Genomic DNA, 72,089 nt, shown 5'->3' with positions numbered 1-72,089 from the left:
TTTTCTGAATGTTGAGCTTTAAGCCAGCTTTTTCACTCTCCTCTTTCACCTTCATCAAGAGGCTCTTTAGTTCCTCTTCACTTTCTGCCATAAGGGTGGTGTCATCTGCATATCTGAGGTTATTGATATTTCACTTAAATGTAAAATCTAAAATAGCTGAACTCATAGTAACACACTAGAATAGTGGTTACTAAGGGCTGGGTGGTAGAGGAAAAGGGGAGATTAAAATGTGACAAATGATCCATGTTTAAGAACTCCCAAAGAACTGTTTCAATAAATATTAAGAAAAATTTGCAGTACTAAAAAAGTGAATGCTAATCTACAGATTCAATGTGCTCCCTATGAAATTATATCAATGGCATTTTTCACAGAACTGGAAGAAAAAAATTTCATAATTCATATGGAAACACGAAAGACCCTGAATAGCCAAAGCAGTCTTGAAAAGAAAAATGCAGCTGGAGGAATCAACCTTCTTGACTTCGGATTATACTACAAAACTACAGTCATCAAGACAGTATGGTACTTGCACAAAAACAGAAATATAGACCAATGGAACAAGATAAAAAGCCCAGAAATAAACCCATGCACCTATGGGTACCTTATTTTTGACAAAGTAGGCAAGAATATACAATGGGACAAAGACAACCTCTTCAATTAATTGTGCTGGGAAAACTGGACAGCTACATGTAAAAGAATGAAATTAGAACGTTTCCTAACACCATACACAAAGATAAACTCAAAATGGATTAAAGATCCAAATGTAAGACCATAAAATATAAAACTCTTAGAGGAAAATATAGACAGAAGACTTGATGATGTAAATCAAAGCAAGATCCTCTATGACCCACCTCCTAGAAGAATAAGGGAAATAAAATCAAAAGTAAGCAAATGGTACTAATTAAACATAAAAGCTTTTGCACAGCAAAGGAAACTATAAGCAAGGTGAAAAGACAATCCTTAGAATGGGAGAAAATAATAGCAAATGAAACAGCTGACAAAAGATTAATTTCCAAAATATACAAGCAGCTCATACAACTCAATGCCAGAAAAACAAATAACCCAATCAAAAAGTGGAAAAAAGACCTAAATAGACATTTCTCCAAAGAAGGCATATAGATGGATAACAAACACATGAAAAGATGCTCAACATTGCTCATTATTAGAGAAGTGCAAATCAAAACTACAATGAGATATCACCTCATACCAGTCAGAATGGCCCTCATCAAATGTTTATGAATGATAAATGCTGGCGAGGGTGTGGAGAAAAGGGAACCCTGTTGCGCTGTTGGTGGGAATGTAAATTGATACAGCTACTATGGAAGATGGTATGGAGATTCCTTTTAAAAACTAGGAATATACACAATGGAGTATTACTCAGCCATTAAAAGAATACATTTGAATCAGTTCTAATGAGGTGGATGAAACTGGAGCCGATTATACAGAGAGAAGTAAGCCAGAAAGAAAAACACCAATACAGTATACTAATGCATATATATGGAATTTAGAAAGATGGTAATGATAACCCTGTATGTGAGACAGCAAAAGAGACACAGATGTATGGAACAGTCTTTTGGACTCTGTGGGAGAGGGAGGGGGGAGATGATCTGGGAGAATGGCATTGAAACTTGTATAATATCATATAAGAAACGAATCGCCAGTCCAGGTTCGATGGAGGATACAGGAAGCTTGGGGGTGGTGCACTGGGATGACCCAGAGGGATGGTATGGGGAGGGAGGTGGGAGGGGGGGTTCAGGATTGGAAACACGTGTACACCCATGGTGGATTCATGTTGATGTATGGCAAAACCAATACAATATTGTAAAGTAATTAGCCTCTAATTAAAATAAATAAATTAAAAAAAAAACTAATTTCCAAAATATACAAGCAGCTCATACAACTCAATGCCAGAAAAACAAAAAAGTGGAAAAAAAGACCTAAAAAGACATTTCTCCAAAGAAGGCATATACCCTGAGGAAATAAAGATTGCAAAAGACACATGTACCCCAATGTTCACTGCAGCACTATTTACAGTAGCTACAACATGGAAGTAACCTAGATGTCCATTGACAGATGAATGGATTAAGAAGCTGTGGTACATATACACAATGAAATATTACTCAGCCATAAAAAGGAACACATTTGAGTCAGCTCTAATGAGGTGGATGAATCTAGAGCCTATTATACAGAGTGAAGTAAGTCAGAAAGAGAAAGATAAATACCATATACAATGCATATGTATGGAATCTAGAAAGATGGTACCAAGGAATTTATTTGCAGGGCAGCAATGGAGCAACAGACATAGAGAACAGACTTGTGGACATGGGGGGAGGGGAGGAGAGGGTGAGATGTATGGAGAGAGTAACATGGAAACTTATATTATCATATGTAAAATAGACAGCCAATGGGAATTTGCTATATGTCTCAGTGAACTCAAACAGGGGCTCTGTATCAACCTAGAGGGGTGAGATGGGGAGGGAAATGGGAGGGAGTTTCAAGAGGGAGAGGACATATGTATACCTATTCATGCTGAGGTTTGACAGAATACAAAATTCTGTAAAGCAATTATCCTTCAATCAAAAAAATAAATTAATTTTTAAAAGAAAGAAAGAAAGAACACACACACACACACACAAAGTGAGTCTGGAGAAGAAAAGGTTGTCAAACTTGGTCAGACATTTGCACTAAAAATGACCCACACAAGATCTATTATGTGGTCTGGCCCAGCCTTGTGGGATGCTCTGTGCACCAAGCAGATCGGGGAACACACGGGGCCTAAGTCCCAATGACTAAATGTACCTTTTAGTCTCAGAGATGTGAGTTCAAGCCCTGGCTCACAAGGTGCAAGACTTTGAGGAAGTTCACTAAGCTTCCTAAAGCTGTTTTATCTATAATAACATTATTAAAATTTTTATTTATAGAGTTCTGCTGAGCAGAGAAGATAATGTGTAGAAAAACCTTAACCAAATGTTTAGAATGATTTATCTTAACCCCTGAAACTATAACTAAACTATAATATAACAAACCCCTGAATTTGTACAGGGTTAATTTTTTTCTGGCTTAACCATCTTCATATTTTAAGATTGTCCATCTAAAATTTTTTAAAAAACTATCTGAAATTACTTGGAAACTCTAAATTTCTGAAATGTGCTGCATTTTTTAAAAAAGAGAGCAAACCAAGCATGTTGCTACTCTTGACTGTTTCTGTCTTGCTTTTCATTATCCTTCCTTGATTTTACGTTAAAGAACACTTGGTCTATTTTTGTCAAGTCTCTTTTAATTTCCTAATTTTATTTATATTTGAAAATAAAATTTATCTTATCCAGCGACCCAGATATAAATTACATGTTATCTCACAATTTGTTTATTTAAGCAGATTTCACCCCCTAAATCTCTTTTTAAAAAAAGATTCTAGGTCTCCTGAAATGTCATTCAGCATTAAATCCGTCTTTGTCAGAACTTTTGTTCAGGTACCTTGGGCAAAAATGATGTATGCTTAAATAAGTACATCAGCTACATTTTCTGCCTCTCAGCTCAAATAATTAGGTCCATTTCCCATTAAATACTTTTCAGAGTCCAAGATTATCTAGATAGATTTTTTAGTAATGTAACCTTAATTCTCACACTTGGCAAATTTCTCAAATGGTCCAATTTATCCTGTCACTCCTTTTCAATGTGACCTTATTAAAAGCCATTATTACATTTCCTCTTAATTTCATTTAGAGGACACTCATCTACTCTCAGCCTCTAGTTTCACCCCTGGACCTGTGGAGACACTTACCCTATCACATATATGGTCATTCCAAATCTTTTGCTTGCTAAGAAATGGAGGCAGAAATTGGTTGTAAAGTGGAAAGTACTGTAAAAACCACATGGAAAGGTGGATTCTTTGTTTAGCAGTTCAATGATGAAGCATACACACATATAAGTTTAACTTGGCCTTGAGAATACACAGACCCAGAGGAGCACTGTAACAGTGTGTTACTCCCCAGGCCTCCCTGGAAACCCCTAGCTGAACCCAGCTCTGACAGCCTTGGCCAAGTCAAGAAGATGAAATGTCCAGAGTCCATGTTTGGAATGAAAAGCTACCCTCAGGTTTTGCTTACCATCTCCAGGGCTGTATTCTCTTTCCACACTCTGGGGGGGGGGGGAGGGAACTAGTGACACTGTAGCAGGAAATTTTGAATAATTTCTATTTATATGAACTTTCTTGGGCCATTGCCCTTTAGAGTATATGTCTCAGACCTCCCTGCCATGTAATATTGCACTCAATAACTTCTATCATATATTTGGCTAACTTTAATAAGACCAGATTCGACTTATAGTTGGGAGAATACACATACATTTGAAATGTTTATTTGATCACTGTCAATAATCATTTTTTACTGTATTTTAGCCCTGATTCCTTAAAAATCAGAAATCAAGAATAGACCCTTATACTTTAACCCTTAATTAGGGAATGTAATTCCAAGTTCTGGAGAAGGGAATGGCTACCCACTCCTGTATTCTTGCCTGGAGAATTCCATGGACAGAGGAGCCTGGCAAGCTCAGCTATGACAAATCTAGACAGCATATTATAAAACAGAGACATTACTTTGTCAACAAAGGTCCATATAGTCAAAGCTATGGTTTTTCGAGTAGCCATTTATGGATGTGAGAGTTGGACCATAAAGAAGGCTGAGCACCAAAGAACTGATACTTTTGAACTGTGGTGCTAGAAAAGACTTTTGAGACTTCAGGGAAATCAAACCAGTCAATACTAAAGGAAGTCAACTCTGAATATTCATTGGGAGGACTTATGCTGAAGCTCCAATACTTTGGCCACCTGATGCAAAGACCTGACTCATTGGAAAAGACCCTGATGCTGGGAAAGATTGAAGGCAGGAGGAGAAGGGGACAACAGAGGATGAGATGGTTGGATGGCATCACCAAATCAATGGACATGAGTTTGAGCAAACTCCAGGAGGTGGTTAAGGACAGAGAAACCTGGTGTGCTGCAGTCCATGGGGTTGCAAAGAGTCAGACACAACTGATCAACTGAACAACAACAGTCCCAAGTTAGCAAGAAGAAGGGGAAAAAATGGAAGTGAAGCTGGGAAGGAAAGAGGGTAAATAAAAGATGGTGCATCATGGGACTGACCAAAGCCACACAGCAAAACACAACTCACTCACATAGAATGGGTCCAGAGAGGCTGCAGGTCTTAAAACAGTATATTAGGGGAAAAAGGAAGAACAATAACTTCTTCCCATCTCCAGTTTCTTATTGGTCTATAAGACATTAGCTTATTTACACTTCTGGGTTAAGTTACCTGGGCCTCCTGGGAAACCCCTAGGAAAACAGGTCTTTTGTGGGGCCCAGTCCAATGTGCCGGCATGGTGGTTTCCCTTTATCAGTCAGCTCAGCATGTAGGGGCTCCTCTGATTATGGCAAGAGGGGCATCCAGTGTTAAAGATGCCAGGAAAAACACAAGTGCTAAGAAAGGCCTTTCCTTAGGGCCACTCCTACTGGCAAGCAAGGGATGTGACAAGGTCCAGGAGAGACCTGGTAGATGAGAAGTAACATAAGCTGAGTGCAGTATACTGAGTGTCACATTATACGTGACAATGAGCTAGACACAGCAAGTGGAGCCCCTAGGGATAATGGATCAAGGATGAGCTTATGCTTAGGCAAAATAGACAGCTAGATATATGGTGTGGTTTGAGGAAAATCAAGAAATCTCCTCCCTCCCACATAGTTCCCCAATCAAGCTACTCAACTAAAAATGACCACAGTTTGAATCTAGTCTTTGCTTGAGGCTCTGAGAGATTCTGTTATGATGTAAGCATAGTAGATAAAGTATAACATATTGAATCAATGTCCCCCATTGCTTTATTTATAAAGAGTAAGACTCTGGGGGAGTGAACTTCAGGAAGGATAGTTACATTAGGGTAAAATGAAATGAGGGCTGAGGGTGAAATAGTCAAATTCCACTTGGTACTGCCCAAGGAGGATATATCTGGTTAGGAAACAACTAATTGAGGAGTCCTGAGTATTTGGAGGGCAGACTGAAGTCAGAGAGCTTGAAGTGAGGAAGGGCAGTGTTAAAGATCAATTTCTCTACCTCACCTTTGGCCTTGGTTCATTCAGTGGCCCCTTTTCCATGAGTCAAATTACAGAGAGGATGAACACTGTGTGGAACTCTGGCTTCAGGCCTCACTCTGCAAGTGCTTCTCTCAAACTTAATTAGCTCAGAATTCCATTAAGGGATCTTTTGCCCTATGGCATGTCTACATTATGTTGGTCTCTCCTTTACCCTCCAAAAATCTCTGGCAAAGACTCCTTCTCCCTTCCCCCTTCCCCCTTTCTCCTTTCCCCTTCTCCCTTCTCCATTGTTGGAAAGCCAGGCTTCAAGTCTAGAGAGAAGCCACGTGTATACCTGTGGTGGATTCATGTTGATGTATGGCAAAACCAATACAATATTGTAAAGTAATTAACCTCCAATTAAAATAAATAAATTTATATTAGAAAAAACATTCCTAAAGGTGCTTTCAGAAGGAAATTCTACAAAGAAATCTCTTCAATCAAGCACCCCTTCTCCATTTCCCAACACACACACACAATTTTTTCCATACAGCATTTAAGGAGAAAAACAAATAACTGTTGTTTGCATAGTTCTAGAAATCTTGGTGACCTCATGGTGGCCCATCTATTAATGGTTTGGGGATGTGAAATTCAAGGTCATGTTAAGTGTGAATATTTGGGATGATTTCTATTGCTGTCTCATATGGTTTTCAGATTCTTCTGTTCATAGATCAAGTCAAGTATTTCCTCCTAAGATCCTGCCCCTGATTCACTGCACCACTTGCATTCCACATTTAAAAGACATCTCCCTATGACACTAAAATGTTTGATGTTATTAAAATCATGCTATTGATATTCATATCAATTATGTTGTGAGTGTGATGCTTAGTATATCTATTAATAAAACTTGGATTTTCCTCTTTTGGCGTTTCTGCAAAAATAATTTATAGAGACACAAATAGTAATATTAAAGCTATCAACCATAAAAGTCAGTACTTGACAGCATCTTGTAATTTAAGAGTTGCATGCATATGAATTCAGATCCTGTGCTTTCTAAATGTACATACATTAGCTGCACACCAGAAGTTTAGAGTTTCAGAAGCAGCAAGCTGTCAAATGATAGAGCACTGATGTTTTGAAAATGAACTTTTCAGCAAAGCAGGAAAATTGACGAAAAGGTTTAGTACATAAAATACATATGTCTCTTTGTTCCACTAAATTGTCCTTAGGTATATCCATTAACACTGTTTCTTTGCTGAACCTTTCTTTTTGAAAAAGATTTCATATAAGCTTTGAAGTGAGAATTTTCCAGAAAGGGGAAAAGCTTTGCTTATGATTTTAGAAGCTCATTTGCAAATAATATAAAGCATAATCTTCAATTTAAAAATTCATGACTATATTAATAAGATTATAGTCATCTTGTCACTATATTTCTCAAGTCCAAAATATTTTCACAATAAAAAAAGGATCAACAGAGGAAAATAATTTACTGTTTCAGGAAGTGAGTTTATTCAAAATAATCTGTGTTTTTGAATCTATTTGAGAATTCAAGTTCAGTTATTTGTAATGTAAGTTTCCCCACAACTTGCCAGCCAATGGGCACAAATGTAGGGGGAGCAGAGATGTTACTTCAATTGTAACAACCCTAGTTTCATTGACTTTTTTTGCTGGTTGTTCCTTTTTTAAATTAAAATATAGCTGATTTACAATGTTGTGTTAGTTTCATGTGTATAGCAAAGTGATGCAGTTTTATATATATATATATATATATATATATATATATACACACAGATATATATATATATCATGTATACATATATGGTTTTCAGATTTTTTTCCCTTAAATTTCAAGTATAACTCCCTGTGCTATATGGTAGGTCCTTGTTGTTTATCTACTATATATAGTATTATTAAACACAAACTCCTAATTTATTCCTTTTCCCATTTTCCCTTTGGTAACCATAAGTTTATTTTCCATGTCTGTGGATCTATTTCTGTTTTGTACGTAAGTTCATTTGTATCATTTTTCTTTGATTTTACAGTAGGTAATATCATATGATGTTTGTCTTTCTCTGCCTGGCTTACTTCTCTTAGTATGATAATCTCTAGGTTCATCCATGCTGCTGCAAGTTTCATTGACTTTTGCTACCCACTCTATGCAAAGTAGGCTTCCTGGTGACTCAGATGGCAAAGAATCTGCCTGCAATGCAGGAGCCTGGGTTCTATCCCTGGGTTGGGAAGATTCTCTGGAAAAGGGAATGACTACCCATTCCAATATTCTTGCCCAGGAAATCCCATGGACAGAGGAGCCTGAAGAGCTACAGTCCATGGGGTTCTAAAGAGTCAGACACAACTTTGTGACTGAACAACAACACTTTGGCTATGGGGAAATGGTACCAATATTGGTCATTGGTAGAAAGCATATCACATCCTTGAGTTCCCCAGCCTCATAGATACAAGTTCCTTCTGTAATTGGCATTATAGCCATATCTTCAATAAGCTATGTCAACCTTCAAGGAAACCATCTGCTTTTTGAGTAAGGGAGCACATGGCAAGAGGAGTGAATTTCAGGGTCAAGAGGCCAAGCCACATTTCTTTTCCTGAAAACTTAGATGTTTGATGGAAAGCAATGTTATGTGAAAAAAAATTTGATAGTGAATAGTTCATTATGTAAATCTATGAATGGTTGTACTGGCAATAGTATCATTGGCAGGAATGGCAATCTATATTCAGAATACATATATTGGCTGGCCAAAAAGTTCATTTGGGGGTTTTTGTAAACCCGAATGAACTTTTTGGCCAACCCAAATATAGTCCAGTAACAACAAATTGCTGCTCTCTCTATGATGAAGGAGGTTGAAAGTAATCAGTCTCCCACTAAACAGCTGGCTGATCTCCCCTACCTGACCCCTACAGTGTTGGAAGACAGGCCACTCTACAGTGATGGTAGCCAGAGAAGCCTGAGTAAGGTGAAGTCAATGTGGTTGAGCCCATGCCTACTCCCTGTTCTTGCTGCCACAGTCACTTTGCACCTTGAGTAATCTGTCACAAGGTAACTTGGGAAAGAAGCCAACTAAAATCCACAGGATGGCTATTTGGCATGACCAGCTTTGCCACTGGTGAAAGTGGAGAAAGTGAAAAATCTCCACTTTTTCACTGGAGAAAGTGAAAAAACTGATCATATTTGCATGAGCAGATAGAAAGGAACAGATGTTAGTTTAAGCAAAAGAATAAAGGCAGGGATAATCATAGTGTCTGGCAAAGCATGGGGAGTCCAGGCTAACTGGAGGCAAGTTTGTGTTATAATGAACCTTTTGGGGGGAAAAAAACCCACAAAGGTTAGAAAGGAAGAGTGTGGTAAAGTTCTACTAATAACAACAATACATAGTAATATTATCTTACATTTACCAAGTCCTTAAGGTTTAGTGTGCTGAGCACTTTATATGTATTATATTATTTAAACCTTAAAAATCATACGAGCTAAATAGTGATACTACTTGCAATGGACTGAATGTTTGTGCCTCCCCCCGACCAAACTCATTGGTGAAACCCTAATTCTAGTATGATGGGGTTTGGAGATGGAACCTTTGGAAAATAATGAGGTCAGGGTGGTAGAGCCTTCATGTATGGAATTTGTGTCCTTATAAGACAAGGTCATAGAGCTAGCAAGTGCTCTTTTTACCCTGTGAGTATACAAGAATCCAGCACTTTGCAACTTGGGAGAGGACTCTTTCTAGAACCCAATGATGCTGACACTCTGATGTTATACTTTCAGCCTGCAGAGCTGTGAGAAATACATTTCTATTGTAGATCAGCCACCCAGTTTTTGGCATTTTGTTATAGCACCCCTAAATGACTAAGACACTATTATTATGCCCATTTTAGAGAACAGTTCCATGAGGTTAAGTAGGAAAATATAGAGGCCCTCTTGACAGTGACACACAGAAGACAACAGAAGTTGCTTAAACTGGGATATACTTGCCATTCAAGCTGAGTGGTATTGACTCTAATGTCAGATGAAGGGGAATGATTGGGGACATGTGAGCAAAAACAAAGCTTGGAGAAAATTAATCTAGCAATGTTATACAGATTAGTCTCTTTCTCTATTGGGGGATGATTAAGAGGAAATCAAATGGGAAAGGTTTGAGCCTTGAAGATAGTCCCAGGTTTGTATCTCAGGTCTGTCTCATGGCCTGCAAAATTCTTAATTTTATGTTCCTCTATTTCCTCATCAGTAATAAGAATATTTTAAGGAATAAATGGTGTCAAGTGTATTATGCTTGTATGTGATACAGAGTCAATAGTCCCTAAATGTTGATCCTCTTCTTTGCATCCCCTTTCTCCCCAGTAGTGACTGTCGGAATAGGTTTCTGGAAGCTTTTCAAAATGGGAATCTCATTGTTCTAGAATTTTTTAAATGGCACTCTTTCAGAGAGTGGATAATAGCTTGGACACAAATCCATCCAACAAATATTTATTACTAGTTATGTGCCTTTCTTAATATTGGGCTCTGGAGGGACAAAAACCCATGTAGTATGGTATTTGGCCAATGGATAGATAAGTCTAAACTAGTGATATAAGGGCCATAGGAAAGCTTGTACCAGGAAACACAGGAAAACAGTTGGGGGAGTGTAGGAGTCTATGATCAGTTTCCACAATGGAAATCAATTTCCATTGATTATATTTAAAGTTCAGAAAAGAACAGTATCACTCCAAAAGTCTTACATCATCCTCTTTTTTTAAAAAAAAAGTTAACAAATTATCTCTCCTCTCCTCCTCAAAAGAAAGAAGATGATTGGAGAAATGAAGATCATCAGCAAATAAGGCGGTAGTCTCAAGTTTCTCTCTTGGTCACTAAGAAACTAGCTGGTACAAGGCAAAAAGCACAACAAGGGGCCTAATTATTTTTCCAAACAGATGCAATGGCAAATAATGGGGATGGAGAATAAAAAAAGAGGACCTCAATACTCTTTGAATACTAATGGAAAATAATAATTTGGTTGAGAAGGAAAGAACAATTGGAGAGAAAGAAAGATACTTCCTTTTCATCTTTTGAGAGCACAAATGGGGAAAGACAGGTCAGGAACAAGGATGGAGTTGATAACCTGCCTGTGAGAAGTTCAACTTACCAGACTGTCTCCAGAAAAAACTGGAAAAAATCATGATATAGCACTGAATTTTAAGTTGTTCCCATCATAAATAGATTTTTTCCCCTGGTCCTTCAGTAAAATTTATCCTACCCTTCCTGCTTGTGTGGAGACATAGTATCAGTAACAAACAGAAGCACAGGATGTCAAAGGAAGTGTGGCTGGTCCCATTACAAACTAACCGTGGCTTTTCTGAACTAACAGCCCTGAGAAAATGGGTTTAGGGTGTTCGGATGTTGAACCAGCGGTCACAGAGCCACTGGGGAGGAGCGAGGAGGCTTGCACTGAGGGCTGGACAATTGAAACAGAAATGTTATGAAACTTCCTCTGATCCCGGATGAAGATGAACTTTGAAAACTGAAGAGGCAACTTTGAAGAGGGTACTATGTCCTGTCCCTTGACAGGACTCTATAATATACATATTATATTTGTAACAAGATTCATTCATCTTTTTGCTTTTCTCTCTAAACAGAAATTCTATGCACTGTCACTGTTTCATTAACTTCCCTCGGAAGAATGTCATTACCACCTCTGTGACAATCCAGGTGTCCAAGTCTAACTCTGACACAAGGACTCTATATACTCAGCCTTCCACGTACTCACACGACACAAAATACTCTGCCAAGTGGTGCAAACTGGAAACGAAGATGTTTTAAAAAATAAACCTCACCTGTTTACAGCTGACAGCCTTGTGCCCCATGGGAAATTTGGGCAAAGAAGAGCAGTGGCTGTTACTCAGCTTCCCCAAAGCTTCAGGGACTCACAGGAGTCTATTATCAGTGGTGATTGCTGTACAGAATGAAACATTTTCAAACAAGGGCAAATTGTGATGCAGGTCCCCAACCTACTGATAAAAATTTCAATATTTTCTAAAGTTCAAATGAAACTTCATATGGGTGTTATTGACAGGGTATTGATGCATCTTATGAAGTAGAAAATATGATTTGATATTTCTCCTCACTCCTACATGCAAGTAAAAGGAAATTTTCCATGAACCATCTTCACTCTTGTGATGTGTAGTTCCTCTTCATCATTTTAGCAATGCTGGATTTAAGACCTGTCAACACATGACTGAATTAAGCTAGAAACAAGTAATATGTATACATATACACACGTATATATAGGCGCTTCCCAGTGCGCTAGTGGTAAAGAACCCGCCTGCCAATGCAGGAGATGTAAGAGACATGGGTTCGATCCCTGAGTTGGGAAGATCCCCTGGAGGAGGGCACGGTCACTCTCTCCAATATTCTTGCCTGGAGACTCCCATGGACAGTCCATAGGGTCACAAAGAGTCAGACATTACTGAAGTGACTTAGCACACATGCATGCATACATACATATATATAAAATATGTAATATATATATAATTTATTTGTATATATTCATTGCTAATTTACAACATATATTTATCATTGAAATTATTAGACAACCACATACAACTCTCCTTTCCCTTCCTCATCTACCCTCAGCCCCCATCCCTACACACTACAACCTATGCCACAACCACCAGGTTATTTGTTTTTTCTTGAACCCAACTAACATTTTCAAGCCTTGGATCAACAGTTCTTAACCTTTGCCCCAAAGCAATACATATAAGGTATGTACGCCCATGTGCAACAAAACAACTCATGTAGCCATGTCTAGATGTTGACAAACCCCAAAATTCTGCAGAGAAGTAAAACAGTGTCACAAGTCAAAACAACCCAGATATTAACTGGAGGTAACAGGCTGCTGGTGAGGCACGATTCCCTCTGAGCAAACTCTTGAGAACTAAGTTCTCTCCCACTCAAAGCAAGGGGGTGAGAATGAATATTTATAGGTATAACCTTGAATTTCCTCTAATTTTAAAAATATGAATCATATTCAAACTTTGGTGCTTTATTATATTTGCCATGGACCACACACATGCTGCCTTAGTCCTTCCTACTCTTGTATGCTAAAATGCTTATCCTCATATCACGACATCGTCTAAGGTTCAATTTAAATACCACCTCCTCCAGGGAAGCAGATGCTGTGTGCGCCTCAGCCAAATTCTGTCTCCATGCACCACGCAAGTTTATAGCTCTCTGTCTGAGACCTTTCAATGATTGGACAGGAATGGACTAGCCCATATGTGGGACAGCTCAGAAGTACTGGAAAGTTAACACCGCTGGGCAGAACTCTCAAACAATGATGAGGATTTGGTAAAACAATATCTCATCTTCTTTCCTCTTCAAGTAGAACAACACTGACATGTGCTCTTCACCATCTCCCAATTATATCTCCAATGGGACTGGGCCCCAATTGCCCATAACAAGTGACATGCCTAGCACCCTCTTTGGCCTCCTGAGACCACCTCCCAAATAAACCTTGTGTTGAAATACTACTCTCGGTCTCTGCTTCTAGGGAATCTAACCTAAGATTTCTTGGAAATCCTTTTCCAGTGACCCCATAGAAAATAACTCTTTGGCCATTAAAAGGAATAGAATAATGCCATTCACAGCAACATGGAAGGACTTAGAGATTGTCATGCTGAGTGAAGTAAGACAGACAGAGAAAGACAAACATCAGATGATATCACTTATATGTGGAATCTTAAAAAATGATAAAAATGAACTTATTTATGAAACAGAACAGACTTACAGACTCAGAGAATGAACTTACAGTTGTCATGGGGGAAGAATGGGGAAAACAGATAGGCAGTTTGGGATCAGCTTCAACAGTCTGCTATATTTAAAATGGTTAACCAACAAGGACCTACTGTATAGCATGGTGAACTCTGCTCAGTGTTATGTGGCAGCCCAGATAGGTGGGAAGTTTGGGGGAGAATAGACACATGTATATGTATCGCTGAGATGCTTTGCTGTCCACCAGAAACTATCATAACATTGCTAATAGATTAGACTCCAATATAAAGTTAAAAGTTGAAAAAAAAAAAAAAAGAAAATAACTCCTTCCCCTCTGGTCTCCCTTAAGACTTCGCTAAAAAGTGACAAATGGAATATAAAAAAGAATAATAGATATATCTGTCCCTCCTCCTAAGCATTGGAAGCTAAGGATTTTGATTTCTCTATACAGCTTCAAATCGCTGAGCACAGCACTTTGCACATTCTTAGTGCTTCATAAATATTTTTTTTCATTTGAATGAATATCAATACAATGATAGCATCAAAAATAGCAATTTTTAATGTTTTCTTCTGCCTGGAATATTATTAAAGAACAAACACAGAGAAGAGAGTGAAGGTTTAGCACCACAACGATAGCTAGCTAAAGCATTTAATTCAACGTCTTCTCAGATTCATTTTAAAAATGGATAGTAACTTAACAAAAGGGAAACATGGTAGCATGATAAATGAATTCTGAGAGTAAGATAGCACAATAAACCAGGGAGAGGTTTCCTGCAGTGTGTGTAAGCAGGGAGAAACTTTCATCAATTTCATGACAGGTAAGTGTGGATTAGAAAACACAATCAATAATCAAGGCATGCTCAAACTCTGAGCAGAAAAGCACAGCTTGGAAGTGAGTGGAAGAAGGTTAGGACCACCACCACTTTCTGCCTTCAGCTCAGAGCACAAAGTTATAGTAGGACAAAAGCCAGTGTCACTCTTTTAACTTCACAGGGACTATCTGCAGGTGCAGAGGAGGCATCATTCTCCCAACACCTTCTCCAGCCTCCTTTTATGTAGGTCCATGTGCAACATGACAGAGAAGGCAATGGCACCCTACTCCAGTACTCTTGCCTGGAAAATCCCATGGATGGAGGAGCCTGGAAGGTTGCAGTCCATGGGGTCTCTAAGAGTCGGACACGACTGAGCAACTTCACTTTCACTTTTCACTTTCATGCATTGGAGAAGGAAATGGCAACCCACTCCAGCGTTCTTGCCTGGAGAATCTCAGGGACGGGGGAGCCTGGTGGGCTGCCGTCTGTGGGGTCACACAGAGTCGGACACGACTGAAGTGACTTAGCATAGCATATGTGCAACATGATAGTTCAAAGCAGTGGGGAGGATTAAAAATGGACCAAGGAATCCTGAGATACCCCCTAGGGCAAAGCATGCTATGTGCAGAGAGGACAAGGGTAGACTGGCATGAACCATCGTGGTCAAAAATAACTTCTATGGAATAAAGCATTGCATGATGGTCAGGAATAGACTGAAATCAGACAGACCTGAGGTGGAGTCCTACCTCTTCTTACTATTTGTCCCAAGATTTTGAGTTACTTAATTTAGTCAAAACTTAGGGTCCTTATAAGTAATATGAAATAAGAATCGTAGCTTTCTCACAGAGTTCTTAAGAGAGGTAAATCATATAATTAATATAAAGATGTTACAGAAGTACCCAATAGAGTCACTAAGATTATTTCCTCCTCCTTCTCCTCCTCCTCCTCCAATACCACCATCACTCATGCATTCTGCAGAGTCAAAGAATGATGCAGTTGAAGAGGAAAAGTTTCCCTTCCAGTTCAGCAGATCTATAAGAAATGAATGCTTACAAAGTAATGGATTTGGGGCTCAGGGTTATGCAAATCAAACTAGTATCTGGCTTTATAGCTGAGAAGGGAATTCTCTCGGTTTCCAAGTAGACAGTAGAAGCAAATAAGGGTGATCAAGCCCCTACCTGTTACAAACATGGGGCCAGTATAGATTTCTTCTCATTTGGTATGATTGGAAATAAAACAGTTGAAAATGCAGGGCCCAGGAAGTTTTCTAGTCTACTTATAAGAAAATGTATTCCCTGGACAATTCAGAAAAGAGAACAGATTCAATGACATGTAATCATAGCAGAAACTGAAAGAAAATTTTAGAAAATTTCTGCTCTGATGTAAATAAAATTAATAACATTCTTGCTAATGTTAATCTAGAACAGATTTATGATAAAAAAGGTAGGATAAGATAAAAAGAAAAGAAGTGTTGCATATGAAAAGTTTACGAGCTTACTCAAAAGGAGTAATAGAATGAAAATCTACATTGGAAACCATAACTAGAAAAATTGACTAAGCAGAAAATTGAATGCACAATATAAGCAGAAAAAAATTTAGAAATTCTCCCAGAGCACAGAGGGAAAGACATGTGTGTGCTCAGTCGCTCAGTCGTGTCTGACTCTTTGCAACCCCATGGACTGTAGCCTTCCAGGCTCCTCTGTCCATGGGATTCTCCAGGAAAGAATACTGGAGTGGGTTGCCATGTCTTCCTCCAGGGATCTTCCAGACTCAGGGATTGAACCTGGGTCTCCTGCATTGCAGGCAGATTCTTTACCATGCCTCACACATAGGAATATAACAAATCATATTGCTTATTCTTCAGGTCACACTTAAAATTATAAATTTACCCCAGGCTACAATACACAATCCCCTCCACAAAGCCAGAGGTGCTACTTCAAGTTTCTAACTCTGTACCTACTCTGCCTGGGTGAAAAGAATAAGAAGAGAAGGATCCACAGGCTTGTAGGGTTGCCCTGGCTGCTGTCTCTAGCTCTGGGCTGAAGCAGATTTCCTGTGCTCCTGTTGCTCCTACCTGTGGCTGAGATGCTCAGTCTGCACCATCCCAGCTCAAATTTGGCAGATGTAGTTGGTGGCTGCATCCCCACCTCTGTTAGGTCTGGCTTTCTCTTTGTATTACTATCTGGAGCACTGATTATCAAACTTGAGCATGTATCAGAATCATCTGGAGGGCTTGTAAAACATAAGTCACTGGGTCAGAGGGTCTGGGATAGGGCCTGAGAATTTGCATTTCTAAACATATGCCAGGGAATGCTAATGCTGCTAATCTGGATATCACATTTTAATAACCATTGGTTCTAGAGGAGGGGTTGGCAAATGTTTTCTGCACGGGCCAAGTAGTAAACATTACAGGCTTACAAGCCATACAGTCCCTGTCGCTCTGCTACTGCAGCTTTAAAAACAGCCAGAAACAATGCATAAGTAAATGGTGATGATTTCAATAGAACTTTATTTACAAAAACAGGTGGTTGGACTGTGGGCTCTAATTTGCCACCCTGCTTGATCTAGAATACAACAGAAGATTCTGAGACCCTAATTCTTGGAACCTAATATGTAATTAGCAAGTAGAGGAGGATGATCTGCAAAAGAAACAAGATAGGGTCAAAGATGTAAAAAGAGAATCAGGAGCATTATGTCATGGAAGCCAAATAAAAATGGATTGGTCAACATAGAGAATGCTCTGGCAATCAGTAAGCTGAGATGAACAACTTCTATAGGATGTAGTGAGTCAGAATAATGCTTTATCATCATAGAGAGGGCTATTTTAGGGAAGGAATGAGGCCAGAACTCAAAGAAGATGGAAGATTTAGTTGGAATAAGAAAAAGCAGGAGCTGGAGACTTCCCTGGTAGTCCAGTGGTTACGACTTCACCTTTCAATGCAGGGGGTATGGGTTTGATCCCTGGTAGGGGAGCTAAGACCCCACATGCGTCAAGGCCAAAACAACCAAACCATAAAACAGAAGCAATACTGTAAAAAAATCAATAAAGTCTTTAATAATGGTCCACATTTTTTAAAATGATCTTAAAAAATGAGAAAAAAAAACAAAACAAAACAAAATGGGAGTTTCAAGAATGCTGCCCTATTTCAGATCTCCAAAACAGAGACGTGGTCAATTTCAAATGGCCACAATTTCTTTGCTACTCCTGCCATTGAGAGGAGTCTAACTTCTCTGCCTTTGAATCTGGGTGGGCTTTAGTGACTTGCTTAGCCTATAGAATATATCTTAAGTTATATTCTGGGCTAAACCATGAGAAGTCTTGTGGCTTCTACCTGAATCTTCTGGGACGTTCACTCTGGAGAAAGTTGTGGACTCTGTAACAAAATGGTCTACTCTGAGACTACCATGCTGTGAGAATGTGATAGATTTGGGGGAGCTAGAGAGGCCAAGAAGCACTGAGACACCAGAAATGTGACTGAAGAAGCCATCTTGGAAGTGGAGGCTCTGGCCTTAGCTGTCGCAGCCTGTGCCACATGGATTAGAGAAAAAATTCCCACCTGAGCCAGCCCTGAACTCCAGATCTACAATATCCTGAGCAAAATGAAAACGGTGTTTTAAAGTCTTCAGTTTTATGATACTCTGTGATGCTGTAAGAGACATATGGTAAATTACAAAGACTCTTGAGAGTCCCTTGAACTGCAAGGAGACGAAACAAGTCAATCCTAAAGGAAATTAACCCTGGATATTCTTTGGAAGGATTGATGCTGAAGCTGAAGCTCCAGTACTTTGGCCACCTGATGGGAAGAGCTGACTCATTGGAAAAGGCCCTGATACTGGGAAATATTGAAGGCAAAAGGAGAAGAGGATAGCAGAGGATGAGATGGTTACATAGCATCATTGACTCAATGGACATGAACTTGAGCCAACTCCAGGAGATAGTGGAGGACAGGGAAGCCTGCATGCTGCTGACCATGGGGTTGCAGAGAGTTGGACATGACTTAGTGACTAAACAACAACAATATGTGGGCAGACAGGGTACCAGAAGAGTTTACTTTTTAAGTGGTGGGAAGATGGGAGACTTGGGTGGATTTAATGAACCTCAATAACCCATTTGGAGGTGAAAACATCAGGATGTGGCTCTGTCAAATTTACAAGTTGCTCGTGCATTGACATAGCACAAAACCTCCATTTGGCTTTGAGAGTAGGAAGGGAATCCGGCTTTTTTAATTGCCAATAATTTACTCAGAGTCTATGTGAGTGACTTTTAGGATCTGAACCCTCAAGAGTGGGGCAGTCCATGGTTGGTGGATAACAAAAAAAAAGGAAAACTCAGAGTAATAGAAAACTCCTCTCAAATCCTGCATCTCGACTTTCAATCTTTCCCCGTCATTGGTTGATCTACAGAGTCTCTCCAGAGGTGCTTGGGATTTGTGTAAAAGCACAAGACGGTATTTTTTTCTTTCATTTTTGAGTCCGCCAAAGGAGCCAGAGACAACAGGGCAGAGTGTGCTGCATTATTAATAGAAAAAGCATTTTCCATATTATTAAGAATATCTATACTCTTAAAGCTCCACAAATGTTAAATTTTGCCAGGTGAAAGACTGAAAAAACCACCCAGATTTGCGCCACTGCCGTGTGCTGGATTTCCAGAGTCGTCTTGCTAAATGTGAAATTAACAGGAACATGGTTTCCAGAGCCATTGCAACTTGTGTCTGAATTGCACAAAGGATGTCTCAGGAATTGTGTGGTGACAAACAACATATCTGACAGCAGGGTAATCCCTGGTTCGATGGAAGGAACCGAGTACATGCAAGTGCGGAATCAGAATGCAGAGTCTTTCAACTCTCTGGATTGCCGTGAAAATGTAAACTAGAGAACTAAGTCAAAAACCAATGACACCATTAGAACCATTTTATAGGCAGGATAAACAAGACAGCTCTACAAGAACAGATATTGCAAGTAGGAAGGTAGGAAATAAAGTCAAATTCCAGGTGCTGTTTGTTTCCCATGGGGGGAACAATTTTGTGACTAGAAGTTCCAAAGAAAAGGGCCAAGAACAATGTCTTCCTAACACCTGGCTTTGAAAGCAGATGACTTTAACAATTAAATGCCAACAAACTCACCCAAGTTAATAAATACATGGGTATTTAATTTCCAGGAATATTCCCTCATGAAAAGGTCTCTGCTCACTGAAATCTTAACCTTTTGTTATGAGATATCTGACAGAAATGTTGTCTTTTGCTCTTCTTCTAAACATTACTTTAAGATTCTAGACTCTAATTCCATCAGTCAGTTTAATAAGCCAACAGCCTTTGGAAAGAATGGGAGACAACGTAAGACTGAAAAATAGAGTTCAAATTAGACCATATTTTCAGGTAGTTCACATACTTACAGTGTCAAATGCAAGCACAGTCTGAGGCCTGGTTGCTAATTTATTTCTAACTGTAAGTTGAGAAAAATCATTGCCCTAGATGGAATATGCTAGGTTGCTATAGAAACAGACCCCTCTCCCACCTCGTATTTTACTGTTCACAGCTTTCCAAGTGAAGCTGTGCCATGTCGCTTCTTTGACTGACTAAAGAGGCAGTTTCTACAATTTTTTTTTCCACCACTCATATTGCCCTTTGCAAAGTCTAAAGAGGTTGATATTTCCTCTTCCTTCTGGGTATGAAGTGAGATAATTCAACAGAGTAATTATAATAAACAATTTATCCCATTCAGGTTTACTGTCTCATCCTTGCTTTCTTTTCCAAGAGCATTAGAAATCCATCACCGGTTTGAGATCTCTTTAAAAATGCATGAAGGGAAGAGAATTGGCAGCACAGTTAAATGAATTTAATTCAGCCAGATTTTACATTATTAACTCACTTCCGAAGAGCTGAATGCAGGGAACGAGGGAAGAAGAAAGTGGAACTAAAATTGGACCATTGATCCTGGCAGTCTCAGTGCCAGGCAGACGTGGGAAACAGGCTAGAAAAACTGTAAATGTCTTTTGACACCAGTTAGAGATACAGAGCATTCATTTATTTTAATCAGTATGAGATATGTATTAGTTGGATTGTCCCTCCTGACTCACTATCCAATGCACCCTGATTCTGACTTAACTGATGCCAGAGTTGGCAGCCTCACAGTCCAGCATTGTTTGGAATAGCATATTAGAGCAACAGGACTTCTCTCTTCCTCTGTTGTTAAAAAGAAACAGCAAATGCCTAAAAACCAATAGAAGAGGACACTCAGCATTCAAGTGATTACACTGTAGCTCTGAGATTGAGATTCTGTCTTTGGAAGGAAGAAGAAGTCAATATACATAATAAAGTATTCAGGCAATGAAAGAAAGTTCTGAATGCATGTGCTTTATGTTGTTCCATAGATAAAACAGCAGAGATGTTTATCCCCTTCAATTCGCATCTGAATGCTGAATGCTGAAAATACAGGCCTTCTGATATCAAAGACATAACTTCTATCTTACTTGGTCTTTGCCTTTAAAAATAGATTGCTTTTCTACAAGGATTAACACCTTCCTGGCTTCTAATGCACTACTCACTTGTTAAGTGACTCAATCTATTTATTGTAAATGATTAAGAAGCCAGATAACCATCCTTTTTAAAAAGTCACTGAAATGAGACTTTTAAAATGTTAAGGTATACTAGTCATTGGGCAGTTCACAAATAGCTTGCTCCCCTTCTGGCATAGGATGGGATTATACCTCCCTGCCCTGTCTGACTCTTTGCGACCCCATTGACTGTAGCCTACCAGGCTCCTCCATCTGTGGGATTCTCCAGGCAAGAATACTAGAGTGGATTGCCATTTCCTTCTCCAGGAGATCTTCCCAACCCAGGGATCGAACCCGGGTCTCCCGTATTGCAGGCAGATGCTTTACCATCTGAGCTACTAGGGAAGCTCTCATTTGAAATCAGGTAAGGCTATATGACTTTCTTTGGTCAATGAAAGAGTGTTAAAGTGATATTTCTGTGTGGAAGCTTTAAGAGCCGGAACGTGATTCACTACATTTCTTTTCCCTGCTGGAGTGATAAAGCAAGCAGTGATCAAGCGGAATCTCCTTAAGCCTACAACAATGAAATTCCTCCAGATGACATATATTGGACAAAGATTAAGAATGAAAAATAAACTTGTCTTATATAAAGCTCATGAAATTTTGGGATTGATTGTTGCTACAGCAGTACTTAGCCTGCCTTGACCCATGTTTTCATTAAAATTCTCATAAAAGAGAAAAATAAGATACAAAGCCATAACAATGAAAATGTGAGTAATGCCCAATTATTGGCTAAATCCTACAAGGACTTTCCATGAAATGCAGTGGAGATGAGACTAAATTTAGAAAAGTATTATGGATCTCTCTTCTGAAATAATTATAGGTTTTGAAGGATAGATTGGGCCTTTGACCCACCCTGACTGTCTTCCCCTAGAGACTGCAAGGTCTGTGGGAAAAATACACTAGACAGCCACTGCAAACCTGCACTGAAATTTCTTTTTAAAGCAGATAGGAGTGAGCCTCACCAAATCAGTTTCCATCAATATCCTTCTTTTCATGGTTGTCAGAAGTGACCATTTTGGCTACCACGGAGGTGGTTTTATGTCAGGTTGTATGGTGGTTAACGACTGCAGCAGCCATCAAGAATAGCCTTACTGAAGACAATTTGAACAATGCATATGAAGAGGATGCCTAAACTTTATTGAAAGATTTTTAAAATAACTCAAATAAATGAAGGGATACATCATTTTGTATATAAATTCAAAATATCTTGAAGATTCTGTTTATTCCCAGATGTTTGTGTTGTTTCAATGTAATTGTCAGTCAAGTACCAAATGGAATTTATTTTTGAATATTAAAATAATTCTGAAATTCAACTGCAAAGAAGTGGATAGATAAGAATATGGTTTTAAAAAAGGGTATTACAGGAATTACCAGTTATTAAAATACATTGTAAACCTATAATAATTATAACATTTTAATTCTGGTGCAAGGATAGACAAATCAATTAATGCCACAGTAGAGACAGCAACATGTGTGTGTGTGTGAGTGAAATAGTTCATCAGAATGGAAGAATTGAGATGTAATAGAAAAATTAAGGACTATTCAATGACAAGTGCTGACAAGATTAATGTAGACATCCCTCTCATATTATAGAAAATAAGTTCCTGACTTGATCAAAGAATTTTTAAAATTATAAATAAACATTCACAGATACATAGACAAGAAAGAAGAAATTGTAGGTGAAGTAAAGATGTTCTAAGCTTAAAAATAATGTGGAGAAACAGAAAAGAATGAATGATACTTTTATATCTAAAAGCAACTTTATAATATTTTGGCATAAATTAAATTAAAAGAAGCACGACAAAGATTTAATGATATTCATATATAGAGGAAGTATATAATTGATTTTTAACAAGAATTCTATAGAATAATAAATAAAGATTCACAAAAGAGAAAATAAAAATCTGTAACAGAGATGCCATTAATACCTATAAACTAAGCAAAGATTTAAAAAGGTATGCTACTTAAATTCTGACAACAGTGAAATTTGCATATAGTATGATTGCAAAAATTTCATATATATGCACATATATTTGTGCATCTATATGCATGTTTAATATTAATACTTACATAGATATATTTAGAAAAAAGACTGGGAATAAATATATCCAAATACTAACTATAATTATTTCTGAGTGGTGAGATTATAGTGGAGATTATTTTCTTCTTTATTCTTTTTTAAAGCATTTTTCTTAATCTTTTTCTTGTATTTTCTAAATGTTCCACAATGAATATGGATTATTTTCATAATCAAGGAAAAATTTAAGTCTCTTGAATCAACATACAGAATCACAAGATTTCCAAATGAGCTCTTGGGAAATTTCTCTCTGGAAAAAAAAAAAAAAAAAGAAATCTGTAGCACATTAGTACCCCACACCTGATAGTCTCACTTCATTGTATATATTCAGATAAAAATGTAGAGAGCACAAAATAATCTAATTTAAGGAAAAATTAAAAATAATCAGAATAATCAGAATTGCCAGAAGCTTTGAACTGAATTTATTGTTTTGTGTTATGATCTTTGGATTTCAGGTATAGAAAGTTACATTCATCATACCTTTCATTTCATGGTATAATCTTTGGTTTGTGCAAGACTTAGCTTTTATTTTATTTACTTATTTATTCCCTTTTGGTCTCTTACTCATGTCCAGTACCCCACCCTTCAGCAACTATTCTTGATGGTTCATTTAAGCTTTTGTCAAATATGGATGGGTATTCTGTACTGATGACATTTTAATTTATGAAACTGATACTTTGTTATCTATCTCTTTTTTTTCTTACTTTTTGCCTCCACTTTGCACTCTTTTTAGGATCCATACATATTCTAAATTCTTGCCTCTACTTCCTGTATGATACTCCACGATGAATATCCACTATTTTTCTTTTCTCCAGTCTCCCAGTGAATGGACACCCAGGTAGCGTCAACTCATGACTGCAATAAAGCAGTTAAGAACCTCAGGCATTTCCCTTTATGGAGCTATGTGAGGACTGCTTATAGATTAGTCCCAGATGAAGAATTGCTAGGTCATAGTGTATGCATAGTGTTGCTTAGTCTAAGGAGTATCAAATTGTTCAGAATGACTGCTTTGGTTTTTGCTCTCATTCAGCAATACATCCCTACATTCCCAGCAATACCTGGCATTAACAAATTTCCTATTTTTTCCAGTCAGATGTAAAGTGGATTCTCATTATTGTTTTAATATTCATTTCTCTAATTACTCTTGATTTTGAGTACCTTCACATAATGCTTGTTGGCTTTTTTAATTTATCCTGCAAATTTTTTATTAATGTTTTTGCCCAGTTTTCTATGAAGAGTATCTTCTCTTCTTGCTTATTTGCTGGAATTGCCTATATATTCTAGATATTAATTCCATGTCAGTATCAGGCAAATGCTTTCTCTCATTTTTTAACCAACCTACTATCAACTTTGTCCATACTGTGTCTAATTTTGGTGTCATTTTCCATGTGTTTATGCTTTTATAAGAAGTCCGTCCCTGCCCCTAAGTCACAAGGATATTTGTGGCCAATATTTTCATCACCCTTGTCTAGGCCATATACCTCAAAGAACTAATAAAATTCCAAATTTCAATAAATTCAATGAGGTTTAATTAAAATATGGCACAGTTCAGTTCAGTCACTCAGTCGTGTCTGACTCTTTGCGACCCCATGAATCGCAGCACGCCAGGTCTCCCTGTCCATCACCAACTCCCAGAGTTCACTCAAGCTCATGTCCGTCGAGTTGGTGATGCCATCCAGCCATCTCATCCTCTGTCATCCCCTTCTCCTCCTGCCCCCAATCCCTCCCAGCATCAGAGTCTTTTCCAATGAGTCAACTCTTTGCATGAGGTGGCCAAACTACTGGAGTTTCAGCTTTAGCATCATTCCTTCCAAAGAACACCCAGGACCAATCTCCTTTAGAACGGACTGGTTGGATCTCCAACACCACAGTTCAAAAGCATCAATTCTTTGGCGCTCAGCCTTCTTCACAGTCCAACTCTCACATCCATACATGATCACTGGAAAAACCATAGCCTTGACTAGACGGACCACAGTAGTTCATGAATCAAATTTTCTGCTTGGTTTCCCAGTCTCTGAACTAGATTCCATAGTGGTGGAGATGTCTCTTACACAAAGCATCATTAGAGCTTCTAGGGTGATCTCTATTTCCCAGTTCTGTCTCTATATATATGCCATTTGTTCCAAGTATCTATTGCTATATAACAAATTACCCTTAAATTAGTGGTATGAGACAAGCATTTTCTCATATTCATGGACTCTGTGGATAAGGGATTTGAAGAGGACAGAGTGGGAATGAATTGTATCTGTTTAATGATATATGTAGCCTCTGCAAGAAAGACCTGAAGGCTGGGGATGGTTTCATAGCTACAGGCTGGAATCATATGAAGATGTGTCTACTCTGTAGCCTGGCACCTGGGCTAAAATAACTTGAATATTGGGTGCAGTTGGAACTATTGGCTGGAGAGTCCACAAAAAGCCTCTATTTGTGGCTTGAGTTTTGTCAAAAAAAAATGGCAGCCTGAGGTTTGGATTTCTTAGGTGGTCCAAGAAAAACCATGGAGGAAGCAACATGGCCTTTTCTGACCTAGTGCAATTCTGTTGCACTGTGTTGGATAATTCAAAATATCAACTCTACTTCTTGGTTAGAAGAATGTCAGTGATTTTGTGAACATGTTTTAAAACCACTAAACCATTCATTTTACCTAATCCTGAAATAATCCATTAAAATTCAGCTTAGATAATACTGCCTTTCTCAACAAAGTCTCCAATGGCTTGCCTTATTGATAACAATGGAGGAGATATGCCCAAACTCCTCAAGCCAAAGCCCTTTACAACTGTACTTCAATTCATATTTCAACCATCCCTCCTCACTAATTTCTCATATATAGTCTTTAAATCCCAACTAAACTGGACTTCTAAATGCTAACTTCTTTAGTCAATCCATACTTTTCAATATTCCTACATATTTATTCCTGAGTACCTTCTACCTGGAATATTCTCTCCAAATAATTCTCAAACTCTTCCCTCTTTTTTTTTTATGTCTATTTCAAAATTCAGACTTCATGAAGATTTTTTATTACACCACTCACCCATCACTTCCCTACCCTCCATATACTCATATGCATGACACACTACTTAGAGTAAAATTGCAAAGTAACACATATGTAAACACTACATTGTCTTTTCTCATTTAGTCACAATTTAATGAGGGTATCTTCTCTGACTGACACTAGTCCAAAATTTAGAGATTTTTCTGCTGTATACATCTATCTCAGGGTGTTAGCCATAGCACTTAGTATTTTTTTTAATTGTAATTGAATAAAGGATCATTTAGAATGGAATACACTATTGCATTTATTGCTGAGCATACAGCACAAATGAAATGAGCATCTCCAAGGGACAAGAGCCTGTGCTCAGCACTGTGTGAAAGTGAGTGTTAGTTGCTCACTCGTGTCTGACTTTTTTCAATCCCATGTCCTGTAGCCTATCAGGCTTCTCTGTCCATGGAATTCTCCAGGCAAGAATACTGGAGTGGATTGCCATGCCCTCCTCCAGGGGATCTTCCCAACCCAGGGATCGAACCTGTATCTCCTGCATTGGCAGGCAGGTTCTTTACCATCTGAGCCACCAGGGAAGCCCTGTGTACAGAGTGGTAAATAAAACAGTTATAATCTCTGCCATCATCCAGCTTACAATCTAGAAAGGGAACCAAGTAAATATATAGTAAAACAGATAGCATCAAATAGTAATCCAGGTCAAGAAAAAAATAAAACAGGGTGATGAGTAAAGGTTGTTCTTAATTTTGTTTCCAAATACAGAGAGGTTTATTGCATTTTAAAGTATCCATAATCTAAAATATCCTGTTTAAAATTCCTCCAAAATCCCTTTATAACACACAACACCAAATATTGAAATAGCATTCTCACAGTATCACACTTGAAAATACAAATTAGGAATAATATTTTAGGAAAGAGAGGGTTTAAGGCAAAGTATTCATTTATAAAAGTTAATTTCTCCCAATCATCCAGATTGGCATAGTTAATTTTCCATTTCTTTAATGTCTTGGGATATGCAACATACATTCAGCCACAGGGCATGCATGAATAGTCAGAAAAGGAAGACTTCTTGGAGGAGGAGGCTACTGAAGTTGAAAGGAAGGCGCAAAGTTTGGAGGTGGGAAGCAAGTGAGGAAATTTAAGTGAATGAAGAGTCCCATGTAGCTGGACCACAGAAGGTAAGTAGGAGGGTAAAAAAAAAGATGAGATTGGAGAGGAATCTATAGTCAACTCATACAATGCCTTAGAAAGATTTTTCATTTTTTTTCCTAAGAGAAGTGGAAAACAGCTGAAGAGTTCTAAGCAGAAGAATGAAATAATCATATTTGTTGTTGTAGAGTTTCTTCTAGCTGTGATGTAGAGAATGAATAGGAGGTTGGCAAGAACAGAAGCATGGGAACTAGTTAGGAAACCGTGGCCCTGGCTCAGGTAAATAAGCGATGGTGAGTTGGATCAGGGAAATGGCAATGGGGATGGAGAGAAGTTGCGGGTTTTCCAAATATATTTTGGAAGTAGAAACAACATGATTCATAGTTGAATTGGATATAGGAAGGTGATGAAGTAGGAAGAATCAAACATAATAATGCTAAATAATAATCCCTGGTAGAACATGGCAATGAGATTTGAGTCAAGAGATCAAAGTTTCATTTTGCACATGAAAGTGTTACATTTGAAGAATATATGACAACCAAGGGAAGATTTCAGGTAATCAGTTGGATATATGAGCCTATACTCAGAAGAATGTTTTCTTTGGGGGGCGGTATTTTCTTGGTTGGGCTTCCCTGGTGGCTCAAATGGTAAAGAATTTGCCTGCAATGCAGGAAACCCAGGTTCGATCCCTGGGTTGGAAAGATCCCCGGAGAAGGGAATGGCAACCCACTCCAGTACTCTTGTCTGGAGAATACCATACAGGAGTCTGGTGAGCTATAGTCCATGGGGTTGCTTTACAACTCTTTAGTTGGACATGACTGAGTGACTAACACATACACAGACACACACGTTTTCCTGGTTACTTTACAGGCACCCAAAATCTGCTCATTCCCCATTTTCAACACTTCAGTACATGTAAACTCCATTTATTCAGGCCAACAACCTTAGAGTCATCATGCCTCCTCTTTTTCTGTCATATTACATAGGCATTCCATCAGCAAATTTCTTTCTTTAAAATTTATCCAATATATTAATCACTTTTCTCTATCTTCATCACTACTATCTTGGTTCAGGCCATCATTATCCCTACCCTGAATTATTGAAAAATCCTTTAAAGAGGTGTCCTCATTTCTGCCCTTGTTCCCCACTGTCTATTTTACACAGAGCGTCCAGATTCATTTAAACTGAAAAAAGTCACATCTTTTCTCCATTCAAAACCTTCTAATGGCTTTCTAGCTTATTCTGACTTAAAAGCCAATGGCCTTAGAATACAAGACCCTAAATGATCTGAACCCCACTCCCATCTTTCTCACTCACACACACAAACTTCTTTGATCTCATCTCCTTTCATCTTTTCCTTCATTCACCTTTCTCCAGCCTCTCTGATATTATTTTCATTCATACCAAGAACACTCCCACCTTGGATCTTATTCTGAATTGATCTTTTCCCTCCTCATAAGGAACCCTATCCTCATTCTCCATCTCTACTTATCTCTCTTACCCTGTGTCTTAGTCCATTTGGGCTGTCATAACCAAATACCACAGATAAGGTAGCCTGTTGTTGTTTAGTTGCTAAATTGTGTCCAAATCTTTATGATCCCATTAACTGCAGCACACCAGTCTTCCCTGTCCCTCACTATCTCCTGGAGTTTGCTCAAATTCATGTCCATTTAGTTGGTGATGCTATCTAACCATCTCATATTCTGAAGGTGGCTTGTAACCATGACATTTATTTCTCATAGTTTTGGAGGCTGGAAGTTCAAGATTAATGTGCTGGCAGATTAGGTGCCTGGTGAGGATCCACTTTCTGATTTGCAGCTAGCCATCTTCTTACTGTGTCCTCACACGGCAGAAGAGATGGGGGAGCTCTTTGGGGTCTTGCTTATAAGGGCACTGATCTCACTCATGAGGGCTCCACCCTCATAACCTAATCACCTCTCATAGGTCCCATTTCCTAATATCATCACATTGAGGGTTAGGCTTCAACATGTGAATTTGGGAAATTCCCTGGCATCCCAATGGTTAGGACTCCACTCTTCCACTGCCAGGGCATTCAGGCTTGATCCCTCGTCAGGAAACCAAGATCCCAGAAGCTACATGGTGTGACCAAAAAATATGAATTTGAATGGCAGGATACAAGCATTCATACCATAACACCCTGCTTTATTTTTCTCCTTGGCACTTGACACCATCTTATATGCTCAAACTTTTCTTACCTTTTTGTTTATTGTCTACCTCCTTCTACTAATGTAAACTTCTTGGGATTAGGGACTTTGCTTTATCTGCTATGATAGCTTCAGCATCTAAAACATTACTTGGCAGATGATAAGGATTTAATAAATATTTGTCAAATAAATTGATGAATAAATGAATTAATAGGTATTGGGGAATATCAGAATATTGACTGTTTCTAATTGTTCTTACCAGGCTAGGAATCTCTTTGACCCAAAAAAGAATGGTAACAAATGGAAGTTAAATTCTATAGTCTCTCTTCCAGAAGCATAACTCAAGATCAGTTATCATCATAGATTTTTTACTTTTAGTCCTCTACACCACAGGCTTCTCTACACTACACTTCAGTCCAAAAGGGGAAGATGCAAGGAGGGGCAATGAAGCACTTGAAAATCTTCAGGCTTTTTCAGCAAGAACTGTGTAAAAAGTGTCAGTACTCATTTACTCGTAGCCTTTCTTCCTATTTGGGGGGAATCTTTCCCTCTTTCTATCTGGCACAGAGCATGTTCAAAATAGCTTTAGACAAAGCATGCTCACAGAAAATTACTGCCTTTTCCCAAACACTTCAGGGCTTAATAAATCCTGCTCTAGCTTGGAAGATAATCATTTTAGGTGGATATGATTAAATCTCTAAAAATGCTATAAAAAGGCAGGGACAGTGGGACAGGCATATGTCTTTATCTACACATACATAAAGAAAGGGGGTCTCCTCTCTCAACTTTAAATGAATAAGTCATCAGGGTTGGTCCCCTTTCTGAGTTTAATTCCATTTTAATGTTTTATGAAGCTTACATCAAGGAATATTAATGCCGGATGCCAGAACAAGTCACTTGAGCCTTTCATACAAAGACAGAATTTTTTGTCTGATCTGAGAGATAATTTTTCTAAACAATATCAACATAGTCAATAGAAGTTATAATTAATTCATACATTGAGAATGTAATTAGCATTTGAATGAGAGAAATGATTGCTGTACAGCTTTATATGAAACCACCCCCCATTATTATATTTGATACAAATACAAAATGCTGAAAATTTTTCCATATTAGCTTTTGGCATGACGTGATCTTTCTCTTTTCCAGAGTCCCTCCAGTTTAAAAGCAATAGATCAAATAAAGCAAATGGTATGGCTTTGATGGCAAGCTTGTCCTTTAATATTTAGTATTGAAATGCAACCTATCTTCCCTGCCTTCATGTCTTTCTAAGCAATCAAGTTCATATTGCACCTTTCACTGATTTATAGGTAGGAAACATGAATAGCTGAAAGAGACTAACTGGAACACCTTTATATCAACTAATATGTCATTGACTAAGGCAGGATTGTCCTCTAGTGATAAGAGCGTTTGTTTAGGAAAAAGAAGCAATATCTTGAAGCTTAATGTCATCCCATTCCCTGTGAAATATTTCTGCTATAATCATCTGGAGAAAACAGAAGGCTACCAAGAGAACATGTTTGGGGAAAAGCAAAATCAGAGACTCAAGGCCAAGGAGTTTATTGATTCACCAACCACTTATCTGCTGCTTGATAAAAACCAAAAGGCAATCATTGATGTGCTATAAAACTGGAAAGAGAGGGGGAAATATGAAGGACATAAAATCACAAATATTGTGTGAGCCACCCTATTTTTAAGTGAATATTTCTTACATTATTATTCTCTTTTTAGAACTTCTAAAATTATATAACAACTTCATATAGGTGTTTATTTCTTTGAATTTATGGAATGGGGAAGGAGGTGGGAGGGGGGGTTCAGCATGGGGAACACAAGTACACCCATGGTTGATTCATGTCAATATATGACAAAAACCACTACAATATTGTAAAGTAATTAGCCCCCAATTAAAATAAATTAATTTAAAAAACTTTCATATGTATTATTCCACTGGCTCTTCCCAATAACTTTACAAAGCAGGCTGACCAGGTAGCACTGATCTTAATTATGAGATGAAGGAACTGAAGAATAGAATATATATGACTTGCTTGCTGTTGCTGCTGCTGCTGCTGCTTTTGAGTCGCTAAGTCATGCTTGACTTTTTTGGGACCCCAAGGACTGTAGCCCGCCAGGCTCCTCTGTCCATGTGATTTCCCAGGCAAGAATACTGGAGTGGGTTGCCATTTCCTTCTCCAGGGGATTTTCCCGACCCAGGAATCAAGCCCTTATCTCCTGCTTGGCAGGCAGATTCTTTACCACTGAGTCACCTGGGAAGCTCATTGCTTGCTTAAGCTCACTCAGATAATTTGCACCCCAAACCAGGATTAAAACCCATTTTCCCATCCTCCTAGAATGAGTTTTCAAAGTGTGGTCCTTGAAGAAGCACCTTCAGCATCACTTGGAACTTGTTAGAAATGTAAACTCTCTGGCTCACCTTAGACCTACAGAATCAGAAATTCTGAAGCTGTGGTCCAGCGATTTGTGTGTGAACAAATCCTCCAGGGTATTTCTGATACATGCTCAAGTTTGCAAACCACTGATCTGGAGATATATTCTCTACCTACGTGAGAAAGACAAACCATTCACATGTTGTAAATTTCAGGTGAATTATAAAACACAAAACTGTATGACATTACCCTACTTTGTGATCATGGGTTATGTATAACCCTAAACTGAAAAGTAAAACTTTGCTCAACCTAAAAGAAAGAGACAGAAGCAAAATGAATTAAAAAAGGTCAAACTATTTATTGCCAAATTGCAAACTGAGGGACTAATTTTATAGTAAGTCTGATTTCAGACTATGTAACTGGCCAATAAAATTAATCATAAGTAGGCATTACTAAATCTCAAGGAAATGAAAGGTTGTGGAAATATAAATCAGCAAAAATATCCATCAGCAAGTATAGCCTTGGAAATTCAAAAAGGTACAGAATTGTGTGCACGTGTGCATGAGTGCACACACACATGTCTCAGGCAGCCCAGGATTGTATTGGCAGAACTAATTCTTTTTTTTTTTAATTATTTTATTTTATTTTTTAACTTCACAATATTGTATTGGTTTTGCCATATATCAACATGAATCCACCACAGGTATACATGTGTTCCCCATCCTGAACCCTCCTCCCTCCCTGTACCATCCCTCTGGGTTGTCCCAGTGCTCCAGCCGCAAGGATCCAGCATCGTGCATCAAACCTGGACTGGCGAATCGTTTCATATATGATATTATAATGTTTCAATGCCATTCTCCCAAATCATCCCACTAATTCTAACCTGAGTGTTAAAAATAAACAAAAAAAAATGTGGTTTGGATAAAGATTTCAGGGCAGGTTAGTAATCATTTCCAGTGGATGACCTAATACACCACAAGAACAGGCAGAAGCTTGATTTAAATACTGTGAGGATAAAAGCTGCTCCTTATTGTCTCTTGATTTTTATGAGTCTTATGTGCCTATAATCCATGAAACATTCTGGAATGGTTTAATTTCAAATATTCTATTCTAGCAAATCCATAAACCATTGAAATGTGTGAGACATTCAAAATTTTGATCTCCAACTTATATATCTATACTGGCTTTTCGCATCCAGAAACAGTCCAAACTCTTGTCAAACCCTATGTTCTGGAAAATTCTGGAAAATGTAATCAGTAATAATGAATAGGTATATTAGCAATTAATTTGCCCCTTGTAATATAATAAGATAAAAACATTAAATTTAAATGTACTAGAATACTTACTGAAGCAATTCAATCCTTTTGGAAAATGAATAATTTTCTCTAATTTATCATCACCAAAGTTGAATGGTCAAGTATTAGTGCATTTAAAACTGGGGAGAGCGTCTGCCCATTTTTTGACCAGGCTGTTTGTTTTGATAATATTAAGCTGTGTGAGCTGTTTGTAAACCTTGGAGACCAATCCCTTGTCAGTCACATCATTTGCAAATATTTTCTCCCATTCTATGTCTTTTCATTCGGTTTATGGTTTACTTTGAAGACCTAAGTAGACATTTCTCCAAAGAAGACATACAGATGGCCAAGAGGCACACAAAAAATGTTCAATACAGCTAATGATTAGAGAAATGCAAATCAAAACTACAATGAGATATCACTTCCCACCAGTCAGAATGGCCATTATCAAAAAAAAAAAAAAAAAAAAAAAGAATCCACAAACTATGAATTCTGGAGAGGGCGTAGAGAAAAGAGAATCCTCCTGCACTGTTGTAGGGATGTAAATTAGTGTAGCCACAATGGAAAATAATATGGAGGTTCCTCAAGAAACTAAAAATAGAACTATCATATGATTCTGCAATCCCATTCCTAAGTATATACCCAGAGAAAAACATGGTTGGAAAGGATACATACACCCCAGTGTTCAATGCAGCACTATTTACAATAGCCAAGACATGCAAGCAAACTAAATGCCCATTGACAGAAGAACATATAAAGAAGATGTGGTACATATATACAATGGAATATTACTCAGTCATTAAAAAGAGTGAGACAATGCCATTTGCAGTAACATGGATGGACCTAGAGATTGTCATACTAAGTGAAATATGTCAGAAAAAAAACAAGCATCATATGATATCACATATATGTGGAATCTATTGTAAAAAAATGATAAAATGAACTTATTTACAAAACAAAAACAGACTCACAGACTTAGAGAGGGAACTTATGGCTACTGTGGGGAAGGGTGGGGAGTAGGGATAATTAGGGAGCTTGAGATTGACATGTACACACTGCCATATTTAAAATGGAAAACCAACAAGGACCTACTGTATAGCCAAGGAATTCTGCTCAATATTATGTAATGATCCAATTGGGAAAGAATTTGAAAAATAATAGGTACATATATCTGCCTCTTGAGAAATTTGTATGCAGGTCAGGAAGCAACAGTTAGAAATGGACATGGAACAACAGACTGGTTCCAAATAGGAAAAGGAGTACGTCAAGGCTGTATATTGTCACCCTGCTTATTTAACTTATATGCAGAGCTGGACTGGAAGAAGCACAGGCTGGAATCAAGATTGCCGGGAGAAATCTCAATAACCTCAGATATGCAGATGACACCACCCTTATGGCAGAAAGTGAAGAGGAACTACAAAGCATCTTGATGAAAGTGAAAGTGGAGAGTGAAAAAGTTGGCTTAAAGCTCAACATTCAGAAAACGAAGATCATGGCATCCAGTCTCATCACTTCATGGGAAATAGATGGGGAAACAGTGGAAACAGTGTCAGACTTTATTTTTTGGGGGCTCCAAAATCACTGCAGATGATGATTGCAGCCATGAAATTAAAAGACGCTTACTCCTTGGAAGGAAAGTTATGACCAACCTAGATAGCATATTCAAAAGCAGACACATTACTTTGCCAACAAAGGTCCGTCTAGTCAAGGCTATGGTTTTTCCTGTGGTCATGTATGGATGTGAGAGTTGGACTGTGAAGAAGGCTGAGCGCCGAAGAATTGATGCTTTTGAACTGTGGTGTTGGAGAAGACTCTTGAGAGTTCTCTTGGACTGCAAGGACATCCAACCAGTCCATTCTGAAGGAGATCAGCCCTGGGATTTCTTTGGAAGGAATGATGCTAAAGCTGAAACTCCAGTACTTTGGCCACCTCATGCAAAGAGTTGACTCATTGGAAAAGACTCTGATGCTGGGAGGGATTGGGGGCAGGAGGAGAAGGGGATGACAGAGGATGAGATGGCTGGATGGCATCACTGACTTGATGGACATGAGTCTGAGTGAACTTCGGGAGTTGGTGATGGACAGGGAGGCCTGGCGTGCTGCAATTCATGGGGTCGCAAAGAGTCGGACACGACTGAGCGACTGAACTGAACTGATATATGTATAACTGAATCACTTTGTTGTACAACTGAAACTATCAAAACATTGTTAATCAACTATGCTCCAATATAAAATAAAAAGTTTAAAAAATAAAACTGGGTAGAAAAATTACATTATCATATCAATTGACAAAGAAAAAGGATTTTACAAGTATTTAATAGCTATTCATGACAAAAAAACTCTCAGTAAACTAGAAATAAAGGGACTTTCCTAGTCTTGATAAAGAATTTCTATAAAAACTTTTACAGATAGCATCAATCTTAATGATTAAAACAGAATGTCTTTAACAAGCAACAAAGCAAGGATACCCACTTTCACCACTATTAATTAACATAGAAGTTCTCCCCAGCTCCACAAGGCAAGAAAAGGAAATAAAGGGCATTCAAATTGGAAAGAAAGAAAGAAAACTCTCCTTCTTTGCAGATAGCATGATAGTCTCTATTGAAAATCCCAAGGAATGTACCAAAAACCCCCCAAACAAGCCATAAAACCTCCTGCAACTAATAAGTGAATTCAGCAAAATCAAAGGACCAAGATCTAACATACAAGACTCAAATATATTTCTATACACTAGCAATGAACACGTTGAAACAAAAAATGTAAACACAGTCATTAATTCAAAAACTGAAACAGGTATACATCTAACAAAAATGTACAGGACTGTGTGCTGAAAACTACAAAACATGGATGAAAGAAATCAAAGAAGATCTAACAAAATGGTGAGATATTTTGTGCTCATGTATTGCAACACTAAACATAGGAAATATATCACTTCTCTCCAAATAATCTATAGATTTCATGCAATTTCTATCAAAATCCCAACAAAATACTTTGTACATATATAAAAGTTTAAAGTATAAAAATTAAGTGTAAACCACTTGAACTAAAATCTGGCTGGTAGTATAAGACATATAAATATTAGCTATTATTTTAATAGTAGTAATAGTACTATACTTACATGAAAGTTGCTAGGATAGTTCATAGACTGTAAGCTATAGATTGCATTAATGAAATGAGGAGAAAGATATAACAAAGATATCTTCTCAAAATGAATTTACAAAACAACATTCCAAAACAAATAAACAAAACTTTGGGCAGTAAAGAAAACCAATATGCTCAACAATTAGCAAATGACTATCATACTATGGGACATTTCAACAAATACTTTAACATGAGTATGATTTTAAAAATAGGGTGGCAGTCTCTAGTGGTCCAGTGGTTAAGATTCTGCCTTTCCACTGCAGGGGGCACAGGTTCAATCCTGCTGATTACAACTGAAAACAGGACAACACACACGCATACAAAAAAATCCTACCTGAAGACTCAGAATAAAGAATAGCAAGCAGAAGGAAGGAAGTAAAAAATTGGAGAAATGACCTGCAGAGAGAAGAGTTTCTGAATTTTTAAAATCTCTTTTCTTATATGGATTTGCCCCCAAAGTAGGTCTAATTTCTTGAATTGCCTGACTGAATCTTACTGGCCAGAAAAATCAAGAAACATAACTTTGCAGGCCATAGAGTATAAGAAGAACCATGGCGAGAAGAGATGCAAAGAAAGGGATTCCCTAATTTTGTGTATGAACTCAAACAATCTCAGACTCATTCTTGGACTATACATGTGTCGACTAGATCCAAACCAGCATAGCAAAGGTCTAGGAAACTGAACTGAGACTGAAACCCACCACCAACAGCAGCTAATGCAGAGATTGTGGTTTAAACCTAACTGGGTTGATACCCTGCTAAAACAAACAAAAATAAAATAAAAAATCTCTAGAGGATTATAACAGGACCAAGAGTCTGTACACCAGAACACTCACAATGCCTCTGGTATAATCCAAAATTTGCTCAGAACACAGAGTCACAGAAACTGTAGTCACTTCTAAAGAGTGACTACACTCTTCCCTGGTGGCTCAGACAGTAAAAGCGTCTGCCTACAATGTGGGAGACCTGGGTTTGATCCTTGGGTCGGGAAGATCCCCCTGGAGAAGGAAATGGCAACCCACTCCAGTACTCTTGCCTGGAAAATCCCATGGATGGATGGAGGAGCCTGGTAGACTACAGTCCATGGGGTCCCAAAGTGTCAGGCATGATTGAGAGATTTCACTTTCTAAAGAGAAATGAAAATCATTAGATAACAATTCCTGAAAGACCTAAATGTTGGAAGTGTCAACAACAACAACAGATATCTAAACTATTCTTATAAGGAAAAGATAAACCTGCTAACATGCTTGAAGTAAATGAAAAGACCAAGTAGTTAAAAGAGAAGTATAAGCTGTGAATAAAATCAAACAGATCTCCTAGAACTGAAAATTATAATATCTGAAATTTTAAAATCACTTGATGGAAACAACCATACAATGGAGATGACAGAAGGAATAGTCAATGATCCTGAAGACAGATCAATAGAAAATACATAATATAAGTAACAAAGAGAAAGAACAATGAAATTTGAATAAAGTTTTGGGGATTCATAGGATAATATCAAATGGTATAACAGGGGTCATCAGGAGTCCTGGAATAAACGGAGAAAACAACTGATATACAAAATGTACTTGAAGAAATAATGAGGAAAATTTCCCCATATGTAGTAAAAGACATATGTTTATAAATTTAAGAAAATCGTCAGACCCCAAACAGAAAAATTCAAATAGGGATAAATCTAGATGCATCATAATCCAACTGCTGAAAACCAAAAATAAAGAAAACTCCTTGAAAGCAGATAGGTTGACATGACATGCAGAAGAATAAAGATTTAAATGACTTCAATTTTTTCATCAAAAATCATGGAATTCGAAAGATAGTAAAACATCTTTAATATGCTGAAAGTAAAGAACTGCCAACCCCAACTTAAATATCCAGAAAAAAAAAAGTGTCAGGAATAAAAGCAAAATAAAGACATTCTCAGATGTGCAGAACAGAGGACAAGATGGTTGTATGGCATCACCAACTCAATGGACATGAGTTTGAGCAAACTCCAGGAGATGGTGAAGGACAGGGAGACCTGGCGTGCTGCAGTCCATGGGGTTGCAAAGAGTTGGACACAACTGAGCGCCTGAACAACAACAACAACAGATGTGCTCAGTCGTGTCTGACTCTCTGTGGCCCCATACACTGCAGCCCGCCAGACTTCTCTGTCCGTGGGATGTCCCAGGTAAGAATAGTGGAGTGGGTTGCCATTTCCTACTCCAGGGGATCTTCCCAACCCAGGGATCGAACCTACTTCTCTTGGGTCTTCTGCATAGGCAGGTGGATTCTTTACCACTAGTACCACCTGGGAAGTCCATTCTCAGATGAAGGACAACTAATAGAATTTGTCACCAGAAAACTGCTCTACAAGAAATGCTGAAAGAAATTCTTCAGGGCGAAGAGAAATGATACCAGAAGGAAATCTGGATCTTCTGAAATGAAGCAATAGATATGGTAAGTATCTGGGTAAATATAAATTGTATCCTCTTAAGTTCTTTAAAATATATGATACGTGCACCCCAATGTTCATTGAAGACTATTTACAATAGCCAAGACATGGAAGCAACCTAAATGTTCATTGACAGATGAATGGATAAAGAAACAAAAAAGATGTACACACACACAGACACAGACACACACACAATGGAATATTACTTGGCCATAAAAAGAATGAAATTACTATATATAAAATAGATAAACAACAGGTATAGCACAGGAAACTATATTTACTATCTTGTAATAAACTATAAGGGAAAGGAATCTGAAAAAGAATACATACACACATATATTTTTTTTTTCTGTATAACTGAAACATTGTAAATCAACTATAGTTCAACTATACATGGCTACTGCCACAAGAAACAATCATGTTTTTAGCAGGATTTATAATATACTCTATACAAATTCTTTGTATAAGCTGCCTCCTCTAACTTTTCCCTGGTTCTCCTTACTGTTTTATGATACATGAGTCATTAGACCTTGTAGTTAAGTACCATGCTTTTAATTACTGGTTTGAACCTACTATTCAGACTCTGCTTGGCTTCTTCCCTCCTGGCCACGATCTCACTTCTCCCCCTCTCCACCCCCCACAATAAATGTCCTATTCTGCCATCTTGGGTTAACCATGACTATTTAAAATCCTTCAATAATCCACTTGATCAGTAGAATTACTCAAATATTACAGCAAAGCAACCAAGTTCTTTCACAGTCTTACCCAAACTCCCACTCCCTGCCACTTCTTGATTCAGCCAAAGGTATCTCATCAAATTTCCCATTGTGTTTCACCCCAGCTTGCATTCCAACATTCCTGTATCCTATTTCTACAGCCTACAACACCTTTCCTATCCTCATGAAAAAAGCTCAACTAAGATAATATTTCATAACAAATCTCTTCCTAACAAACTGAACATTCCCAGAGTTAAGCACCAGTGCTGTTTCTCTTTCACTTTCTCAGTGTTGTTAAGAAGAATAGCATCGAAAAGAAAAATAGCTACCAAGTTTCAAGGGCTTCCTTTGTTACAGGTACAGTGCTAAGATCTTTATATATGGTACCCCATTTTACCCTGAAAACAACCCTGTAAGAGAAATGGGTATTATAATTGCCATTTTTCAATGGAATAATGAGAGTCAGAGGGGTAACTGACTTATCAATGATAATACAGCCAGTTAGTAGCAGAACTGAGATTAGCAACCTGATTTATCCCTGTGTATCCTTCTTCCATTGCACATAAACAATAAGTAATTACAATGCTTTGAGATGTCTCATAAATATCAAACAGAAAGTTGCTTAGACTCTCTGAGCTTTAGTTTTTTCTCAATAACAATTAAGTTTAATTAAGATTAATATATATTATATGCATGTATATATGCTGTATAGTAAAATGTATAGAGCTGATGCTGTGTTTAACATAAATCATATTGGTCTATAACTTCCTTTTTCTACTTAACAATATATTTTGAAGATCTATCCATGTTAGTATCGATAGCTCCATTCATTCAAGCTAGAATTAGACAATTAACCATTTTCTTATTATTGGACAATTAGTTCCTTTCCAATTTTTCACTGTTCCAGACACTGCTGCAGTAAACATTATTGCATATTCTTCTTCGTGCACATGTGCAACCAGGTCTCCAGAGTAGATGATGCTAAGAAGTGAAATTGCTGAGTCATGAGGTATAGATAGATACTAGCTTCAATGCAGCTCATTCAACTTACACTGACATCACCTGTCTCAGAGCTCTTGTTCCAGGATTAAATTTGATAATTCAAACACAACACTCAATTAATAGGAGTTATTATTACTATTTTCTTCATTTTCACCTTATATTATCAACTTGCAAATTGTTACAAATAATAAGAGGTAATATTTTGTTACTTTAGCTTGTATTTCCCTAATTGAGCATTTTTTCACTTATGCTTTGTTTATACTCCTGTTTCCATGAATCAAGTGTTAGCCCCAAATCTTCATTTTTCTATAGTGTATTTTTGTCTTCATATTCATTTACAGAATCTTACTGTGTATTTTCAGTACTAATGTTTTGCCCTTTATATACACAGCAAATATCTTTCCTCAGTTTATATCTTGCCTTTAAGTTTTGTTAATGGTGTATTTCTCCATACAGGTTTTCATTTTGATAAGCTCCAATGTGTCAAACTTTTCCTTTCCAGTTTGTACATTTTGTATTTTATTAAGGTTTTCCCAACCCCAGGACAATTTTACCAAGCAGCGAAGCTTCTGAAGATTTCCAACTATTTTTCTTTTTAAGGGTCTTCAAATTCTGAGTAGGTAGGCAAGAGACTGATAATTATGAAAATTTTCATCTATATTTTCTTTACAAAATTATATGTCTTGTTACACACACACACACAAATAATATTGGGGAAACGTGAATTAGATCAGTGGACTCTATCAATGTTAATATTCTGGTTGTGATATTGTACTTCAGTTTTACAAGATGCTATAATCAGAGGAAAGAGTATACAATATATCTCTGTATTATTATTGTTTTTGTGACTGCATGTGAATCTACAATTATCTCAAAACCAAAACTGTATTAATACTCTTGAAGAGACAGAGTATTCTAAATTACTGTGTCTTGAAGACATTCCCAAAAGAGAAGTCTTAGCCATGACAGTATCTCTGAAATAATCATATAGCTTTTAAAGGGCACTGCTTAGAAAAGGACAACCATAACATATTAAAACAAATCTCCTGGCCTCATTTTTCAATAAGTTCAATATGCTTCTTTTTTTTTTTCCTGGCCAACTTCACAAACTTCTTACAATATTTTTTTAATATTGAATATTTTGTCATGCTTTTCATACTTAATCTCATTCATACCTGACAGTGACATCTAAGACAGTTTTTCCCTCTTTTTTGAGGAAACTGTGTCTCAGAGAGGTTAAATGACTAAGAACACACAGCTAGTTTGGTCCCTCATTCTCTGTATCTTGGTTATTATGCCTCTGTCGGTCACTCATCTTGCTTTCCATTTTCAAGGTGAAAGCCACTGTCCTGCTTAATTTTCTCACATAAAAAAATCTTACTCTCCTTTCTTTCTTTTTTTCCCTTACAGCTATTCCAGTGGGGAGTTGCAAGGTAAATACTTTTTTACTCATCAATGCTGTATGCAGGTCCAGAAGCAATTATGAGAGATGCAATTCTGAAACTGAATAAGTAAGCAGGCCAGAAGTTTCCTGAACATGATAAACAAAAAAGTAAAATTGATTACTCATTTAAATATCCCCTCTGGAGACACTACAATTGACAGGTTTCTATCACCCCTTTCTCTCATACTTCCTTCCTTCTTGTCACAGGACTTTCTTCAACTTCAAACAATGCTCTGGGCATTAAAAAGAGCTGAAGGAGTATGTAACAGAGATGAATAGGAAATAATATACTTAGGTTACAAGACAATTCTTGCAGGTCATGAGGCCTTCAAACTTTTATGCTAATGTATCTTTTAAAAGCTTTATTAAACTAAATACTCTTTCACAAATTTTAAGTTGACCTTTAAATGTTTTCATTAAAATGTTAAATATGTGCAAAGGAGATATTTAAAGTTTTGCCATTTTGAAACAAACTATTATATCACTCTTAAAGGTACTGAAAGGAATCTATTACTACAGTGCTACTCACTATAATTTACTTAAAAAATTGTGTGAACAAGTTCTTCTTTAACTGTCAGAAATTTTACATTTTTTTTTTTTACTTTCTATTTCTGGTGCCTTCTCTCTCAGAATTTTTAGGTACTGTAATATATTTTTCCCTGAAGACCTTCTACTAATTAACCTACTTCTCTTTTATGCAATAAATATTGTATTGAAATTGAAATCTATTTTTTTAAATTTCCTTTGATCAGATGGCATTACATATTAAAATTTTCTTCAGGATTGAAATATCATTACAATCATCATTTTAAAACTGATTGAAAACAACAAATATAGTTTTGACAAATAATTATTAAACATAAAAATATAATCTTAATGGAAATACACTTCTTAATAAGGTAGCTAAAATCATCTTTACATGATCAGTTTATGAATCCATGAATGAATGCACCTTATCCTTAGAATGAAACAAGATGCAACAAAAATTTGCTTCTTCTGTTCCATTTGTATACTAATAAAACTTGTCACTTAAATAAGAAGATGGGAATTGAAGTAGCTTTGTTATAAAATTGCCACTCCACTCTTAGAACACCTTCTAAGTTACATGACAAAATTAAAATGCTGATCTGTCATCACAAATCATTCTTAATAGTCTATCAGTTGGTAACCTGTTTAGGTCATCCTTCACTTACATTCACAACAGAGAATTAGAAACTCCTGAAATGTAAAGAATATTGTTGCCCAGTCTTAAAAGTCACTCACTTTCTCAACACTTTTACCAATATTTTAAATTACCCTTTGGTTGGCACTCTGGAGTGTGTTGGGCTCCAGGGCAATGAGCCTGGAGATAATAAGATTCAGTACAAGAGCCTCTTTTCTGTAAAAAGAGAAAAGGGCTATTGCAAAAGGGAACCAGCCTCAATGGCAGGCTTGCCCTGGGCAGTCTATTTTTAGGAAAGAGAGTTCTGCGAAGCTGAGAGTCTGGAAATGAATTCCCTAAAGCTTTGCTTGAATTCGTAGTATCTCCCTTCTGCCATAGTACACATATGTAAATCTGAAGACCACTGCTCAAAATCACTATTACCTAAAACTTTGGGGAAATTTCTATAGTGCAACATAATGGGAACTACCTTAGTTCAAATCCTGGCACTTTCTAGCTGTTCGATTTTGGACACATTACATAACCTCTCTGTGCTTCAGTTTCTTCCTTTGTAAAATGGAGACTGAAAGGGTAAATACCTCAGCTGAGCTTCCCTGATGACTCAAACAGTAAAGAGTCTGCCTGCAATGCAGAAGACCTGGGTTCGATTCCTGGGTCAAGAAGATCCCCTGGAGAAAGAAATGGCAACCCACTCCAGTTTTATTGCCTGGAGAATCCCATGGATAGAAGAGCCTGGTGAGTCCCAGTTCATGGGGTAGCTAAGAGTCAGACATGACTGAGTGACTAACACTTCACTTCATAGCTCAGTTACTGCTAAGAGTAACTGAATCAGCATGTGTAAAGTATTCAGAATAATGTTCACTATCATCATTATCATCATTATTACCACCACCATCATTACTACCATAGAAATGACTGGTGATCTGGGATGAAGAGGGAGAAAATATGATTAAAAGAAGAAGGGAAAATGGCAAATGTAAATATGTGTTTGTATATGCGCATGCATGCTGTGATGTAGGTCCATCTCAGAATCTAGAAATAATTAGAAAAGTTATATTATTCAGATGCAAACTCCTCAAAGGTATTGTCCCTGTAGCCTACCCCCACTTTGTCCTCCTTCATATTTCTTAGCTCATTGCTTTATCCACAAAAAACTCTCAATAAATGGATAACAGAACGAGGAGAGAAAAATCAGTGCTGGTTAAGTCACAAGTTATGAAAGCAAATTTTTAAAAGTAGTGCAGGTCCATCCACAGATAGTCATGGTCGTGGAAAACCAGTGTTTTCTCCTAAAACTTATTTTCAGGATCCTGCCCCACACCATTCATTTATTCTTACCAATTCCATTTCTCTGACCTAAAGCTCACTGCATAATTTGCAGGCCCCAGTGTGAAAGGAAAATGCAGAGCCCCCTGTTCAAAACACAGGAAAAAATGACTGTGTTAAAAGATAAAGCCTTTTTCTTTCTTCTTGCAGTTTCTCTCTAGACTTGCCATGATTTTTTTTAATCAGCAATTTAATGTCATTCTAAGTAAAGAAAAATTAAAATTGTAAACAATTAACATAAATATTACTGTTTATTTTGTGTGATGTTAGTATTAAATGCAGATATAAGAGTAGTTAACTCATGTAGGATAGCTGAAATCACAATTCATGTTTCATAGTTAGTATATTCACGTATATTTCTGTTCTTACCAGAAAAATGGAAACACTGTAAAAACTAACAACTGTTTTTATCTCACTTCTCTCTTTTACTGACTTTTTAAATTGGAATGTAATTGCTTTATAATGTTGTGTTAGTTTCTGCTGTACAATGAAGTAAATTAGCTATATGTATACACATGTCCCCTCCCTCTTGGATCTCCTTCCTAGCCCACTCCCCTCTTCCAACCCATCTATGTCAACACAACACTAAGCTGAACTTCCTGTGCTCTATCACAGGTTCCCACTAGCTATCTATTTTACACGTGATGCTGGGAAAGATTGAGGGCAGGAGGAGAAGGGAGCAACAGAGGATGAGATAGTTGGAGGGCATCATTAACTCAATGGACATGAGTTTGAGTAAACTCCGGGAGTTGGTGATGGACAGGGAGGCCTGGCGTGCTGCAGTCCATGGGGTCACAAAGAGTCAGACATGACTGAGCGACTGAACTGAACTGAACTGGTACCATTTTTCTAGATTCCACTTATATGCATTAATACATGATGTTTGTTTTTCTCTGACTTACTTCACTCTGCATGACAGATTATGTCCATCCATGTCCCTACAAATGACCCTATTTCGTTCCTTTTAGTGGCTTAGTAACATTCCATTGTATATATGTACCACATCTTTATCCATTTGTCTTTTGTTCGACATTGAGAACAGTATGGAGGTTCCTTAAAAAACTAAAAATATGGGCTATCCCATATAGTATTGCAATGCAAAACCCCACTACTGACCATAAAGCATGAGAAAATCATAATTCAAAAGGACATGTTCCCCAATTATCACTACAACACTACTTACAATAGTCATAACATGGAAACAATCATTTTACTTCTTGATACACATACATTCTATCAACACTCTCCCTTTAGTTTACTGATGAGTTTAGATCTCAGAGAAAAGAAAAAACAACTGTGGGCTGCTCCATCTTTCCTTTTCTATATCATCATTTTCAGCATAAGTGGTTAGCTAATACAGGGAAATAACATGAGTAAGAAAGGACATGGTAAAGTTCCTTGATCATTCGTATTTCTTAGAATACAAATCTGTTCTTTCTGAAGTCAAAATTCTAATTCAAGTAGAAATATGTTCTTTGGGGGCTTATCAGTCATAGATGTAGTCTATGTACCTTCTATTCACTTTGAGTCTCACTGAACTCCCAGGTAGAGTTAATCCACCAGAATTCTGTGCTCATGGTGTATCTCAAACTTATTCATGAAGGAGGACATAAGGAATGGCAGACAGTCATACTGTGTATGCATGTCCTCTGCTCACAGGCACACTCCATTGTCCCATCAGATTTCACTAACAAAAGATCAAAGATAAAATGACTAAGAATTGTAAGACAGAAACTTCTAAGCAAGAAACCAAATGCAAGGTCTTCCTGAGCATGGGGCCCTGGGCGACTGCAGTAGTCACACATCCGTAAAGTTGGCCCTGTTCCGAACTCCTCAGTTCAGATCTCTCTTCCATGGATATATTCTCAGCCTCACTGCTTTCACAGTTGACTGAAAAGGGCTTTGTTGTTAGCTTATTCATTTGCAGTACCAACACGAGTCCATCACTAAGCAGCAAAGTGTGGAGTTGCTGGAGTTCCTTTGTTATAACCCTATCTGTAACTTTAAGCTTATGCCAAGACTTCACTTGGTTATGAATCTGTAGGGAACACAGATATAAGCCTCCAAGATCTCCCTTCAAGGAAAGGTTTGTTGCCCCAGCTCTCATCTCCTTTAGGGTCTGCGTGAGAGAGGACAGCTTAAATCAGATCTGCTGCAGAGAGCCACCTTTTCCAAGGTCATACTTTTCCTGGGCTGGCCCACAGTCAATGACTTATCAAAATTCAGGAATAAACACTCAGACATCCTGATCCAATGAGAGTAGAGTTGGTAGACAAAATACTGCATGGGACAAATATTGCATGGGACATACTTATGCTAAAAAGTTGCCTGTTGTTTATCTGAAATTCAAATTAACTGGGTATCCTGTATTTTTATTTACTAAATCTGGCAATCTTAAATGGGGGACAGCTCTGAAGGGTTGTCTCTGGGGGCACCTGTAAGTACCCCCCAGGCTGTCCCAGGCTTGCTTTGCTGTTCCGTTTCTCTCTCAGCCAAATCCTGCTCCTTTTCCTTTTTAAACAAACACCTCTCATGTCAAATTCTATCTCAAAGTCTGCTTCTAGAGAATCCAATGTGAATTAACACTGATATCCAAACCCTGATAAAGGTATCTTGTGATCTCTTGAGAAAGTTGCTCAGTCAAATCTGAGCACAAATTCAGGATTGTTCACCATCTACTGAGGCCTAGCAGAACTCCTACTGAAGCTGGAAAGACTCGGAAGAAAGGCTTCAGAACAAAGAGAACAGATTTCACAATTGGATTTTATGACTTTCACATCACTATGAATACTTATTCACACACACACATTACCCATTTTTAATGCTTGCATGCCTGCTAAGTCGTTTTGGTCATGTCCGACTCTTTGCGACCCTATAGACTGTAGCCTGCCAGGCTTCTCAACCCATGGGATTCTCCAGGCAAGAATACTGGAGCGGGTTGTCATTTCCTCCTCCAGGGGAACTTCCCGACCCTGAGATCAAACACACTGCTCTTACTTCTCCTGCATTGGCAGGCAGACTCCTTACCACTAGCACCACCTGGGAAGTCCATCCTTTTATAATAGAAGTTAGCAAAGGATGTTAAAGTTTTAGACTAAAGCAATTGATAATTGTACTTTTACTGATTTCTTGAAGGTTTTTTTTTTTAATTGTGCAGGAAATCAATGAAGACTCATTACCTTAAAAAGCAGATACATGAACCCTTAAATTCCTATTTGTTTTTGGTTATGAATCAATAAATGATCATGACTAAGAATTTGGCTTCTGGAGTTGAATGGAGATGAATGCATAGCCTGAGTTTGACACTTACTAGCTGTATGATTTCTGGCAAATTATAACTTTTCTAAGTATCAGCATACTCATTTGCAAAATGATGATAATAATCATACTTAGTCCAGAAGGTTATCATAAATTTTAAAAGAAATAAAGCATGTAAAACACTTAGTTAATGGCTTTTTCAATAATATTTTTATTAATAATATTTTTTATTGTTAAAAGAAAGGGGAAATCTTTCTTAGTGCATGGTTCTTAATTGGCAATAACCATGAGGGGGCCAAGTATATTTTCTGGGCTATATTAATAGTTCATTTATCCTCTTTATTTTACAGGAGTCTTAGTCTATTAATGTAAATTCTTACCTCTAGGAAAAATGCTGAAATACATATTGAGTTGAAAACATTATTAATATTACAATGATTATTCGTATAGTGGCAATAGTTATGTTATTTTTATTTTCTTCTCATATAACTGTAGGAACACTTTTAAAAGACAGGACACTAGTCTAACTAAGAAAATAAACTTAATCCAAATGATTAATACCTAATAGCAATCAAGTAGTAGACTTGATTCTTCCTTTACTTTAAGGCAAAGATACATTTTTTCTACATCTTAGTATTTCTTTTTTCTTTACTTGATATACGTATATATTGTGAAAGAATTTCCTCCATAGAGTTAATAACACATTCATCATCTAACAGATTTACTTCTTTTAGCGTGTGGGAACATTTAAGTTCTATTATCTCAGCAAATTTCAGTTATATAATACAGTGTTTCCAACTATAGTCACCATGTTACACATTAGATCTTCAGAAAATATTCATCTTATAACTGAAAGTTTGTACCCTTTTAATTAGCAAGCCATTAGCAAGCACCATTCTACTCTGTTTCTATGAGTTCGACTATTTTTTTGTTGTTGTTTCACATGTAAGCGAGATCATGCAGTATTTGTCTTTCTGTGTCTGGCTTATTTCACATAGCATAATGCTTTCCAGGTTCATTCATGTTATGCCAAATGATAGGATTTCCTTCCTTTCTTAAGGCTTAAAGACATTCCATTGTACGTATATACCAACAATTCTTGATCCATTGATTCAATGAGACATTAAGGTTGTTTCCATACCCTGGCTATTGTGAATAATATCACAATGAAGATGGGAATATAGTATCTCTTCAGGATAATGGTTTTCTTTCTTTTGGATATATACCCAGAAGGGGATTGCTGGATCACATGGTAGCTCAGTTTTTCATTTCTAGAGTTGATATTTCTTTTTTTTTTTTTTTAATTGGAGAACAACTGCTTTACAATGTTGTGTTAGTTTCTGCTGCACAACAAAGTGAATCAGCTGTATATATGCATATATTTCTTCCCTCTTGAACCTCCCTCCCACATCCCCCCAAACCACCCTTCTAAATCTTTACAGACCATGGAGCTTTCTTAATTGCACAAATATGGTAGCTCATTTTCAGAGAAGTAGTAACAGACAAGGCAGAGTAGGAGCTCTTTGTTAGCGTGGGTTGGTCACAGTGACTATGGAAAGGTTACCTGGAAGAGTTGCTAAAAAGTATTTGTAAAACTGTGAATTGGTGTCTTTTAAGTAGATGCATCACAATCTTAATGGATTTGTTATTGTCTTCAGGATAGATTTTTAAAGTTTGCATAAAATATATGGGTTTGAAGATTAAAACTCTCATGATTCTCATAGAAATCCTTTGATGTGGTCTGGAGAAATATTGATATACCTATATTAAATAGGAAAAAACCAGAATCTAGGGGACAATTGCTATGTGGATAAAGAATGTTGCCTGCAATGTCGATAAATAAAGGATGTTTCAGCCATAAAGCCATCAGCCACCACCACTGACACTGACAGTGCACCCTGAGGGAAATTCAGGATGGAGAAAAACAAGTTGTTGCCCTCAAGCCATCAGCCACTGCAGCTGCACCCCTCCCCCACCATGGTGCACCCTAAAGGAATTCAGATGGAGAAAAACAGGATACTGGCCCTAGTTAAGGTGCATATCGAATGAATAATTTCAGTAAGTGCAGAATTTGCATCCTCCCATACATAAAAAAGCATTAAAACCATTAACTTGAGATGTCTCAGATTTTTTTTTTTTTTCAGTTCAGTCGCTCAGTTGTGTCCAACTCTTTGAGACCCCATGGACTACAGCACGCCAGGCTTCCCTCTCCATCACCAACTGTTGGAGCTTGCTCAAACTCATGTCCATCGAGTTGGTGATGCCATCCAACGAACTCATCGTCAGCCATCCCCTTCTTCTCCTGCCTTCAATCTTTCCCAGTGTCAGGGTCTTTTCAAATGAGTCATTTCTCCACATCAGGTGGCCAAAGTATTGGAGTCTCAGCTTCAGCATCAATCCTTCCAATGAATATTCAGGACTGATTTCCTTTAGGATTGACTGGTTTGAGCTCCTTGCAGTCCAAGGGACTCTCAAGAGTCTCCTCCAACACCACAGTTAAAAAGCATCATTTTTATAATTAGCAGTAATCTTTTGATGTTTGTCTAACTGGGTATTATTTTTTTTCCCAAAAATTCCCATATATCCTGGTTCTTCCCTTATCTCTTTAGAGCAGTCCCTTAGGGCTATTTGAGAGGCTATATCCCAGGCTTAAGGGCTCAGTAAGTCCACAGAATAAAACATAATTCTCAACTTTCAGGTTGTGCTTTTCTTTTCTTTTTTCAGTCAATTGCTACCTCAAGTAAGCTCCATCAGTCTTCTGATAAGATGACAGTCATCCACTATCCCGGTCTTTGCCCAACCTGCTTGGTCAGAAGAAATTCTTGTTGTACTACCTTTGGAGATTCTCAGATGATGGCTAAGAAATTATATTTCTGACGTGTGTTTCAGATGATTTTTATATGAGACTAGTTTGGGGAGGCACTAACCTCCTTCATACTCTACTTTGTTTTAATAAATAGCTCCCTTTGGCTCAAATTCAAGCTACCTTACAATCACACAAACAATTTTTGTACCTCATAGAGACTACTTGTCAGATGGAATAAATTGAAAAAAGAAATAGAGAATCCAGTGTTAAAGACACAGGCCTTTAAATATGTCTATAAATCCAAGAAAACATTTGTACTGGGAAGTAGAGCTACCCTCATAAGCCTTTATGGACTTCGCAGGTGGCTCAGTGGTAAAGAATCTGCCTGCCAATGCAGGAGACCCACGTTCAATCCCTGGGCCAAGAAGATCCCCTGGAGAAGGAAATGGCAACCCACTCCAGTATTCTTTCTTGGGAAATCCCGTGGACAGAGGAGCCTGGCAGGCTACAATCCAAGGGGTCACAAAGAGTTGGACACAACTGAGCACACACACACACATGCACAAGCATTTATAGTGTGTGACTCTTAATGCATTCATGATTTTACTTGTTCCTGGTCTTATTCATTCAGTTACTCATTCATTAAACTTTTACTGGGCATTTACTCCATACTAAACATTATACTGAGAATTATACAAGCATTATACTTAGAATTAGGGAACAAAATCACGTGTATTAAAAGATTCTCCTACTTCAAAACATTGCAAATGGCCAGACCCCTAAGATGAACTGCGTTTTCATGTATTCCTAGAGATTTTTAGCCAAAATGCTCTATAATTCTCAACTGTGATACCCAGCAAAAATGGTATTTATCATAAGCACATACACTGAAAAGAATCTCTTGCTCTTTATCCCATTTTGTTCTTTTTAAAAAATAGAATATGCTAAGAAATTTATTGGCTAAAGTAATATCTCTATTGTACTATAAAGGGATTGTTTTTCCAAGAAAATCAATCAAATGCTTTCATAACTTGTTACTAATAATACTAATATAGAATAATGGGTAAACTAGTTTGGGTAACTTCCCAAAATAATTGGGTTTTCCAGGAACATTACAGAAGATAAACAGCAAGATCAATAAGTCCTGAGGTTGCAGGAGTCATTATTGATTTATGACCTTGCTTACTTCCTAGCAAAATAATTGCTATAGAGCAGTTGGCTCTTGTTTACAAATCATGATAAACTTGTGAGAAGGTCTTTCTTAGCTCAAAGTTTAAACACTAGAAAGAAGTGATTTAAAAAGGTTATTATTGTGCTGAAATTCATAATTAGTAATACCTACCATTCATTCAAAAGCAGAGACATTACTCTGCCAACAAAGGTCCATCTAGTCAAGGCTATGGTTTTTCCAGTGGTCATGTATTGATGTGAGAGTTGGACTGTAAAGAAAGCTGAGCACTTAAGAATTGATGCTTTTGAACTGTGGTGTTGGAGAAGACTCTTGAGAGTCCCTTGGACTGCAAGGAGATCCAACCAGTCCATCCTAAAGGAAATCATTCCTGGGTGTTCTTTGGAAGGAATGATGCTAAAGCTGAAACTCCAATACTTTGGCCACCTCATGCGAAGAGTTGACTCATTGGAAAAGACTCTGATGCTGGGAGGGATTGGGGGCAGGAGGAGAAGGGGACGACAGAGGACGAGATGGCTGGATGGCATCACCGACTCGATGGACATGAGTTTGGGTGAACTCCAGGAGTTGGTGATGGACAGGGAGACCTGGAGTGCTGCAATTCATGGGGTCGCAAAGAGTCGGACATGACTGAGCGACTGAACTAAACTGAACTGAACCATTCATCGAGTGCTTATTTTATGGCACATGCTTTATGTGAGTATAACATTTCTTTAAATTATGAAAACAATCCTACAAGAGCTATTATTATCCTTATTTCACAGGTTAGAAAAACTGAAGTTCAAAGAAGTCAAGTAACGTGTCCAAGGGCACATATACCACTCAGAAAGTTGCAGAGCCAGGATTCAAACTCAAGTGTTCTTACCTCATGCTTTGATGTTTATAAAGATCATACAGGTTTGGCCTAGAATTAATAAACTTTAAGGTACTTAAAATGCTTGGCAGACACAATCAATTATTTGCATATTTATGACATCACTGCAGCTGTTACTTGACAGTGGAATTCTCATCACCATTTCCAGAATATCAACATTCCTGGAAAGATATATCTGAAGACAGACAATGATCAAGCAGTCAAAGATTCATGAGAATAGATCATGTGTGGCTTGATTAGTGATTGCTGATGCTAGTACTGACTCAGTATTCAATATTAATTCAACTGTCTTCCTGACCAAGGATTTCCTTTTTAATTCATTCCTTCTTAGCTATGCACGACTGTGTATGGCTGTCCTTTCTTTAGAGCTCACTGAGTTCTGCTTAATTTCTCCCAACCATAGACAAGCCCTCTGGAAATGCCACTGATCCACAGCTGTAATACTTAGATCAGTTTGTATCCCAGTAAGATAAGTAATGAATCTTTGTAGTTGACCTTGTTTGACTGATATGCATCTGATATGCTGAGAAATTAGATGGCTTTCTGAAAGTCTGAGGCAAGGGTGAACATAAAGTGAAGTCTTTATCTTTATCTCCATTCAATAATGAGAGCCTTTACATAGTCTACAAATGCTTTGCAGCCATTACAATAGGAATAATATGAGAGTCTAAAATAGAAGAAGCCTTACATGGTACCTATTCTCTTAACATTCATCACTGATGATTGGCTGAGTATCAGAGACTATACTCCTTTACATTATCCATCCAAAGGAGCACAAGATTGGATATTCCAAAAGAAAGAACAAAGGCTTGGAAATGGGTTGATTTCTCAGTTCCTACATTCTCCACTCCTTGAAATTCTTGCCTTCTTTTTCTCTAATTTTTCAGGGACAAGAAGAGACCAGAGATACTAAGACCATGGACAGGACTTTAGAGAACTATGTAGCAAGAATATATACCAGTGCTTTGTACCAAGGTAGGAACAGGAAGGTAGATGAGTTATACTCTGTGATTTTTCATATCGCAGAGTACATGATATACTCTACATAAAGATGTAAGTTGCTTGTCCTTCATTAGACTTTAAGATCATTGAAGACAGACACTGCATCTGTTTTACTTACCATTTTATTCCTATAATCTCAAATAGTGTCTGACACATAATGGACAATCAGTAGATACCTGTTTAATGAACAAATACAAGAGAAAGTTATCTTAGCCATTATCTATATGCATTCTCCCCAATTCCCTAAACCACGAGAGGCTGAGTGGTAATTGGGAAGGATTCAGAACTTAAATTTCCAAATTTCACCATCATTCTATGGGAAAAGCAGCATAACTTAGCCTTGGATTCTCTTCTTGTCACCTCCATGGGAGGAGAGTGAGGCACTGTGTAGTTTATTTCAATTACCTAACGTGAGTTTATCATGAAGCTAATTGAGTTTACACAGTTCCCTTCCAAAGCCACAGAAGAGGCCTGCACAATATATTCACAGCACATATTCTTGTAAAAGTTGCAAAATAAGGTATTTTAATAATAGTTGGTTAACCACTGACTACTTTTATGACAATTTCTTTTTGTCGTATTTACACTTGTGTCAGGGTAGCAATGATGTGGCCACAGACATTTTTGGGGATTCTGTTAAAGGCATCTTGAGTTGGGTTTACTTTTCATGTAGAGTTAGTGAAGTATATTTACGTGGGAGACAGTCACTTCTGTGGAGAGTTAAGGTAATGTTTGCCAATCAAGAGTAAGCCTGGCTTCCAGAAATACTTCCATCCCTCATTATGCCAAGAAATCCAGCATTGCTATGCCACTGCAGGGCCAGAGGTTGTAATGGAACAAGGACATAATAATCTTTAGACCCTACAGATCCTAGATCTGTCTCTGGCTAATAACCCTCACACCAAGGTAATACACCCATGTCAGGATATGTTCCACAGTGATAGAAAGGTAGCATCCCACTGTAAACACTTTCCCCTTTCTTATCAGTTTCCTTCATTGCAGCTGTCTGTCTTGCCTTCATTGGTTACTATCTAAGATTCCTTCTCCATCTAAAGATAGAATAATTTTACTAAAATTGTTAATAATTATGGATATTAATTATGAAAATTAAACACTAGCATCAACACAGACATAGAGAACAAACTTGTGATTGTCAAGGGAGTAGGGGGGAGGGCAGGGATAGATTGAGAATTTGGGGTTAACAGATGCAAAGTCTTATATATAGAATGGATAAATAACAAGGTCCTACACACAGGGAACTATATTCAATATCCTGTGATAAACCATAATGGAAAAGAATATGGAAAAGAATATATATATGTGTGTGTGTGTATAACTGAATTACTTTGTTATATAGCAGAAATTAATACCACATTGTAAATCAACTATAATTTTTAAAAGTGTAAAAATAAATAAATAAATATTAGAGTCAACAGTGATCAAGTGAATAATACTTCACTTGTATTTCATAAGGTATAACCTTTAATAAACTTATACAATGTATATGTCTATGGTTAAAGGGTAAGTATATGTGTACCATGAAACATTTGTATGTTTGAGAAATATAGTGTTTCAGGCAGGCTGTGAATTGATGGGTAGAAAGAGCACACAAACATACAAATATATACTTAAGATAGAAATTCTCAATTATTTTACCAGGGTGATAGAAAAAGGTGACTACACAGAGCATGAGCAGATATCATATATCTTTACAGGATTTTGCCTTCATGCCGGCTTTTCTATGGGTTATGGGACTGCCTGTCATTTTCCATGCAGGTAGAGGCTTTCTAGAATGGAGAAATAATCAAGAGCTTGCTATCCTACTTTCTTTTGAATTTATGTATTTACCTTACTGTTTCAGGAGTACTTACACCAATGACTCCACTTAAGGAATTTTTTTTTTATAAACATGAGGCTTCATGATGTGCTGGGTATTTTCCATTGCCTGACCCAGATCTCCACCTACTCTGTGCCCAAGGAAACTGGCTTGTGAGAACAATAGCAGTGGGGTTCTTTGCCCTCTGGCATCTGGTTGGGTTCAGCCAATAGGAGACCTGGCTGAGATGGGAATATGGGAGAAGAATGAAGTAGGGATATTTTTATTTCCCTGTCTTTCTCTCGACAGGATCACCATGGGTTGGCTACTTTTCTCTACTGAAGGCCACAACTTCTTTCAGTCAGTCTTCTTAGTACATATCTCTTCTCTGAGTTCCAACACGTGTGCCCTTCTTTTGTACTTTCAGGCCAGAGGGTGGTATGGGTCTCACTATTGCCAGATGTAAAGAACTACATTGTCCTTTGTTGACTTTTTTTAATCCCTTGTGCCCATGCATTTGCAACTATTCCCTTTATTTGATAAATAAATACATGAATAAATTTTAAAATTATAAATAAACTTAAACTATAAACTTAAAATAATAAATTTAAACAATACATTTAAAATAAATAAACAATACATTTAAAATAAATAAAATTTAAAAGCAAACAATAAATTAAAAATTTAAATAAACAATGTATTTATAAATAATGTGTTTAAATATATTTAAAAATAATAAAAAAGAAAATAAATGTTAAAAATGATAAAAATGCATTTAAATAAATAACAAATTTAATTAAATTCTCCTCAAATTGCCCAGTTTGAGTAGGTCTTTTATTTTGCTGACATGTTATCCAAAACACCTAGTTTTTTAAACAAACTCAGCCCCAGCAAGGGTACATGGTCATCCTCATGAGAGGGAACAGAGGCAGTGCCTAGCAACCCCCAAACCCCATCTCGTCTCATAGTGCTCCAGGGTCACAAAAAGCCTGTACTCCCACAAAAGCACCCCTTGGTTCAGGGTTTTAGAGAATGTCAGACCTCTGTTTTAGAGAAAGCAGGAGGTGCAATGCAGAAGACAGTGTTATAACTAGGAAGCAATATAAAGAAGAAACATGAAAGCCTCGGTTTTACATTTTGAATATGAATGAACACAGTTTATATTTCTTATGTAGCTTATTATGTAAAGTTTTTTATTTGAAACTGATGATTGTTTTGCAATATAGAAAAAGGCAACTGACAGCATTAATTATATTTATGTACTATAGTGCTAAAAGGTGGACCATCTCAGCAAAATTAGTTAACAGTTTAGTTAACATCACTGTCAAAACACTTTAAGCAAGCAAAACTATTTTTAAAATAGTGCACTTATCTAGCAATCAGTAAAAGAGGCATTACCAGTAAACTGGTAAAAGGAATAAAGATGTGACATAGAATTGGAAGTCCCTCATATTAGAATAAAATCCTTCTGCTTCCAGCTTCTCAAAGCCAGTGACCAGCAATGACTGTGGTTGGAATTATTTTTTGAAAATAAATAATGAATATAAAATTAACCTTCTACTCTAGAGTCTTACTTTTTAAAATTTATTTTTAATTGGAGGACAATTGCTTTACAATATTGTACTAGCTTCTGCCATACAACAATGTGAATCAGCCAGAAGTATACATCTGTCTCTGCCCTCTTGAAGGGCTTCCCTGATAGCTCTGTTGGTAAAGAATCTGCCCGCAATGCAGCCAATCTGGGTTCAATCCCTGGGTTGGGAAGATTCTCCTGGAGAAGGGAATGGCTACCCACTCCAGTATTCTGGCCTGGAGAATTCCATGGGGTCGTAAAGAGTCAGACATGACTGAGAGACTTTCACTCCCTCTCCAACCTCCCATCCCACCCCTCTTGGTCATCACAGAGTACCTCATTGAGCTCCTGTAGAGTCTTACATTTGTAAGTCTCCAAATCTGCTTTTCATTCTTTTTCTTTTGCCTCTCTTTACCACATATTACCAGGTATTTAAGTAGAACATTCATCATGGAGCAGAGAGTTCAGGGTAAATGCATAAAAATAAACCTCAGAGAAAAGAGATAAGTTGGAAAACAAAAGCACTTAGTATTTTAAAAAGGATTCATAATGTTACTATATTGATGCAACAGGAAAAGGAGGCTGAGAGAAAAAAACAAGAAAGAGCTTCATGAAATAAATGAATACGATGACTTCTGAAATTTAAAAAATATGTTTAAGATGGAAGATAAAGTCAAGAAAATCTTCCGGAGATCATATCAAAAAGAAACAGAGATGGAAAAGGCAAGAGTATTTACATGTATTTTTTTCTCTTCATGTAATGATTCTTTCCTAAAGTCAGTTACCTAAAAGTAAGTGCATCAGAGTGTGAAACCTCAACTGCATTTCCTGGATCTGCATTTTATAATATGACAAACTCATACTTTCTAATGATGTACTTCTCTGGCTTGTATCCATTTGGGCACATGGTCCAATTCAAAATTCTCTAAGATTTATTTTTTCTTTTGATCTAGTGACTTTTACCCAGATATACAGAAAAGGGAGGTAACTGCTTTTTGACTGATAGGAAAAGTGAATCTGTGTCTCAAATGCTCTGAGTAGTCTCCTTTACAGCTCCTGGGACCACTCTCATGCTGGAAACACACAAGTGTCAGTATTCAGTCCTGAGGTTTCAATAAACTCTCATCTCATGTTATTATGTATATCATTACTGTACATTCCATTTTTCCATAAGAGGTTTCCAAATATTTAAAAACAGAAAAAAAAATGGGCTATGATAACTTCCTTTTTGAAAGTCATAAGCTTCCATTTTTTTACCCACTTGGAAGAAGTTGAAGAACATCTCTGAAGACTCTGAAATCAATCCTATGAGGGGAAAAGTGAAGCACCCTGGGGTGTTTCCATCCCTTTTTACTTCCTTGTTTGGGTAGCAACCAGTAATTTTGATAAGTCTTGAAACATTCTGTAAGAGGTAGTGACAATATGCCATGTCAAATAGTATGTAAACATTTCTGTATTCCTCAGAAGAGAGGTGCCACTTCCTCATTCACCCCTTTGTTGAACTGACATGTATGGAATGTTTCTTATGCATAAAATTCTATTCAAGTGTAGGTTATCAGACAGGAGCAAAGAGGACATCATCCTCAACTTCAGGAAGCTTACAGTCCTTTTGGATGGCCAGTGGATGACTCTCATTTGCTGTTGCCTATGCATCTTCTTTTTGACACAACCCCTGACTGTTGTGTCAAACTTCCCCAGTGGCTCAGTGGTAAAGAATCTGCCTGCAACGCAGGAGACCCAGGTTCAATCCCTGGGTCAGGAAGATCCCCTGGAAGAGGGCATGGCAACCCACTCCAGTGTTCTTGCCTAGAGAATCCCATGGACAGAGGAGCCTGGCAGGCTACAGTTCATGGGATCACAAAAGAGTCAGACATGACTTAGCAACTAAACAACAACAACAAAAGGTCATATATGTGAGTTTTAAGACAGTGGGAACAGAGGACTCTGGGTTAAGGAATGAATATAAGGCTGGAGTAAGCTTGTGAAGGCTCATGTCTCTCTCTGTCTCTTTCTCTCTGTCTCTCTCTTTCACACACACACACATATAGATACTTTTTTTAAAAAATTCGATGCACAATACTGGATGCTTGGGGCTGGTGCACTGGGATGACCCAGAGGGATGGTATGGGGAGGGAGGAGGGAGGAGGGTTCAGGATGGGGAACACATGTATACCTGTGGCGGATTCATTTCGATATTTGGAAAAACTAACACAATATTGTAAAGTTTAAAAATAAAATAAAATTTAAAAAAAATAAAATAAAAAAAAATTAACCAAATTACATCTTTCTATAATCCTTGAGATATAAAATGCTTTGCCTCAGAAGGCATTCACTAAATACCTGCCTATTCAATGCCCTAAAGTTCACATGCCTGATACAAAAGCACTGACTGACAGAATTTATGTAGATTTAATATTCACTTCAAAAATGTTTTAAGACAGATTCGTATTGCACTTTGCATTACTTTTAAAATCTAAGTGGTCACTGTAGCTTTGTGGCTTTTAAATCAAGTCTATTTGTTACTCCTCATGAAGTGATTTTATAGGTTGTTGACCATTTTATGGGACATTCTTGCTATTATTGTCTGAGTGGCATGCTGATCCCTGCTGGGGGAGGGTGGCAGTAAGTATATTTTATTCTATTGTCATGTACTTTGATGTTGTAGACAGGCCCAAGCAAACCAAATTAGACTAACACATTTATAGGCTGAACAATTCCCAGGGCCCATGGCAATGACCAGGCTTCTGGGGTTGAAAACAGAATTTGCAACTTTCTCTGATATCTCTCTGTCACTCTCACTCTGGGAGGGTCCACCTCAGTAACTGCAACTGCATTATTTCTCTTTGTTTTTTCCCTGATGTTCTGCTTATAAATCTTCTGCTATTGTGTTCTGGCCTCTATACTTGACTCCTAAGCTCTGTGGCACATGGACAGATCAATCCACCTCATGATAGTCATGACAAATTAGAATTTTATAAATAACTTTACTGAGAATTGAGAGAGTTGGACCATAAAGAAGGCTGAGCGCCAAAGAGTTGATGCTTTCAAACTGTGGTGTTGGAAAAAACTCTTGAGAGTCCCTTGGACTGCAAGAAGATCAAACCAGTCAATCCTAAAAGAAATAAACACCGAATACTCAGTGGAAGGACTGATGCTGAAGCTGAAGCTCCAATACTTTGGCCACCAGGTGCAAAGAGCCAAGTCAATGGAAAAGACCTTGATGCTGGGAAAGATTGAGGGCAGGGGGAGAAGGGGATGACAGAGGATGAGATGGTTGGATGGCATCATCGACTCAATGGACATGAGTTTGAGCAAACTCCTGGAGATACTGAAGGACAGGGAAGCCTGGCGTGCTGCAGTCCGTGGGGTCACAAAGAGCAGGACACAATTGAGTGAATGAACAACAACAATGGAAATGAAGAATTTACAAAAGTATAGCAAATGTCTCAGCATACAGATTTCTGATCTTGACACTACAAGTGCGGCAAGACTATCAGCTGCTTTGACAACATGAATTCAGGACCTAAGCCTCATTCTTTCCTCTCTTCCCAATTTGAAATGTTAGAAACCATACATCCAGAAATCTGCAAGATTAAGGTTAAGAGAGAGAGAGCTTCTGATAAGAACTTCCCTGAGACTCACTGTAATTCTTCCTCTTCCCCAAAGCCTATTTCTAGATCTTCTCTCTGACTGCAGCCAACAAGCCATTCCTTAGGACCTGGCACTCTCATTGATTCATTTGTCCATTCCACAGATATTTTTCTTTGAAGCAACTGTCAAATATATCACACGTATGGCCCTGAAGGATTTCCCAACCTAGTGTGGGTCTTCTTTGCATCCTAGTACTTTAAGAGAAAGAAATTTTCTCTCCCAAGTATCTCCAGGATCCCTTCCCTGGAGGCTTTAAAGTGAGCAAGCATAAATTCTTTCTTGAATTCTCTCTGGCTCTGGGCACTAGGATTCTAGAAGTACAACGTGCATACATGCATGCAAAGTCACTTCTGTCATGTCCAACTCTTTGGACCCTATGGACTATAGCCCGCCAGGCTCCTCTGTCCATGGGATTCTCCTGGCAAGAATAATGGAGTGGGTTGCCTTGCCCTCCTCCATGGGATCTTCCCGACCCAGGGATCGAATCCACATCTCCTATGGCTCCTGTACTGCAGGCAGATTATTTACCGCTGCACCACCAGGGAAGCCTAGAAGTACAACTCTCATCCCCAATTCCATTCCCTCTCTCATTGTCTAATGCCTGTTATTAAGCCAATCTAAAATAATTTATTATGAAACAAATATAGATTCACAGGAAGTTGTAAAGGTAGTGCACAGAGACTCTCCACATACCCTCACCCAGTTTCCCAGAGTGGTTACAACTAATGCAACTGTAGTGCAGTATCAAAACCAGAAATTAACATTGGTACAACATGGGCATAGTTCTCTATTATTTTATCACATATATAGATTTGAGTAACCACTGCTGCAATCAAGTGAACTGTTCCATCACCACAATGATCTCCCTCATGCTACCCCTTTATAGTCTCATCAACCTCCTCCCCTCAACCATTTTTAAACCTTGGCAACCACTAATCTGGTCTTTATAATTTTGTCACATAAAGAATGCTATATAAATTAGATCATATAGTATGTAACCTTTTGAGGTTGCTTTTTTTCACTCAGCATAATACTCTTGCTAGCCATCCAAGGTGTTGCATGTGTCAATAGTTCATTTCTCTTTATTGCAGAGTAGTATTTCTTCTAGGACATTTCAGCCCAACCTTATTTTTCCTCTCCTAACATTCTGATGACACAAATGTTAGATCTTCTGTTTTAGTTCTACATGTCCCTGGAGATCCATTATTTATTTTAGTCTATTTTTTTTCCTGTTCTGTTTGAGTAATTTCTACTGCTCTATTTTCCAGCTCATTGATTCTTTCTGCCTCCTACTGGATATCAAGCTCTATTTTCAGCATCAGGGATAAGTTGCAACCCTTGGCTTCCAGGAGTTGACCATAGTAAGAAGGAAGATCTTACCTTGTTACATAACTGTCAAAGGGCTTATGTGGTTACTCAGATGTAATGTGCACAGCATGCAAAAGGAGGGAGCAAGAAAAGCACCACTTCCCAGGGGAAGAAAGGTGCATCTTAGGATACGGACAAGCTTCCTTGGAGTAACTTATAAAGAGTGAATAAGAACTGGCTACTGAAGGAAGACGCTTGTAGTCTTTTTTCAATGGTAGACAAAAGAAGAGGAATTTCAGAGAGAAGGTATAGTTCACCCAAAGGCAAGGAGATGAAGGGATTGTGGCAGAATATTCTAAAACTATGATAACTATCCAGGTGGTGCTAATGGTAAAGAACTCACCTGCCAACGCAGGAGACTTAAGAGACAGGGGTTTGATCCCTGGTTTGGGAAGATTCCCCTGGAGAAGGAAATGGCAACGAATAGAACCCTGTTGACTAAGGAGCCTGGCAGACTACAATCCTTGGGGTCACAGTCAGATATGACTGAAGTGACTTAGCACAGCACAACACATGACAACTATACCTTGACAGGTGTTTCTACATTTAAGCATACAGATTCTTCTGGAATATTTGTTACAATGAAGACTACTGATGTTCCACCACATCTGAGGATTGTGATTCAGAAGATCTGGTTAAGGGCACCAGAAATTTGAACACTTTCTAAAGTGATATTAATACTGATGATCAGGATACCATAATTTAGTCAGTTTGGGTACCAAGGACCTAGACCACAATGAAATGCCATTCAGCCTGAGTTCCAACCACACCTCCAGGGGATACACTGAGAGACCTAATGTGCACTCCAAGTAATAAAATGCAATCTGTGTAAAACAATACAGAAATTCTGGCAAAAGCTTAAAGGCCACTTTACAAAGCAGGGGAAGAGGAACTTGTTGAACAAATGAATGTATTAATGGAGATTAGAGAAGAAACTAGTCATTTACCTATTAAGGGAATAGATTGATTCTTGGTGTGGTCGCATTAGAAAAGCATGTATGTCACTAATTGTAAGTCATTTTTATTTGTTCAATAAAGGAGACCTTCCACCAGATGATACAGGATTAGCTTGTTCCTATTTCTAGGTGAACATCAGAGAACTAAAACTATCTTCCCCCAGGTAAACAGAAATCATAAAGCTTGACCACCACACTAATACCTTCCCAAAACGGGAAGGGAGCCTCAACCGAAGTCCTTGATCTATACTGTCTTTTCCTGGTTACTTATTGTTAAGGATATTTTCAAAGAGATATACACACCATCTTTGTAGTTTGGTGTATTGTTTAAGAATTCATGGTTTCCCGATGTTTCTCTGCAGTCTGAAGATTTTTCTCTCAGCTGATATTGTCAGGTGAATGTTATGAAAATATGTTTGCTGCTGCTGCTGCTGCTGCTGCTAAGTCGCTTCAGTCATGTCTGACTCTGTGCTACCCCATAGACGGCAGCCCACCAGGCTACCCCGTCCCTGGGATTCTCCAGGCAAGAACACTGGAGTGGGTTGCCATTTCCTTCTTCGATGCAGAAAAAGTGAAAAGTGAAAGTGAAGTTGCTCAGTCGTGTCCGGCCCTCAGCAACCCCATGGACCCCATGGAGCCTTCCAGGCTCCTGTGTCCATGGGATTTTCCAGGCAAGAGTACTGGAGTGGGGTGCCATTGCCTTCTCCGGAAAATACGTTTAGGACACTGTAAATGATGTACCAGTGGGAAAAGACAGCCTGAACTGATGAGCACAAAAGGCTGTTAATGAGATAAACTGTTAAAAAGAATCTTTATGAGACCTATGCAAACCAGGCATTTTGAAGCCCCAAATTATGTGTCTTTTGAAGATGTTTCTATTTCCAAAGGCAGAATTTAGCACTTAGAGGTATTAAATATGATATTACCACTTAAACCATCCTTCCTTCAGTTCTGTTCAGTCGCTCAGTCGTGTCCAACTCTTTGCGACCCCATGAATCTCAGCACGCCAGGCCTCCCTGTCCATCGCCAACTCCCGGAGTTCACCCAGACTCACATCCATCGAGTCAGTGATGCCGTCCAGCCATCTCATCCTCTGTCGTCCCCTTCTCCTCCTGCCCCCAATCCCTCCCAGCATCAGAGTCTTTTCCAATGAGTCAACTCTTCGCATGGGGTGGCCAAAGTACTGGAGTTTCAGCTTTAGCATCATTCCTTCCAAAGAAATCCCAGGGCCGATCTCCTTCAGAATGGACTGGTTGGATCTCCTTGCAGTCCAAGGGACTCTCAAGAGTCTTCTCCAACACCACAGTTCAAAAGCATCAATTCTTTGGCACTCAGCCTTCTTCACAGTCCAACTCTCACATCCATACATGACCACAGGAAAAACCATAGCCTTGACTAGACGAACCTTTGTTGGCTTCAGTACTACTAAATATGATGGGTACTGGGAGACATAATTTCCATTTAAAAACCAAACTCATAAAGAAACTGAAAGGTATTTCATAGAACCCACATGATACCAACAGGGCTAATGCTATATATACAAAGGACATGACCGAGTGGCATTTGATAGATGAATGTCAAGTAATTGAGTGCAACAAGACCCAACATACAATGTCATTCCTTGTAACTGTCCACACGTGCATGGCCTGATCATCCTATACATTAACAGGTAATTTATAGATTAAAACATAAACATCTAATTTGTAATAACTGATCATTAAGAGAAAAAACAGATTAGAAGAATACAAAAGTTCAAGAATTACTTCAAAATGTAGGATTGTGTTTTAGTTTTCCATGAACCATGAAAAAATGTTTACTCTGTTAAACAGCTTTACCTCTGCACTGTTTCACAGAGCTATAAGCTTTCTTCAGAAGGAACTATATTTTAATGCCATCTAATTTTGGTGATACACTTCAAAGCATTAACTAGATACACTCCTAATTATAGTATATGTTGTTTAAAGCACTCAAAAATAATGATTATGCTAAGACTCCCAGATTCAAAGTAATGTTTTGCATTATGAAATATAATGGAAATTATCATGACTCTAAATGGAAATCCCAGCATGATAGAGCCTGTGCTTGATTTTCTTCTTCAACCACTCCCATGAGACTTGATAACAGCTAAAGAGGCTATAGTGTGTGAAATCTGCCTGTTCTTCACTAAGTCTGAGAGAGATTTGCCTGAGACATAAATAAAAGGACACATAAAGGCATACACTTGCATCAGACTGCTTCTGGCTCATTCTAGAGAACACTATACTTGAGTCTTTACTTTTCATATTGATTACTTGGGTGTCACAAAGAGGCTCTTGGTCTGTTGTCTTATTTCCTCCATACTAAACAATCCCCTTCAATAGGTGTATTTTCTTTGAATAAAATGAATATTTTCAAAAATGTCTAAGTTGAGATTTTCTTCTCATTCTCATGTGGAGCAAAGCAGTTTGCTGTAGAAGTCTGTATCAATTCCATTGAAAAAATAATCTGGGCTTCTTAGGACTTCCCTGGTGATCTAGTTGTTAAGAATCCATGCTCCCAATGCAGGGAGTCCAGGTTTGATCCCTGGTGAGTGAACTAGATTCCACATGCCATAGCTAAGACCTAGAGCACACAAATGAAAAAGAATCTGGGTTTCTTGTTTGTAAAGGATCATATACTTGGGAGACCCCCACATCCCCAACAACTGAAATTGGCTTAAAATTAGTTGAAATGTGATTTTCTATTAAAAAAAAAAAACCTTGCTTCTAATAAAACTCAAATGAATTAAGAAGATCTATGTTTTGAATGAGATTATTAAAAAGCAATGTGCGTGATGTAGAGCAACTGGAACTGTCATATATTGCTGGTGGAAATGCAAATTGATAAAATCACTTTGGAAAACAGTTTAGTTATATCTACTAAAACTGCATATCAGTTCAGTTCAGTTCAGAAGCTCAGTCGTGTCCAACTATTTATGACCCAATGAATCGCAGCATGCCAGGCCTCCCTGTCCATCACCAACTCCCAGAGTTTACTCAAACTTATGTCCATCGAGTCGGTGATGCCATCCAGCCATCTCATCCTCTGTCATCCCCTTCTCCTCCTGCCCCCAATCCCTCCCAGCATCAGGGTCTTTTCCAATGAGTCAACTCTTCACATGAGGTGGCCAAAGATTTGGAGTTTCAGCTTCAACATCAGTCCTCCCAATGAACACCCAGGACTGATCTCCTTTAGGATGGGCTGGGTGGATCTCCTTGCAGTCCAAGGGACTCTCAAGAGTCTTCTCCAACACCACAGTTCAAAAGCATCAATTCTTTGGCACTCAGCTTTCTTCACAATCCAACTCTCACATCCGTACATGATCACTGGAAAAAACATAGCCTTGACTAGATGGACCTTTGCTGGCAAAATAATGTCTTTGCTTTTGAATATGCTATCTAGGTTGGTCATAACTTTCTTTCCGAGGAGTAAGCACCTTTTAATTTCATGGCTGCAATCACCATCTGCAGTGATTTTGGAACACCCAAAAATTAAGTCTGACATTGTTTCCACTGTTTGCCCATCTATTTCCCATGAAGTGATACACGTGTCATAAAACATGGCAGTTCTGGGACTTCCCTAGCAGTCCAGTGGTTAAGACTCCATGCTTCCAAAGCTGAGGCCACAATGTTCAATCACTGTTCAGGGAAATAAGATCCCACATGCCATGTGGTGTGGTCAAATTAAAAAAAAAAACCAACAGTTCTATTCCAATAAAAATGTGTGGTTTTATCTACAAAAATATATATACAAGAATGTTCAGAGAGCAGTAATCATAATTGTAAAATAATAAAACTGGAAACCAAGTCAAATGTCTGGGCTATGTTCACACAATGGAATATAACAATGAAAAATGAACTATTCCTACATGCAACAAGACACTGTTGAATAAAAGGATGTACACACAAAAGACTAAATATGGTATGATCCCATTTATACCAGTTCAAAAACAGGTAAGACTATGTTGTAGGAGATGAGGAAAGCAGTTGCTTTGGGGCAAAGGTTTTGACTGAAAGGGAACATGAAGGAGTCTAGTGATATTTTGCAGATGTTCCACATTTTGATGTAGGTAAAAATTCATCAAGTTGTATGTACTTAAGATCTATGTACTTTACTATTTGGAAATTATACCCAGTTAAAAAATTTTAAAGCAGCATACTTAAACCATGGCAAGACATGTTTATAGCCAATTAATATATAACATAGTAGATTCAGTTTTTATAAGGGGCTAATCAAAGAAATATTTCCTTTAAATGAAATAAAGGACATTAAGTGACACATTTTCATGACAAATGGGGAAACAGTGACAGACTTTATTTTTCTGGGCTCCAAAATCACTGCAGATGGTGACTGCAGCCATGAAATTAAAAGACGCTTGCTCCTCGAAAGGAAATCTATGACCAACCTAGACAGCGTATTAAAAAGCAGAGACATTACTTTGCCAACAAATGTCCGTCTAGTCAAGGCTATGGTTTTTCCGGTGGTCATGTATGGATGTGAGAGTTGGACTGTGAAGAAGGCTGAGTGCCAAAGAATTGATGCTTTTGAACTGTGGTGTTGGAGAAGACTCTTGAGAGTCCCTTGGACTGCAAGGAGATCCACCCAGCCCATCCTAAAGGAGATCAGTCCTGAATATTCATTGGAAGGATTGATGCTGAAGCTGAAACTCCAAATCTTTGGCCACCTCATGTGAAGAGTTGACTCATTGGAAAAGACCCTGATGCTGGGAGGGATTGGGGGCAGGAGGAGAAGGGGACGACAGAGGATGAGATGGCTGGATGGCATCACTGACTCGATGGACATGAGTTTGGGTAAACTTCGGGAGTTGGTGATTGACAGGGAGGCCTGGAGTGCTGAAGTCCATGGGGTTGCAAAGAGTCAGACATGACTGAGACTGAACTGAACTGAACTGAAGTGACACACTAGACAGTGTATTTGATTATGATTTTGCAAAAGACATAAATATTATTTACTTAAAATGTCCATATGTTGCATTATATTGCCACTTAATTTTCAAGGAAAATTTTTCATTCATTGTTCATTCTTCCATACAACATTATTTCCAAAGAATTTGTTTTTCCTGAGCAATACATTTTTTCTTTTTTGTTTAGCTATAAAAAAGCAAATAATTACAAGTATTATTTAAATCTTTTAAGTATTTACTGCTAGGTGTCTCAATAAATTTTAATCCCTTTTTTGTACGTTCTATTCTATTACTCTATAGAGCTTTTAGCTTGAGAAATAAATATAGAAGGTACACAATTTCGAACATGCCTACACATCTCTTTCTCTCTTTCTCATGCATATATACATACATATACATAGAAATGGTAAAGAAATGCAAAAAAATTCACCATAAAAAGCAGTTTATATGTAATTTTGTCACATGGGCTTGTCTTTAGACTTCCAATGTAAATTTGTTTTAAAGATCTAAGTAAATGACTTCACATTTTTAGGTAAGCTGCATGGGCCAAATTTCCTGCTTAATAATTTTGTTGTTTATCTCATTGTGGCAGATGCCTGTCCTTGATTTCCAGCAGCTTTGTAAGGTTCTATGAAATGTAAAAGCTGGATAATAACAGAATTGTTGAGAGTCAAACTAGCCATCATATGCTAGTTTGACTTCCAGCAAAATTAATATTTATCAAATTCCCACGAGGAGACATGAAATTGTATTAGAACATATATCACATACTAAACTCTAATTTTGGCTATTTTTGGTATATAATTCAGGTTGACATGTCAATGAAATATTTAAACAGGTAATTATATTCATGGATTTTTGGAGAAACTTCCAGCTGTGAAGGAATATAAGATTTCTAGTCCAGGTTTGATAGAGAGAGAGACAGAGAGAAAGAAAGAATAAAAAAAAGTCCATGTACAAGTTTTTTACTATTAATAAACAGTCATTTATTGAACATCAAATATGTATAGGGGATTCAGTGAGATGGGTCACAAATCATCTGGTCTATGGAGCAAAAAATTAATTGAACAAGGGAGAGAATTATTCATTTGAGTCATAGGGGCAGGGGTGAGTTTGGTGTTAATCTCACTGTGTCAAATTTCTAAATTTTCAACTTCTAATCTTTTTATTCCTTTCACACCCAGCAGTGCCAGATTAAAACAGATAATAATAATTAGATTCTACTATCATTCTAATGACTCCTCCATCTACTTTGCCAGCTTAATTTTCTCTGGCCTTGAAGTAAAGCTTTTAACAGGGACATGGGAAGAAGGAGCAAATTTGTGGGAAGAAACTATTAGTTCTATTTAAAACATATTGAATTTGAGGTAAGTATTGAGGGAAATTCAAGTGAAGGTCAAGTAAAATGGGAACACAGATATAGTAATCAATATTAGATTAACAGTGGTGACATCAGCAGGAAAGAGAACAAGGACCTCTACAACAGCCCCCCTCCACACACATACATAAAAGCTGCGAGATTGTGAGATTGCTGGCAAAAATATGTCAAGATCAACATTTTCAGAACTCTGAAAATTAACCAAAGGATTGCAACAATTTGAGGAATATTTATTAAAGAAAAATGACTAAATTTCATGAAGAACAGTGAGGCGTTTTTCATTGTAACTTTCACTATTCCCATTCCAACAGCTCCACAGACACTAGAGGGGGCAGAATATGTTAGGAATCCCTTCAAAACATCATCTCAGAAAATTGTCATTAGTTTATCTGTCTAGCACATATATACATATATAGAAATCCCAGTTCTCAGGGTTTGTCTTTATTTGACCTGACTCAGACCTCACTAAGTGCAGACAGCCTTCTCCGTGGAGGCATTTGTGAAAATAATCTTTAGCAATTGTTAAACAATGCAGCTCCTTGAGGTAGTGATGACAACTAGAGCAAATAAAAACTAGCCAAAAAAAAAGAAAGAAAGGAAAAGTTAGAGAATGAAATGTCCATAGGGAATTTTAAAAAGCTCCAACATATTTATAAGAATCTAAAAAGCTATAAACATGCATAGGATGGGGTATAATCTCAAGGTTTAGCTCATGTCCGGGAAAGACATGAGAAGTCTCCAAACACTCACCTTTAGCTGACAGGGAGGCTCTGCAGTGGCAGGAAGTGAAAACTGTAATAGCATTATAAATCACATGACTGAGTGCTGAAGGCATAACCAAAACACATACAGAATTTCTTGGCTAAGACTAGGAGAATTATTGACTTGAGGCATTTAAGGGAATTTCAACCCAATTATTAGCTGAAAATTAAGCTAACAGAAAAGAAACTTCTATAGCCAAACATGCCAAAGAGTACAGACTTTACAGAATTAATTCATAAAAGTTGCTAAGCAAGTAATAATAGAAAGTAACAACAAGAAGAAGAGGGTAGAACCATATTCCCAGAGTTTCTACAATCTATTATTTCCAGTTTTCAACAAAAAATTATGAAACATGAGAAGAAAATATGACCCATCCACAGGAAAATATGTAGTCAATAGAAACTGTCCTTGAGCAAGCACAGAGGTTGGATTTACTACACAAAATTTTCAATCAGCTATTTTCAACATATTCAAAGAACCAAAGCAAAGAACTAAAGGAAAGTATGATAACGATGTCTACCAATTGGGAAAAATTAATAAAGAGATAGAAATTATTTTAAAAGCAGAAATTATGGAGTTGAAAACTACAATACTGAAATGAAAAATTCACTAGAAGAGTTCAACATCAGATTTGAGCTGACATAAGACAAAAACAGCTCAGTTGAATAGAGGCCAATAGAGTTTCTCAAGTCTAAAGAACAGAAAAAAATAATTAAGAAAAATGAACAGAACCTCAGAGAGCTGTGGAATACCATCTTGCATACCAACATACACATAATGAGAATCTCAAAAGTAAAGGAGAGATAAAATAGGAATGGAAGCATCTCTGAAGAAATAACAGCTGAAAACTCCACAAATTTAATTTTTTAAAAAATATTAAATTAAATATCCAAGATGCTCAATGAAATCCAAGTAAGATAAATTCAAAGAGGTCCACACTTAAACACACCATAATCATACTGTTAACACTCAACAGCAAAGAGAGAATCTTGAAAGCAGCCTGAGAAAAGGAAATCATCACATACACAGATCTTCAATAAGATTAACAGCTGATTTCTATCAGAAAATATGGAGGCCTGAAGACAGTGAAAAGACAAAACTCAGGAGTTGCTGAAAAAAAAATGACTGTCAACCAAACATTCCATATTTGGCAAAACTATCCTGATAAAAAGGAAGAAAAATTAAGATAAGCAAAATTTGAGAGAACTAGTTGCTATCAGTGCTTCCCAACAATAAATGCTAAAGGAAATACTTCAATCTGAAATGAAATGACACTAGATAGTAGTTCAAATCTTCATGAAGAAATGAAAAGCACTGGAACTTTTTTTTTCTGATGTGTAGAATCCAACAAAGAGAATCAAAGAAAATGAAGAATCAGAAGGATATGTTTCAAACAACAACAATAAACATAAATCTCTAGAATCTGATCTTAATGAAATGAAGATAAGTGATTTATTCAATAGAGAGTTCAAAATAATGGTCATAAAGATGCTCATTGAGGTCAGAAAACAATACATGAAAAAAATGTTATTTCAACAAACAGAAAATATTAAAAAGAGTGAAGATAGCTTAAGGGACTTATGAGACACCATCAAATGAATCAATATATGCATTAGAGTATCACAAAATGAGAAGACAGAGAGAAAGGAGCATAAGGCTCATTCAAAGAAGTAACATCCCAGGTTGCTCAGTGGTAAAGAATCCACCTGCTAATGCAGGAGACGAAGGTTCAATTCCTGGGTTGGGAAGATCCCCTGGAGAAAGGAATGGCAACCCACTTCAATATTCTTGCCTGGAAAATCCCATGGACAGAGAGCCTGGGAGGCTATAGTCCATGGTGTCACAGAGTTGGACACTACTAAGCATGCATGCACCAGTATAGAAAGATCCAGGAAGCCCAAGAAGTCCCCAAAAAGATGAATCTAAAGAGACTCACACTGAGAAATATTATGATTAAGCTATCTAAAGTTAAAGTTAGAATCTTAAACACAGCAAGAAGAAAGCATCTTTTCATGTATAAGGGAAGGCTCTTAAGATTATCAGC

This window comes from Bubalus bubalis, chromosome X (assembly GCF_019923935.1).
Source record: "Bubalus bubalis isolate 160015118507 breed Murrah chromosome X, NDDB_SH_1, whole genome shotgun sequence".
Taxonomy (NCBI): domain Eukaryota; kingdom Metazoa; phylum Chordata; class Mammalia; order Artiodactyla; family Bovidae; genus Bubalus; species Bubalus bubalis.
Note: the sequence above shows the minus strand (reverse complement) of the source record.